Source organism: Telmatherina bonti (genome assembly GCF_933228915.1).
Source record: "Telmatherina bonti genome assembly, chromosome: 3".
Lineage (NCBI taxonomy): Eukaryota > Metazoa > Chordata > Actinopteri > Atheriniformes > Telmatherinidae > Telmatherina > Telmatherina bonti.
Genome location: NC_136621.1, coordinates 9087751 through 9159839, shown reverse-complemented (window position 1 = coordinate 9159839; position 72089 = coordinate 9087751). Strand labels below are relative to the sequence as shown.

The 72089-nt window shown below is 40.0% G+C and overlaps 3 protein-coding genes across 3 annotated transcripts; all 3 read left to right on the top strand.

Moving 5' to 3' along the window:
• Positions 1-7385: 7385 nt before the first annotated feature.
• htra3a (HtrA serine peptidase 3a) lies at positions 7386-12513 on the top strand (the record flags this gene model as incomplete). Its single annotated transcript, XM_079265098.1, has 9 exons — positions 7386-7812; positions 8540-8645; positions 8968-9190; positions 9534-9728; positions 9879-9911; positions 11450-11564; positions 11672-11722; positions 11960-12089; positions 12345-12513. 9 exons carry the CDS (start codon positions 7386-7388, stop codon positions 12511-12513), a joined length of 1449 nt encoding a protein of 482 aa, XP_079121224.1.
• Positions 12514-29393: 16880 nt separating this feature from the next.
• Positions 29394-32827, top strand: gpr78a (G protein-coupled receptor 78a; the record flags this gene model as incomplete). Its single annotated transcript, XM_079261730.1, has 3 exons — positions 29394-30154; positions 30503-30616; positions 32584-32827. The coding sequence occupies exons 1-3, from the start codon at positions 29481-29483 to the stop codon at positions 32825-32827; spliced, it is 1032 nt and encodes a 343-aa protein (XP_079117856.1). The 5' UTR covers positions 29394-29480.
• Positions 32828-35404: 2577 nt separating this feature from the next.
• cpz (carboxypeptidase Z) lies at positions 35405-45043 on the top strand. The gene is made up of 13 exons (XM_079265178.1): positions 35405-35616; positions 36134-36166; positions 36663-36714; positions 36833-37155; positions 37251-37466; positions 37999-38234; positions 42032-42193; positions 42266-42424; positions 42994-43129; positions 43219-43358; positions 43554-43653; positions 43808-43953; positions 44348-45043. The coding sequence occupies exons 1-13, from the start codon at positions 35526-35528 to the stop codon at positions 44543-44545; spliced, it is 1992 nt and encodes a 663-aa protein (XP_079121304.1). The 5' UTR covers positions 35405-35525; the 3' UTR covers positions 44546-45043.
• The last annotated feature ends 27046 nt before the right edge of the window (positions 45044-72089 follow it).

Below are 72089 nucleotides of genomic sequence, written 5' to 3'. Positions count from 1 at the left end.
CATAAGATGCATCAATAATCTCTGACACCTAATGGGTGCTTTGTCCAGGTCATAGCTGTTGATGAGCGGAACCAGAGGTTTGTGGTCAGTCTCTAGCACAAATTTGTCCATGCCCTATAAATATCTCCTGAAGCGCTCGCATGCCCAAACACTAGCAAGGCATTCTTTTTCTATCTGGGAGTACTTACTCTCAGTCTCTGTTAATGTCCTTGAACAAAAGGCGACTGGTCGGAGCCCATCACTGCGCTCCTGGTAGAGTACGCCCCCTAAGCCATAACTGTGTCTGCGCTTACAACAGTTGTCTTAGTTGTGTCATAGTATGCCAGTACGGGTGCTGAAGTTAACATGGCTTTTATTTTTTTTGAAGGCTTCCTCTTGTGCTTCTCCCCATGTCCATGCCGTGTCGCTCCTCAGAAGACTGTTTATTGGGTGCATGTCAGTGGAGAGATCAGGAAGGAATTTTCCTAAGTAGTTTATCATTCCGATCCTTTGCCGCAGTTCAGTCACGTTTGTTGGGCTGGTGAGCTCTGTGATGGCTCTGACTTTCTCAGTGTCCGGTTTAATGCCATCCCTTCCGATGATGTGTCCGAAATAATGAATCTCAGACTTCCTGAACTGACATTTTTCCTTGTTTAATTTCAATCCTGAAGCTCTGATTGTCTGCATCACAGCCTGCAGGTTCCGGTCATGGTCTTCCTTGTCCTTGCCGTATATCCAAATGTCATCCATGACTACAACTGTGCCTGTGTGGTCTCTCAGAAGTGAGCTCATTTTCTGCTGAAATATTTCCGGAGCGGATGTAATGCCAAAGGGAAGGCGACAGAAACAGAAGCAGCCCACAGGTGTAATGAAGGTTGTAAGTTTCCTGCTGCTCTCATCGAGCGGGATCTGCCAAAAGCCACTCGAAGGATCCACTGTGGAGAAGACGGTTGCCCCTGAGAGCTTTGGAGCAATGTCTTCAAGTGTGGGCAGGATAAACCTTTCTCTCCTCACTGCTTTGTTCAGTTTGGTTAGATCGATACAGATCCGAGGCTTCTTGTTCTTTTTAATCACTGGCACCATGGGTGCACACCAGACTGTAGCTTCCCTTACTTCTTCGATGATGCCAAGAGACTGCATTCGTTTCAGCTCCTCCTCTACTTGAGGTAGGATTGGAAATGGGATGCGCCGTGGGGTTGCAATGCTATATGGCTTGGCATCCGAACTGAGTTCTATTTTGACCGGTTCACATTGTAACAGTCCCATGTCCCCAAAAACGTCATTGTATGACTCAAGGCCATTTACTCTGCGCACTAGTCCCATTTTGATTGCAATTCTGCGTCGAAGTAGGTTTGTTTTGAATGGACTGTATATAACATATATCCAGAAGGGGAAACTCTCTCCTTGTCTTTTGCAGAGTGTCATAAATTTGCCTTTACACACTAAATTTCCACCTGGGCTTGTGACGGTCGAATTTGTCTTCACCAGGAGGGGGCGCTGCCGGAATTTAAAATATGTCTCTTCTGGAATCACTGTTACATCTGCGCCTGTATCGATCCGGAACGTAACGGCAGTGTCGTTGATTTGTAGGTCTTCATACCATTTGTCCTCATCATTTTCCTTGCCATCAGCAACAGCTCCAAGAAACCATGCATTGCCCTCATCACTGTCACAGTCAATAGCTCTGAGTGCGTTCACATTCCTGGTTTTGCACATTGCTTCAAAATGCCCCGTTTTATTGCATTTGCGGCAGCGTTTACCTGTAGCTGGACATGCACAATACTCGTGCTGGCTCCAACATCTGGAGCACATTTTCCTTGCTTGCCGTGTTTCATTCTTGTGTTGTTCATAGTCTTTATTTGTAGCACGTCTCTTGTCGTACTGCCTGGACTGCCTGTTTTTGTGTGCGTTAACAGCACCCACCTCAACGTTTGCTGCTCTGGCACCGGCATTTTGTGCTTTAATCAGCTCTGACTGCCGTGCAATACCAATGGCATTTTCCAACATCAAGTCCGGTTCAAGTTGTAACTTTTGTGATACGTCCCCATCAGCGATGCCGATCACAATGCGGTCCCTTATCTGTTTGTCTTTTGCCGGTCCAAAATCGCAGTGCTCTGCAAGCTTACATAGCTCTCTCACAAACGCCTCCACGCTCTCCCCTTGGCGCTGCGAGCGTCTATGGAAACAGGCCCGTTCATATATGGTGTTCCGCTTCGGTACAAAATGTTCGTCAAACTTCTTCAAAACTTCGTCATAGTAGCCCCGAACATCCTCTGGAAACGTAAAGGTGCTAAAAATCGGTTCAGACTCTTTCCCCATCGCGTATAACAGCCTATTCATTCTTAGACACTTACCCTTTTGAGGTCTCCAGGCAAGAATTTCATACAGTGATCAATTCAATACTTTACAATATAAAAATTCTTGCTGGTAACATTCAGAGTACTACACTCTCAACTTTGGAGAGCTCTATCTCTATAAATGGTTTGGATTTACTGAATAAAAAAATGCTCGAATAATTTTATTAGAAGTGGTCTGGTGTATATCTCAGCTCCAGCTTGTAAATTTAGATCAGTTTGTCTGAATAAAAAACAATGAAACACAATCTTTGTAATGCCTCATAGATATATACTCACAAATAAGATTAAAGAGCTTCTTTTTAAGATTACCCATAGATACTATCCTGTTAAGGCAAATGTATGTCGTTTTGTACCAGGCATAAGTAACAGATGTACTTTTTGTGATTGTGAAAGAGAAACTGTCGAGCATATATTTGTTGACTGTTTTCACACCACTTCATTTTGGTTCCAGTTTGAAAGATATATCTCAAGGATACTTAAAAAAGAAACCATATTAAAAAAAAAAAAAAAAAGATATTCTCTTTTACTTTAACAACCCTAATTTCTCAGTTGATGAAATATACATCATCAATTTGATTTGTATACTAGCAAAATTCTTTATTCATAAGATGATCTGGCTAAAGAAATTACCCTCCTTCTATGTATTCGAAATTACAGATCTCCAAAGTTACATAAAAACTATTGAAAAATTAAATCAAATGAATAAAAAAGTGATAAAAACATTACAAATTTTAGAAAAATACAAATTAATTACCCAATCTTAGCAGACCCCTAGTGTTTACTTCTATTCTTATTTATGTTTTTTTTTTTTTTTTAATGTTAATGGAAATGTACGTTTCTAAAATGGTACATGTTAAACATATGTTGAAATAAAAAAAAATAAAAAATAAAAAAAAGGTCGGCCACGCAGAGGGCTGGGCGAAGTCAAACAACTCAGGAGATTGAAACCTGGCCATCTCGTTGCTTCAGTCTTCACTGCAGGGCGAAAGAGCGACTTCTGACACCATGTCATGAATTCACAAATTCATGGAAGTAGTTTTTAACCGCTGTTTATTAACAGGTTTATCGAAACACCGGCGGACCGAAGTCAACATTAACGTAACACATTTTGTTTGCCGTAAAGTTGTTACTACCACTGTAACCAAGCAATGATAATTAACATGAGAGTCACTAGCGCCTCCTAGTGGAGTCCAACAGAACACACATTTTAACTCGCATCACAACATCCCACTCTGTAATCTAGGGCGGAATCAGCGGCGGATTTGCACATGCGCTGTTCATTTTGACGGTGTACGTGGAGTCGTGCAGGTGTGTCCTCCCTGCTTCTCTGACTGGGGGTGTGTCTCAATCGGCGCACTAACACTACTTCGCGCACTATGTTTCAGTGTGTAGTGCGTTTACACTGACTTTTGTGCAAAAAACTCAGTGCACTGAAAGTACCCGGATGCTGCCCTAAACCCGCCCATAAATGCAGTGTGAAACGATGGACACTTCGCGCACTAAATCGACGCCATTTTGCTGACGTAGCGGAAGAGGATGGACTTTTCATCAGTTTACCAGGTAAATAATGGCGGAGTTTAACGCCGGTCCAGGCGGGGATTCATTTGTATAAATGTAAGTATTAAATTATCCCGTTATGATTGTGATGTATACTGCAACCTGCTAATCTATCCCTGACGACAGTTATGGATAGATTAGCACACTGTTAGCAGTTTTTATCCGCTGTAGTGGACGTATACAGGTTATATTTGTTATAAATTATTAATGTTATAGGTTCTTTATGTTCATTGATCCTTGTTGAACGTCCAGATGAAGCATTGTGGTGTTTATAACGTAAACTATTAATACCGATATAGCGCCAGTTTTTAGAGAGCGGTTCGTTACTATGGTTACCACTGATGCCACAAATCTGCATCGTATCGTCAGATCTGAACTGCTGAGACTGAACGAGAAAATATAGATATAAAATAAACATAGTAGTGAATTTAGTTGGTATGATTATTAGAGTGCAAAGTGTGAGGTGTGTAACTTTCTTCTGCATGGCTCCACCTCGTCTGTCCCTGATTGAAAATCGATCGAGTGTGTGTGTGCGTGTGTGTGTGTGTGTGTTTAGTTTACGTTGTAGTTGGTGTCATGTAATATTTACTGAATGTTTCGTGTGTTTTGTGTATGGTAATAAATTATTCATTACAAAATATTTAATTATATTAGAAAAATGTAAAGAGAAGTTCATTGTACATCTTCATTATATAGAGACACACAATTTGTTTCCCATTCGCCAAATTATTTATTGTTTAGATATAAATGCAATCATGATCTGGGGAGTAACACATCATTGCCATCCTCTGCCTCTCATCAGCCTCACAGACGGTTCCTGGAGATGCTGCTGGTTCTCCTTCTGGTTGTTTCCCAGCTGCCCTCCTGACATCTTCATCATCATCTGGCTCCAGAAGGTCACCGCTGCTCATGCAGATGTTGTGGAGGACGGTGGATGTACTTCACCTCCTTCCAGAGCCTTTAGGAAGACAGACCTCCACCTGGTCTTTAGGATCCTGAAAGACTGACCTCCACCTGGTCTCTAGGATCCTGAAAGACCTCTCCACACACACCTGGCTTCTGACAGGCAGCATATGAAGCGAGCTTGCAGGTGGATTCAGACAGGCTGCCTGAGGAGCGTCATGAGGAAGATGGACTGCAACAAGCAGGGGGAGATTCAATAAAGTATTCAATAAAATGTTTCTATAACAACTTTGCTGCGTCCCTGTGTCTGAGCATCTTCTTTACAGCATTACATTCCCTACATTATCATTTATAATCCGTTTCCTGTTGCCTAATGTGCACAGCATCAGAGTAAACACCAATTAAAACAGGTGTTTAATGAAAAGGACATTTTTTCCACTGAAAATATCTTTGCATATTTAAAAGCTGTTTTATTAGTGTTTTGATTTGCACTTTATTATACTAATAAGCCTGTGGGAGACATGAACACCCACATGACCGTCTGATGTTGATTTGTACAGTTAACAACTAAGATCACTATAGTGTAGGCCATAATATATGATGATATGATACATAAAGTTATGTTTGCTGGATTTGTTCATTTATTTATTACAACTTCCTAAAAAGAATTTAGTGGGACGAACCGTCTCTGAAACGATAAGCCAATAATGATGCGAGGTTGGCAAAAGGTATGCACTCTGGGCACGTATGCAGGCGGTTCATACACGTTACAAGTAAATAAATATACGTACCAGTTTAGCCAATCGGAGGAGGATCCTTTGTCACCTTTAATGCGATGTAGTTTCATGAGAGAAGCAAATTCATTCTCATAATTTAGCGCTTTGTTTTACTTTTGGTGGCAGAATAATTGTGGTCAAATGCGAGTTCGTCACGACCAGTTAGTGCTCCACGTCCAGTGTTCCATTTGGGACAGCACTAACCCACCGTAGTGCGCACTACAGGGAAAAGTGCGTAGTGCACACTATGCACTATGCACTAATGAATTGAGACACAGCAGCCGGAGCGACTGAGAGACCAGCCGCCTGGGAGTGCTTTGGGACGGGGAGAGACTCCCGCTCCTCGTTCATGACAATTCTTTACAATATGTGCAATATGTGTAAAGGGCAATTCCATTGAATTTTTGGAAAGCTAGACTACATTAGACCAGGTCCTGACAAGAAACTACAAGACTTAGACTCTTCAAACCTGGACTGAAATATTCCACATACTGTGCAGATTCAAGAAAAGGCAGTTTTCTTTATTCTATTCTTTATTCCTTTATTCTATTTGTGAAAATGTAAATTAGGTTAATTTTGGGACATTATTTGGCATCTGGTCCACATTAGACCAAGTCCTGACAAGAAACTACAAGACTTAGAATCAAACCTGGACTGAAATTTTCTACATACTATGCAGATTCATTAAAACATAGTGTCTGATTTGTTCTTTATTCTATTTATGAATGCTTTATGCTTCCAATTTCACAATAATTTATTTATTTTTGCATTTAATTGTTGATCAGGATTGTAATAAAAAACACAATACAAAGATTTTTTTAAGCGGTTTAGTTTGTAAACAATATAAAATAATAACATAAACAGTGTCACAAAATAAAAAAATAACAGTTTTCCTTATTGTCACACTATTGCCTGAGGAAAAACAAACTCCAAAGCAAAACCAGTTTAGTTCTCATCAAAATTCTTTTGCTCTTTGTCTAGAAATCCCTCTGCAAGGAAAACAAAGATATCATGCTGGAATTTAATTGATACTGTTACTAGCCTGGGTATTGTATTGATCTGCTCAGTCTTACAGGCCGGTGCATCTTGCAAATCAAATCATAAAACAAATCAGAAACTGCATTTTCTTGAATCTGCATAGTATGCAGGATATTTCAGTCTAGGTGTGAAGAGTCTAAGTTTTGTAGTTTTTTTGTCAGGACCTGGTCTAATGTGGTCCAGATGCCAAATTATTCATAAAATGAACCTAATTTGCATTTTTACTAATATAATAAAGGTTTCACAAATCAGAAATGATGTTTTAATGACTCTGCATAGTATGCAGGATATTTCAGTCCAGGTGTGAAGAGTCTAAGTGTTGTAGTTTTTTTGTCAGCACCTGGTCTAATGTAGTCTACTTTTCCAAAAATTCAGTGGAATTGCCCTTTACACATATTACGAATCGGAAGCTAACCTCAGTCTCGTGTGTGTTCTCTTGTTTCTCCTCTAGATGGTGCGCAAAACTGGCTCAGTTTCATGACTTGCTCCGCGGCTGTGCCGGTGTTGGACGGTTCCAAGTTTAGTCATTTCCAAAACGGAGTGAAGTGAAGCCACCGCGCTGTGAAAATATGCGGACATGGGTCGTGACCCAGTTAAATCTAAACAGAGCTTTGAGTTCCAGTCAGGACCATTTCATAGAATCAGTGGAGCTGCTTCTATCTTGGCACAAAAAAGAATCTCAGTTGTTTGATGCTTTCAGTGCTATAATTTGCTATGATTTTATGAGTGAAAACGAACTCTTCCTATCTTGACGGTGCTGTCGGACTTCATCACCATGCAGCTCGTTTTCCTGACAGCTGCGGTCCTTTTTACGCACGACCTGGCCTGGTCTGCGCGTTCTGACAAAAAATGTGCTTCACAGTGCGACGTAAGCTCGTGCCCGAGCCCCAGCTGTCCCAGTGGGTACGTCCCGGACAGATGCAACTGCTGCCTGGTGTGCTCCCCACGAGAGGGGGACCCGTGCGGGCGTAAAAACGATCTACCATGCGGCGATGGGCTGGAGTGCAAGCTACCTGCTGCCGGGAGGCGAAGAGCGTCCAAAGGGGTCTGCCGGTGTAAGACGGACCACGAAGTGTGTGGAAGCGACGGGAAAACGTACGGAAATGTGTGTAAGATGAAGTCAGCCAGCCGAAGAGCTGCGCACAAAGGGAGACCCGCAGTGAGCCAAGCGCACAAAGGACCCTGTTTGCCTCCAGACCCAGGTAGGACTGCGTATGGTGAGTAGACAACTAAACTCTGTGCAATGATGAAATTCACAAAGCAGTTGGTTAGGAAACATCTTTAAAGAATTTGGAGAACAGAGGAAACTATATTTCTGCTTTATTTTTATGTTAAAAAGGCAAAAAAAAAAAAAAAAAGAAAGAGAAAAAAGGGGAAGGAGAGGCAGATGGACCAAAAAGATTTATTTGAATCTTAGACCTAAAAAAATTGTTACAGCTAATAAACGAAGAGAAGAATAAAATTAATTAAAAATAAATAAAAAAGGAATCAATATGATGTGCTTGTATGTGTGGTTGAGTTTGTGTTTATGCATATTTTAATGAACATGGACAAGCCTGCAAAAGTTTGTGATGTCAAAAATACTTTATTAATTTCCTAAAGAAATTTTAGTTTTTTTTAAAATGGTAAAAGTATAAATATCTATCTATCTATCTATCTATCTATCTATCTATCTATCTATCTATCTATCTATCTATCTATCTATCTATCTATCTATCTAATGAAAAGAATTAATAATTAAGAATGTTTTAAGTATTTCCAAAGTTATTTAGGAACAGGTTGTCATTAATACAAAAATCGGACTTTTACAGTTGGATGTTGTGATTTGATCCTACAATCATGATTGTAAATAATTGAGTTTGTGTGTTTTTGTGGGTTTCCATGCAGCCATCTGTGTGTATTAATGCTGTGGGTTCTCCGTGCCAGTAGGTCTGTCCCCGGTCCATCCCAGCAGTCCTCGCTACAAGTACAACTTTATCGCCGATGTAGTCGAGAAAATAGCACCTGCTGTTGTCCACATTGAACTATTTGTAAGGTGTGAACAATGTGTGTGTTGCTGAGAGAATGACTGCTTTCACATGCCTTCCAGCGTGTGTGTGAAACAAAATATTTTAGTTGATCAGGTGGAATGGTGACTTTGGAATCAAGAACAATCATATTTCTTATTTACAGTCTTACAGATTAATCTTTTAAACTCAGAAAATAATTTGTGTTTATCTCCAGATAAATGTGTTTTCTTTTTCTTCTAAGTGTGAAGATAAAAAAAAAAAAAAAGAACCTACTAAACTTTGTGCCACTGACCAAAATGTGAAATGGTCTCAGGATGGTTTGTTTTTCTTCGTGCTTTTCCTCTCCAGACATCCTTTGTTTCGCCGCCACACCCGTCTCTCCAGTGGCTCTGGATTCATCGTGACCCACTCGGGTGTGATTGTGACCAACGCTCACGTGGTGACCACACCGGCCACAGTGGCAGGGAGGCCACAGCTGCGTGTTCAGCTCCATGATGGTGATGCTTATGAGGCTGTGGTCAGAGATATAGACAGGAAGGCAGACATAGCCACCATCAAAGTCAACCCACAGGTGAGAACAAAGGTTCAGATCCCGAAACTCTTTTTCCATCATGACGAAATGTAATTTTGTTTCTTCCACGAAACATTCCGATATGTTTTTGTGCCAAAGTCTAACAGCTTCTTGCTAGACCTTCATGAAGCAAGCAGGAATAGTTTCATAAACACTAACTCTGTGACTCGCAGAACCAGCGCTGACGTGTGTATTCTCACACCCCTATCTCAAATACTTGGACAGTTTAGTAAGCTCTAAAGTATTCCTCCCTCTCTCCTCTTCTCTCTGTATTTCCTCACTCATTCATGTATTTGTTTCCTCCTGTGTGTGTTTGACTCTGTGTGTGTTTACATGGGAGCAGAAGAAGCTCCGCGTTCTGTCTCTGGGCCGCTCAGCTGATCTGAGACCAGGGGAGTTTGTGGTTGCCATCGGCAGCCCCTTTGCTCTGCAGAACACCGTGACCACAGGCATCGTCAGCACAGCACAGAGAGACGGCAAGGAGCTGGGCATCCGGGACTCAGACATGGACTACATCCAGACCGATGCAATTATCAATGTAAACACAAACAACACTTCACATGAATACATCTACAAGAAATACCTCATTTTGAATATTAAGTTTCTTGTATTTTGACTTCTGTTTAGTTATTTTATCATTAATATCAAGTTTTTTTCTCATTGGTTTTTCTTTTGCGTGTTTGAGAAGTACGGGAACTCAGGAGGACCCCTCGTTAACTTGGTAAGAGGTCTTTCTGTGATTTACTGCTGGATTATACTGATTTTTGTCTTTTTTAAAACCATAGATTAGGATAAAATAATAAAAAATGCTCAAAAGTGCCAGACCTCAATTTCTTCTTCACCAAGACAAAGTCAGTGTTCCAACAAGTCACCTCTGTCCTGTGAGCCAATCACAATCCATCCTCAGAGTCTTCACAGCTCACAGAGAGGCGTCACAATAGTATTCATTCATTCATTCATTCATTCATTCATTCATTATCCTAACCACTTAATCCAATTCAGGGTCACGAAAAGCAGGGAGCGAAAGGCAGGGTACACCCTGGACAGCTCACCAGTCCATCGCAACACAATAGTGTTCTTATCTGAAATATGTTATTGGCAAGCACTTAGATGGAAGAAGAATTTAATATATATGGATATAACCATTCTATATTTGGAGCCTGATTGTTTTAATTCAGGTGTTTTAACTTTTGTGAACAGAGGGTGGGCAAGACTTCATGACTTTATTTGGGAGGGGACACTACTGGGAATGGAAACGATGTTTTATCTCTAATACAACTACTTACTGTTGTGATAACTGTCTTCACATTAGAGACATGAGAAATAAAACTACTTCACATGAATGATCTGTTAGCCAAGTTAAGTCTCCAGAAAGGTAAGTTTGTTGTTTGGGGTGTGTGTGTGTGCGGCTTTCTTTCTGGTGGTTGTAGACTGGCTTCATGAGTCTGACCACGATAACTTCTGTGGCTATTTCCACATTAGGAGCTGCTGGGCTTGCTGATACTGGGACTGATGGGTTGTGTCTCGTTCTGATCTATGACCTTCCTCTTTTAAAAAAAAATCAGAAATATCTATTTTTCTTCATTCTCCAGAATGTAATGCTGAAACATAACATATTTTAATAGGAACTAGCCTTACTAGCCTCGTGTTTAAACAGATTAGGATCATGTAGCTAAGCTAAGCTAGCTTTGTCACCGCCAAGTAATGTAGACACACTTAGAGCAACGTTACAGTTTATTCTTAGCTCCGATGTAAAAACCTTAATAAAACCACTCACTAAAAACTACATATAACACTGTTTCTCCACATTATTTTAAATCTAATCTAATGGTACCATACAACTAGATTAGCACCGTTATATAGCTCTGGGCTAATATCAGGTTAACAGCTTTTCATAACATTAGTAGTTATATTTGCATATCTCTTCCAGAAATATGCAGCTAAATATCAATACTTTTTAAATGATGACTAATTAGGATATCATTTTAAATGTACTTCTAACTGGTATAGTTACACTGGTGATCCACGCATGTCTGGAAAGATGTGTCCTTCCTCCTCCTCCTGTCACCTGTCAATCAGCTGAGGTTGCACGTAGGGTGTTCAGTCAGACTGCAGAGGTGGTCAGTGCCACCCCAGCCCGAGGTCTGGCCCTGGTGTTAAAGTGAGCCAGACATCCGTGAACAGATTTGTCAAACCTAGAAAAGATTGAAAGGCTCTAAGAAAGTGCAACCGTTTGCATTAGTTATGTGTTTCTTTCAGGATGGCGAAGTCATAGGCATCAACACTCTGAAAGTAACGGCAGGGATCTCCTTCGCCATCCCCTCAGACAGGATCAGCCGCTTCCTGTCTGAGTCTCAGGACAAACACAGTAAAGGTGGGAGGTTTCAGCTAGAGGGAAAGATTTGCCACTCTACATTTAAATTCCTCTTACTGCTTAATATTTATCTTTAATTCTCATCTGCCTTGTTGTTGCCATGACAGAAAAAGCAAGACAGCAGACAAAACGTATGGAGGAACCACAGTCGGATGCAGGTGAGATCTGCTGACGGTTGTCACAGAATTGTTAAAACTGGAAAGTTGAATATTAAAACTAGAAAATGATGATGCTACTTTTTATTTTCAGAAGTGCCACAAGTGAAAAGATACTTTTTAGGCATCAGAATGCTCTCAGTCACAAAAGAGTGAGTTAAAATGGTGGTTTTTATTACTCATTCTGAGCATTTCAAGTTCAAATGTAACTCAGCATTAAGTTGTACGAGATTTAACTAGATCATGATATTGAGATGGTTTCTGTTGGTCTTAGTCTCGTGGCACAGCTGAAACATCAGAATCCAAACTTTCCTGACGTCATCAGCGGGGTTTTGGTGCAGCAGGTTATACCAAACTCTCCAGCAGAGAGGTATGGTCTCACACACACACACACACACACACACACACACACACACACACACACACACACACACACACACACACACACACACACACAGAGAACCCAGAAAACACTTATTTAACATAAAATTTATCTTCTCCAATGAACTGTACTCTGTTGTTCCAAGTGATTTTTGTCCATCCTGCCTTTCTGGAATGCAATGCTTTGTAATCCTTGTCATCAGGCGTGAAACACCTGTTTCTGATTTTCTTTCCTGTGTTTAAGTGGAGGTATTAAGCCTGGTGATATTATTGTGAAACTGAATGGGAAGCCAGTCCAGACCCCTGATGACGTCCACGACGTTCTTCAGAGCAACGGGACACTTCTTCTGGAAGTTCACAGAGGAAATGATGAACTTCTGTTCCACATCTACCCTCAGCTGCTGGTGCATTAACACCACAGATGTGGCGTTTTCATTATGGAAAATGTCCTGCAAAAAGTTACAAATAAGCTATTAGACAATGAACCAACAGGGGGTATTTTCTGTGCCAGTGCGATGATGTTTATTTTATTTCCTCAATATATATGTATAAAGCAAAGACAAGACAAAATGATACTCAGAATGCTGCTGTAGAATCTGCTGCTCTGTATACTGAAGCTGATTATGAATAAAAAGCAGAGAAAGAAGTATCTGCATAGTAGTGTATATTTATCTGTCTGGTCTGTTATGCAGCTGCTGTCCAGTGGGTGACTTTCTCACCTCTGTTTATGTCTTCTCATCCCTCCTTCTTCCTCTCTGGCCTGGAAAGACATCCTCTTGATGTAAACAAATCTAAGCAGACAAACAGGGTTGACACACCGAGCAATGACCTGTTTTCTTCCTTACACATCATGACTGAAAGACTGAAACATCCTTTTTTATAAAACATTAAATTTAGTCAGAGAAGAGAGACAATCAAACAGTGTTTAATCTGACCTGAACATTGTCAAACTTCAACTAGTCATCGCTTGTTGGCACAGATTTCTCCCTGTGACCCTGTAACCCTACTTAAAACATGACCGCACCCGCACAGCTCATAAACTGAACCCAGACGCAATCCAAGCTACGTATATAAGCAGAGACTTTTCTGTTTTACTGTTGGCAGGAACAATGATGGAAACATAAACATAACTGTGTAATAAATAGAAAGGAGAAGCTGATGAAACCACTGTGGATATAATACAGCCATATCATCTAGTTGGAGGTATCTGAGGTTCAGTAACCCAGTAGTTAAAGTATGTGTGTGGTGTTTTTTTTAGTTTTGTCAAAGCAGATTACACCTACATTAGTGGAACAGAGATGGGACACAGCTGTGTATCCTTATAAAAGACAAAACTCTGCCTTACAAAGTGCCTGAGCTCACATCATACATCGAAATATGACTACACACTCTCTTCATACTCCAGATACATTCAGATCATATTCAAACAATGTCTTGCCATCCAAAGGCCACTTAGTTTCATATTGTTTGGTTAATACAATTTATTAATCCTAAATTGACCACTAGATGGCGTGGTTGAATAAAAATGTAGCTCCTGACGTGGCAACTGTTGAGTTGCTTAAACTTTAAGACTGCTGTGACTGAGAAATACAGCTTCTAAAGCATTTTAGCCACAGCTCTGGTCTCTTGCTGGATATTTAAGTTAAAAGGATTCCTAAACTGTAACAAAATCTATTAATCTTTACACCTCACAATGAAGATTATTTTCAGTGACTGCTTCCATAATTTTTAGGGAAATTCTAAGTAACTAAGTTTTTAAAAAAAATAATCTTAGTCACTGTTGCGCTCCATCCCTCTTCCACTGAATAACTTTAAAATTCTGGGAAATGAAGATGCAAAGTTTTGCTGCTTTACAGAGGAATCTGTGTCCATTCACACCGAATAAAATATTTAAGGTGCTTAAAAGGTTGTGGGTATCCATGTTTTTTTTTTTCCTTTTTTTTTTTTTAATGAGAGAAATCTAGACTGCAGGCATGCCAGTCACTCACACGCTCTGTGTTTGTGAAGCCAATTTGTCATGCGGTCTGAGGTCATGTCCAGCATGAGGTCTGGTATTGTGTTGAAAAAACCATGAAACTCTTGGGAAAAGACATATGTGTCTCCAATACTCATTCATTCATTATCCTAACCGCTTAATCCAATGAAGGGTCGTGGGCAAGCTGGAACCTATCCCAGCAGTCTTTGGGCGAAAGGCAAGGTACACCCTGGACAGCTCGCCAGTCCATTGCAGGTCTCCAATACTCATCAATGGTGTCTTCATGCATGTGCAAATCCTGCATGCCATGGACACTGATGCTTTCACTGATTATTTCCAGTCTCACTACTTATTTGGAATGGGATTGTGGGAGCAGAAGCCTAAGCAAAGAGACCTAGATTTCTCCCTCTCTTGCCACTTCATATAGTTCTAGCGTACTGTGGGTCTTATCTGGGGCTTCCTTTCAGTGGGAAAGGGAGGCATTGATCCAGGAGGCATCCTAACCAATGCACAAACCACCTAATCTGTCTCCAGAGTAAAGCCGCAGTTCTACTCCCAGATGAATAACTTCTCACTCTATCACTAAGGAACAGTTCAGACACCCTGCAGAGGAAACTCAATATGGCTGCTTGTATGCAGTGTTGTTCTTCTGGTCCGTACCAAAAGCTCCAGATTATGGGAGAAACTGGGAATATAGATTGAGCAACTTTAGATTGATCAAGAGTTATGCCCTTCAGCACACTTAATTACCAGCTTTATCTGTGTTCAAGATAACTCAAAAGTTATGGACATATTTTCATAAAATTTTCAGAAGTTGTTGGAAATGTGAAAAGGAAGAACTGATTTAATTTTGGTGATGATCCCGATCACCGTTTAGATCCAGGAATTTTTTAAAAGGATTCTTTAACATTGTGCTTGGCGGAGGTTTAGGCTTTCCAAGTCCTTTCCTTGTCTAAACATAGGTTACATTTATAAATGCATTAGTCAACTTTGCGGAGTAAAAACCATACTTTTTCGATGGTATGCCAGAGCCTATGTTGTTTTTTATTATTACATGTTGTTTATTACTACATGTTGTTTTTTATTATTCGGAATAAATAATTTGAAATTAAATAATTCGGAATTAACTTATTCTCCTATGAGTTTACATGAAAATAATAACTCCCAATGAACATTTACATGAAACACGTCCTCACTTAATTCCTCTTTAGAGCAGCGGGTTGGGAAGGGCTCTGATTGGACAGAGGGTGCACTTGACATATAACGTATCCCAAAAATAAACAAAGCTGGCTCCCTGCTTCTCATCTTTTCAGTCTTGACATGTAAAAACGACATAATAAGTACCAGTTTCGCCGCTATTTATATTATAATTTTGAAGTACCAACTCAACATGAGCATACTACTTCACTTTTTGCAGCAACTGAGAAGGAGAAGAAAGACAGACCACCGAACACAGGAGGCAAAACAATGCGTGTCATCGGGACAGGACAAGGTAACGAGCATGCTCAGAACGACTGGAATTAATTTAGAGCAGAATTAATGTTTACGTGACAGAAAATTAAATAGTTCGGAAGTAAAATGCAAATAAACCAGCCACTTACATTGGAATTAAGTTGAATTCCGAATAGAAATTAGCATTAGGAATTAAGTGTTTACATGGTTGTTTTTCATCAGTTTAAAGCGGAATTAGCTTTTATTCGGAATTATACAGGAATTTAAACTCTCATGTAAACACATGGACTGAGATTTCCACACAATGCTATTATGTTCACGACAAATATTAAAAGACAGAAAAAAATTTATATAAAAAATATATTTATTCACTTGATGGTTCTCTCACCCGGTTTGGCACAAAGTTGTGTCCCGTAATTCATCTTTGCTTGGATTAGGGCTAAACTTTGGTGGATGCTCCCTTTATACCTGATCTTGGCACCCTCACCTGTCACCAGATGAGATGAGATGTAAAATTACATATCTTATAAACTTTTTCTGTCCCATTTTACTGCAACTGACAACTGTATTAAATGGAAATTCGTATTTTTTCTCATCCTTTTTTCACTTCCTTCAACAGTTTCTCTTTATTTTTCTTACTGATTAATTCCCCATCAAAGTCTTTCAACTATTGTGTTCAGTTCCTTCTATACATCTGTCACTATCCGTCACTGTGCAGTATAAATGAATAAACCAGGGTAAAGGTCCAGGGACCGAAGACCTACAGAAAGCCATGGGGGGAAATGAATCTTCTGCTCAGTCATGCGTTCATAGAAAAATGGTCATGAAACTGGCGATGCTTTGTGAGAAGGACAAGAAGACTAACCTCATAACCTAATGATATTTGGGGTGTTATTAGTGGTCCTTAATGGATGCTTATAAGTTCCATCTTTTTGATGCATGAAAACAAACACAGCACTCTTGCATTTTATGCCTCGTGCAGATTAACCTGTGTCATAGGATGCTGCTAGGGACACAGATCTTTAACTTGTAACATTTTGGATCTGTAGGATGTAGTCAGGAAAGTTAAAGCATTAGATGGGAAAATTCTAGCTACACAGTAACTGACAGTAACAGGCTGAGTTTTCAAGAAAGAAATGAGATAAAAGGAAGTGTAAGAGCTAAAACTACAGACTGGTCATGTCCCTGTTCTAACAATAGCAGATATTTGGACAGCTTGAACTCAATTAGAAAAGAAAAGAAAAGAAAAGAAAAGAAAAGAAAAGAAAAGAAAAGAAAAGAAAAGAAAAGAAAAGAAAAGAAAAGAAAAGAAAAGAAAAGCCAGTTGAACTGAGGCAGTACAGTAGCACAGGCCTTAACTGCTTCCATCTGTCTGGAATCCTACTCAGAATGACTCATTGCTTTACTGATCACAGCTACTGCGGGCAACTTACTGAAAGAAGAGAAGGGGAAACACAGAACTTTCAAAGTTTTAGAGTGACAAATCAGAAAGCCTTCCAGCTTACCTCCCACACAAACACACACACACACACACACACACACACACACACACACACACACACACACACACACACACACACACACACAAAAATGTGACTATAGCATTCAGTATTTTAGAGTTAAATGCCACATATCTCACACGAAGGCTCCACAACTTGACAATTAGTCTCCAAACATAATTACAACCATGTTTGGTTATCTTGCCTCCTCATTTCCAAAAATGAATACTGAGTTTATCCTACATTTAAGTGCAACGATGGACATGTAAACATATTCAGTGTATGTGCTTTTGACAGCTACATAATCTCAGAGTTTTATATGCTCTCCAAAGGCCACATAGTGTTTGGGTTTAATGAGGTCTAGGATTCCATGCATTCCTCTCAAAGTGCAATCTGTTTTTACTGAGAAATTCTCTGGAAATATTCTGTCTATATAAAAGGCTTTCAAAATCACTGGACTGCAGTAAGTCAGTGGATGATTCTACTCTGCTTATGCATTTCATTTTGATCTTCTATCCCTATTTAATGTAGGATTTGCGAGGTGGGAGGGGGCAGAATAAATCATATTCATATCAAAGAGGGAGAACAAACAGGATCAAAGAAAAGATGTAAAAATCTTATATTCTCTTATTTTATGCCCCCTCACATTCATATGTGCAAGAACTACCTTTCAGAGTTTAAGTTTTTTTCAGGATTTTTAGGCACCTCTTACTTTTTACATTTGTCATCTTAGTCTTTTTCTTCAACATAATGTTTATTCTTTATTTGTCATTTGGCTTTCTTTCTCAATGGAACAACTGTCTTTTTTCTCTTTTGCAGTCATTATTAAGCATGAAAAATTGAACAGACAAAACACGCACACAAGAGTTTATTTCAACTACATATATTTGTGTTGTAAAAAAAAAAATCAATATTCAGATAATCACTACTAAAATGTAGTTTCTGTTTAGATATTAATTACCATGGGTATGGGTACTTATATGTGATACTTAAACTTTACTGTTTCTTAATTTACCATGTAAATCTGGTGTTGGCAACTAGATCTAAATCTACATATTTCTGCCCAACTGAATGGCGTGCCACAAATTTTCCTCTCATGACTGAAACTTCTTCCTTCCGACTAAAATCTTTTTCTATTTCATTGCACTTATATATTATATCCAAATGTAAACTGTAGGCTGAAACACGTCATTTGTTCCATACACGAGTGTATTTTTACATTTTAACATTGTGTGAGCTCTAATGCAAACTATCTGCATCTAGGGAGGAGCTGCTGTACCGGGTCAACTAAACACCTACATGGGAATTTAACTCCAACCAAAACCATATTTGTCTTGTCTTTCTGTCTTGTATTTTTGATGCTGAAGTACAACATTTTGTTGACGGTTTAGTAACTGTGCTGTTTTGGTCTGGTTGCCTCCTCTATCTGAAAACTCTGACAGAAACAGCTGTTAAACCGACTCGGGAGGCTGAGAGGAGAAGCTTGCGCTAGCTTTGATGTAAACTCCCTTCACTTCGCTCAGGAGCAAGGAAGCAGATACAGAACTCTGCTGGAACTAGAAGACCTGTGTGGTGTTTATCGCTAAAGCTTGTAGCAAAACATTCACTGCTAAACAGGCAGTTCCTCACAGCCAACTGCCTCTGCTCCCAATGAAGCTGACGTGCTGTGTGTCTCTCTCTCACAACTCAGTGTCCCAGTTTTTACTGGGCACACTACTTATATTTGTTTTGGAATATATTGTTGCCATTAGCACTCTCAGAGATCTACAGCAGTGGAATGATTTTGCAGAGCAGATGATCGATCTGATTGATCAGCAGATGTGACAGAGGAGCTGCTTTCCACTGATCTTTAAAGTCAAATCAAAGAACTTCAGTAGAACAAAAACTCCAGTGAGTTATAGACCTTCTTGTCTTATTCTATGAAGTCTAGAAAAGGAGATATGAGCAGTCTCCTTAAGCTTCTTAAACTGATGATAATTGCACACACAGGGCAAACACAGCGTTGCTAAGGCAGGAATATGTGTTACTACAGTATAGTGGAGTCATTTTGTTACTGACATTTTAAGTATGGTGCCTTCATTACTCCCAAAAGTAATATTGCTACTGTGGCATGTTACCCCAACACTGCTAGTGACAATGGCTACATAAATGTATATACATACAATACACAATAAAACTTAAATGGCATTCACTGTTCAAAACCCAGCAGTACGAGCGCACACTGATTACATGGGAGAGGTAGAGCGCTGCTTTACACATGCCCAGTAGGCGCTAAGAATTCTGGGAAACTTGTGTCACTGGTGTCAGTTTCAATTTTTTATACCAGCATTTTCATTTCTTTGATGCATAATATATTTGGAAAAATATATTGTACTGATTTATGTTGTTTATGTGTGTTTCAGGTTTATGACCTGTGGTCGATTAATAAGTAAAGACAAACACAACATTGTGTGCTTCCTGGCTTGCCTTTTCGGAAGGCTCAACAATCAAATTTCCGAACAGTCGTACGGGAACATCCTGCTCTTTGTTAGACAACTGCCTTCCCAAGTTTGAGCCGCTTTGGCTAACACCATCATCAGTGACTGTTGCGCCCTGGCTGAGGAGGCTGACACTTTTTTTTTTGGCAAGCCAGCACCACGGCATGGCTCCCACTGCACTTTTGAAGCTGGCCAGATTTTCCCGCTGCCATGCCTTTCTTTAGCGCTGTTTGGACCCAGGGCCAAGGGTCTCTGTACTCCCTGTACTCCCTGCAACTACTCGGGGACAGGAAATGCCAGAGCTGGCCCTCAGTAATGGCCATGAACACTGGTCGCACTGGTAGGCTGCTCTTCATCCATGACGCCATCTCCAGTTGGCGCTTTTTATGAAAAACTGGCGCAAAGAGCAGCATCCTACCCACGTCAAAAATAGATATTTCAGATGGACATGGTCCAAGTGGCCTTTTCTCTCTTGGTGCTTAATTTCTGTGCTCAACATTACCACGAGGTACTGTACGAGGTCCATGGACCCGGGTAAGCTAATCATTGCCACATCAGACTTTGATAACATGGAGCGCCTGGGGATCATCCGCCTCTCCACATGGTCCCCAAGCCTGGTGGCCATGTTATCATTCAGTCGATGATAATCACTACATGATTATCTTCGACTGAATGACGCTACAATTCCAGACTGATATCCAGTGCCCTACATCCAGAATTTTTTATTACACCTGGCTGGCAAAGTCATCTTTTCCAAGGTGGACCTAGTCCGTGGTTATCACCAGATCTCACTACACTAAATGTCTCCTTTTGACTGGGAGCTACTAGCCTTCCACCTAGCTGTACGACACTTTCATTCATTTTGGAGGGCCAGCAATTTATGGCTTTCATCGACCCCAAACTGCTAACTTTTACTATGGCTAAGGTGTCTGAACCTTGGCTGAACCTTGGTCTGCCCGACAGCTGCGGTAAAAGTTCTACGTCTGTGTTCTTTTTGGCTCCAGTGTTCAGCCCTTTGCCAGATATATATATATATATTTATATATATATATATATATATATAGTATTTTTATACTAAGAGACAGAATTTAGGATTTAGGGAGTTTATGTTTGCGTGAAACAGGGAGCTGCTGCTCTGTATATGCATGTGGATGTATAAGTGACTGCATGTGAGAGAGATAATGATGATGTGGGTAAACAATGTAGACTTGTTTTATTCTTAATTTAATATGCATAAATAGTTTTTTTTTTTTTTTTTTTTTATCATGCAAAGCACTTTATGCTGCCTTTGGCCAGCTTTATAAACATAGATAGATAGATAGATAGATAGATAGATAGATAGATAGATAGATAGATAGATAGATAGATAGATAGATATTATTTTACTAATAAACAACAGTCAATGCTCACACTTGCCTGTAATTCCAGTATAAATATTTACCACTTCCTAGGCCACATTTATTTGCTCCAACCTTCTTTCCAATGCAAAACACATCTGCTTCATTATTTATTTCTATTTGAATAGCAAAGAGAGGTAGCAACTAGCTGCAAACATTCAATGGATGGGAAGCCTGATATTTCCATCACAAGATGGGAAGAAAACAGGGCTGAGAAAAAAAACTGAGTGTTCATAAATACCATTTCAGTGGTTGGATATACACATAAAAAGACATCTGTTTGCTATTATTGCTATTTTACTTTCTAGTTGTTGTTCCCACTGATCCTAATTGGCCAAGCAGCTATTACAAGTTTAAGGGAATGATTTGACATTTGAAGAGTGCTGGCTAGATTTCACTTCCACCATGTTGCACACTGCTTCTTTGTCGGAACATGTGAGGTACCCTTCACAGTACAATTTTTTAACCATGCAGTTTTACTTCTTAAAAGTGTCAGTTTTAAGCCAAACCAGGATCTTTTGTGAATTTGACCCAAAGTATGTTTTATTCCCAAACTTATATATTTTGTGGCTGAGACAAACCACCCTGGATTTAATGAAACACAAAGAAAAATCAGGAAATATTTTGAACACATACAAACAAACAAAAAGAATCATAGATGGTAAAAAATTCCTAGTAACTGTAAAAATCTAAAGTAAGAAACTTGCAACTTAATCCATCATCAACCTCCCAGCCTCCCAGTGAGGTGATATTTGTTTTAGACATCAATTACAACCTCTGACCAGAGCTAGTCCATCTTCCAGCGTGTGTCAAACATGACTTGTTCATATTTTAGAGACATTTTGATGGAAGAGCGGTAATAAATGCCTTGAGAATGAGAACAGGAAACATGAAAAACAAAGCTGTCTTCTGGCTGTGGTTCGACACACCATCCGTCTCCTTGTCTAACTCTTTTCAGGAATGCAAACAAGCATTTTCCCCGAAATGCTCAGCAATTTCTTTGACAATAAAGTATTTCAGTCATGCTCTGGGCAAAAAGTCCAGAATAAAATTCTATGAAAACAGAGACAAGAAGCCAGTGTTTTATTGTGGTTTTAAACACATTCTTCAGAACTAGATGTTCCCAAAGCCATCTTACAGAGGAAATGAGACCAATACATATTTTTCCATCACTTTTGAGGACTTACATTAATATCCTGAAGACCGACTTTGACCTCCTCAGCCAAAAGCTGCTATTTTTCTAACCTTATTTTAACCCTAACCTTACCTGAAACAGAGCTCTCATCCAGAAATCTCAACGATTTACATAACTGGGTTTTGTTTCATCCCTCAGATGGAGACAGAACTCTAGAATTGAGTGAGTAAACAAACTTAGGTCCCTGCTACATGGATATTGTTCTTTTTTTTGTACATTTAGAATTTATTTTGAACTGGAAAAAAAACTTTGAAAAAATAAATATTGATTACAACAAACAACAAACAAAACAAGCTTCTTAAACTCAAAAAAGGGTTTTGGAAGAAGTTGAGCACTTATCTAGTCTTTAACTGCCTTATCAATGACACCGTAAAACTTTCACAGCATGGAAAAAACAGTAATACACATTAAATTCCATTACAATGAAACTTAAACAGTATACAGTCGTAATACACACAATAAATAATAGAATTCAACATACATTGCTTTAAAAAAATAACCCTATTTGCCTCATAACTTTTAATTATATCATCTTTTATCATTTGTTTAAATTTTCCTGTTGATTGACATGATTTTATTTCTTTACTGTTCCAGAGCTGATATTTACTTTTAGAAATACAATAGAGTTTAGCATTTGTTCTCACATCTAGTTTTTTAAAAATGTTCTGCAGGCTAAATATACTTTCTCGTTACTGGAAAAGGTTTTGGATGTTGCTGGGTAATTGATCATTTTTCACTTTGTACATAATTTGAAGTATCTTAAATTTAATAGGTCTACAAATTTCAATACTTTCAATTAATAAAAAGAGAATTTGTTGCTTCTGTGTATATGGAACTTGTTATTATTCTTCTGGCTTTTTTTTTGAAGAAGAAAGACAGAGTTTAATGTTGTCCTGTATGTGTTCCCCCAGACTTCAACACAATACATCATGTATGGTGACATGAAGGAACAATACAAAACAAACAATGATGACTGATTTAAAAATATTTAACTTTATAAAGAATGGAAATGATTTTATATATTTTTGACTTAATATAATTTATATCTTTATTCCAACTTAGTCTTTCATCTGTCATTACACCAAGGAATTTTGTTTCTGAGACTCTTTCAAGTTCTATTTCATCTATCACAAGTGTCTTATTCATGTTGATTGGTCTATTCCCAAATATTATATATTTAGTTTTATTTAAATTTAAGGTTAATTTATTTACATAAAAACCAACTCATCAATTTGTTCAATTCATATCCAACAGTTTCCAAAAGCTCCTACAAATTGTATCCACAACAAGAAAGATTAGTATCATCTGCAGACAGAATAGTCTTCAACAAACTAGATACTTCACATACATTATTAATAAACAAAATAAATAATAATGGTCCCAAAACTGAACCTTGCGGAACTCCAAGCTTTATTTTCATTCATTTTGATTGAACTTGGTTTATTTCAACATATTGTTCTCTGTCATTCAGATAACTAATAAGCCAGCAGGAGGCCACACCTCTAACCGGACATATTTGAAGTTTCTTTATCAATAATTAATTATCTACTGAATCAAAAGCTTTTTTTTTTTTAAATCCAAGAAAATACCAATGGCATAGTGTTTCTTTTTAATTGCAATAGTTAACTCTTCGACAAACTCTATGAAGGCTGATGAGGTGGTTTTGCTTTTCTTGAAGCCAGTGAGCACACACACATGCACACACACACAGTTATCCAGTTACACAGTAAAGAGCTCAGAAATGATTTTGTCAGGGCTCAAGTGATAACTAAATCCGTTGAGCCCTTCCTCTGTCTTTCGGCTTCCTCCCTCTGACAGACGGCTGACTCATGCATTCTACTCTTGTGTTCCTCCGTCTGTATTTTTCAATAAATCCAGTCCTCATCTCTTTTCTACCTCATAACAGCATTTCTCTCTCTCTTGTATAATACAGCTACATTTTTCACATCTTGTGACCTCTGTGTGGGTGGGAGTGTGCGCTCTCACACTGGAAATTGACTGTCTGTGTATGTGTTGATTAATTTTGTGTGGGTGTGCTGGATGTGTTCCCAGGCTTACTGCTTGAAGAAACGGGGTAATTGCCTCATGTTGCAGCTATATAGCTGGATAAATCTCTTAATGAGGATAACGCCTGCTGTGACCAAACCATAGGCCCACAGTTCTGTGGGTGAAGTTAGTACACATACTGCAAAACCACAAATCTACAGCCACTAGAAAATGGTCTTATGTAATAAGAAAGCATTTCTTGGTCACCCTGACAGATTTAGTCGTAGGACTTCTCTGTAGGTGGTGTGTTGACATGCTGCGCCATCCCATGCATTCTGGCACGAAGCAAAATCATCTAATCAAAGTTTATTTTTCATACAACCAGTATGATTTGGATGCCAAATAATAATACACCCCTGGTTTTAAATCTTCCCGTGTGTGACAGTATCTGTTGTTCAGTGGTGTGGAAACAGTTGGCCGCTCCCACTGTGACCCCTCTGTTGGAAAAGGACAAATCAGATACAGCATCTAACAAAGTCCTTCCATAACTTGCAAAAGAAGAAAAGGCATCTGGAAGACAAATCTGAAATGAAAATAAACAGATAGCCAGCCAAAAAACACAGGAACTGGTTGTCTTGGGTACACAGAGAGGAGAAAACCGTATGATCCTGATTTGTCTGGGAATCAAAGCAAGTTGTTGAACACAAGCATAAACAATAAACGACTCGTTGGGTTGGAAGGAATCAAACTGGGAAACCCTTTTACAATGAACTGAAGGGATTCACTTAAATTTGTAATTTGTTTAGAAAAAAAACCCAGAATTAGCTGTTTTGGACTATAACATTGATAACAAATCCTAAATTATGTTAGTCAGGTAAAAGTTTTATCAGGATATTTAATGTTAATATAGTTTGACAAAAGGCACAAATTCTCCTAAAAACATCGAAAAGTAGAAAATGTGATTTTGTTCAAATAATCTGAAACACAAATGATGATATTCCATCACGAAGTCCATTATTCCATCACGAATGATGGAATGATGGACTTTAAGAATACTAAAATACCTCATTGACATCCATCAGATCCCTGTCTTTATTTTTGAAGGCAGATTGAAGCTCTTGTGATGTTGCACAGGCTGAGTCTCTTTCTGTTTTTAAATCCACTTTGAAGACTCCCTTTTCTTTTTTTTTTTACTGACTTTTAACACAGCTTTAGTTGTTGACTTCTTTTTATGCTTTATTTCATTTCATCTTTATTGTTTTATTGTGTGTAAAAGTAATTTTATTGCTTTCATGGAATAGTATTTTACTCTTTAGTATGATGTTTGCATTGATTGTTGAGCCTGGGATGGTGTGCACAGCTATTTTGTTATAAAAATGCTCTATAAATAAAGCTGGATTGAATTGGATTGGACCCCACTGGAGCTCACCTGTTCTCAGCTGAATTGTTTTGTTTTGTGAAATATATTGAAATAAAGCTTGAATAAATAAATAAATAAATGAATAAATAAATAAATAAAGCTTTTCGGATCATAACTGCCCCTTGGTGCTTGAGTAAATATTGTCCTTTTTTCTGATTATTGCTAAGCTATTCTTACAGGCTGGACTTGGCAGGGGGAAACAAATGGGTGCGTGAGAAAAGGGGAGAAAGCCAGAGAGAAGAAAAAAGACACAAAGGTGCATAGAAAGAATCTTCATTTCATTTCATTTTTTATTTCATTTTTACAAATCACATTAAAATACAGTGACACACCAATAAATACATAGTATACTTGTAAAAGTTTGGACTCCCCAGAAGCTATATTTAGGTTATAAATGGGAGCCAAGACAGCAACCTCATAGAAAGCAACAGCTTTAATAAATAAATAAATAAATAAACAAACAAACAAACAAACAAACAAATAAATAAATAAATAAGGCAAGTAAGGCAGAACCAACAAGGCACACAACAAATATGCAGAAGAATCAACAAAAATCCAAAAACACAGAGTATTTAAACAAAATGAAAAACTGTATGCATATTTATTTTAAAAAGTACATAAACAAAGACCATGTTCATAGATCTGTAAAAGGTTCACAGAAAAATTGCAGTAAGTTCAAGGGAACAAAGAAGAATATGCAAATACAAGAAGATAAAGAGAAACAAGAAGAAAAATCTCTTATGAACTGCCTTTTTGACATGACAAAACAAATATACAGAAATAAACAAACAAATAAAAACTTAAATAAAAAGAAAATCCAAACAAACGTAAAATAAAATAGGTTAAAATAGCATCTCACATCTTTGTTTTGAGACTTTCTTCACTTTAATCCATCATAACTAAACAGAAAACCTTTAACACATGTATTTATTTAACAACTTTGAAGACGACAACCCTACAGGTACCACAGTGATATACAGGAGTGGCCTTACTAAAACTCCTGTAGTCCTGGGGCGACCCCGCTTGAGTCTGGACCTGAACACACTACAGCATCTTGGTAAAGACCTTTGTGCACTTGTTTTTTCCATCTGGTTTATTTGAGCTTGAACGTTACTGGCAACAAAAATGGAAGAATCTCCCAAAGGAAAGGTGTGTCATGCTTGGATCATTTCCAAGAAGACTGGAGGCTGCTATTGCTGCCAAACGTGATTCATCCAGAACTAGCAGTCTGAATACTTGTTTATTTCAGTCTCTTATTTATAAAGAATTCATGACAGAACCTGCTTTTGCCTTGACTTACCTGCTGATTGTGTAAAGACTGATGTGACTTTTTGACCAAAAGCCTTATTTATTAAAGGAACAAACTGTTTTGCTCCCAGTTGCTCTAAAACATGTGGCTGATTGTCATGAAGTTCTGCTTTGTGAGGAAAAGGGATCTGAGCGCTGAAGTCAGTCATTACAAAATGACTTGGAGAAATTAGAAGTAACTAGATGTGAGAATCTAAAGAACCTAAACAGACAGTTTTACATGAATTCATTTTACAAGTGAAAAATCCACAGCTTTAAGCTGAGCCTGTGAGTTCGTCGTCAGTGTCTCCAGAAGGGGTTGCACTCTTGTCAGATGTTACCACTCCTCTGTCAGGCTCTCGTTCTGCAAACATGTGACTGGGAGTGAAAGAAAGCAAGAATAAGGGCAGAGTCAACGAAGTGAGAACAGTGACAGAGAGCATGGATGAGAGCGAGTCCCTGTGTGTCTGAACATGTGAGTGTCTGTGCTAGTTAACATTTGTGACCCCAGCATTTGCTTAATACTGCAGCGCAAAGGCCAAGACCTTCTATACCCAGACTTTCTTGCTCCACAAACACTCCTCCATGACATTTGGATAAATTTTATTCACATTATCGTCTCCTTTCATGACCATTACTGGACAGTTACATCAGTGGAAGGGCATGCTTCCAGCACCTCTGTGAAATACCTTGCTCTGATTTCTTCAGAGTGGGAAGGTAGACTGGGCAGACAGATCAGGGTGAGAGCGGCCAAACTGGGTTCATTTCCTTTCTTTCAGTCACTAGCAGCCTTGGGTAATGATGAGCTACTGTCAGTGTGCAGTCTGTTGAAATAGGCATGCACTTTTACCTTTCATTCAGACAAAAACTCACTTTAACTGCAGCTCTGAAGATTGAAAACAACTAAAAAACGAACAGTAAAGTCAAAAGGAAAAGTAATAAAAGATAATAGAGTTCTATATCATGTTGTCGCTCGATGGGAATTGAATAGTTACGTAATGAAACAGCAGAGCCTACATACTCTAGCAGCCAGGGGTGGTGACTCGGAGGTGAGTGGGATGGACCCCTTGCACGCTAACGGGAAAAGTGTATCAAAACTCCTGCTTGCGTATCAGCCTCTCCAGCTCAGGGAACCTAAAGAAAACATGTGATCGCTTACAGGGTTCCTTCTGGCTCAGGCGTGATTTCTCATTCTCTCCCTCCCTCTTTCTCCTCTGCAACAAAAGGCTTTAGCCGCCGCAGCAGTGGAGTCATGAAATTAACATGCTCAGTGACAGCAGCTCCTGAGACTAGCAGAGTGACAAAAGAGAAGAGGAATGGGGAATAAATTGGGAAGGTTTTCCTCTAAATGTGGTCTTCTAGGAACCTGGTACTGATTGGGAACAGCAGGAATAAACATCTGGGGGGGGGGGGGGGGGGGCAACAGAAGCATTGCAGTTCAACTTTAAGCATTCATACAACACTCTCTAATACACACACATACACACACACACACACCAACTCCCTCTGCATGCAGCACATTCGAGCTTGCAGATCTGGAAACGATGGATGATTTTTAACATCTTAGTTTTTAACATCACCAGTTAGAATGATTCATTTGTATTTGTTTTCTTTTCTTTCTATGCATTAAATCTGATTTTCACTTGGATTGATCAAACTTTAAATTGGTTTGAGAAATCATGAAAAGAAACCTTTTCCAGGAGCTTACCATTCAGATTACACCTTAACAACAGGAATCATCCTTGACAGGGTGACAGAAACACTGGAGGACCTGAAACTAAAGGTGCTCTGCATTGAAAGTGTAGATTAATGAAGAAAATCCTTCTTTTATCTTCCTTCTGATGTTATTTTCAGGATTCTCATCAACCTGTCTGGTGTGTTTTGTTCCTGGGAAGTGCGTTTAAATGAATACAATGTGGCAAATACCTCCAAACTGGACATACTGGGAAGTAAAATGAACTTCAAAGGGAGATGAAACCACCCGAGATTTGGTGTTGCTATGGAGATACTGAGTGTGTGGATGTGTGTGCACTTTATGTATTTTAAGTCTCAATACAAAAAGGTAATGATTACAGAGTGTGCGTGAGGAGCTTCTCACGCACAAATGAACGCATGCGTACAAATGATTTAAAAGACAAATGAAATATTCATCAGAAATCTTTATTTAAATAATTTTTTGGATTAAAAAAAAGGAGAAAAAACTCACAATTTGGGATAGAACTGCATTTTGTGTGCAAACAGCACGACACCCCCATCTCTCATATTAACGCTTGCTCGTTTGTTGAGTCGTCACATGAGGAAGCCACCGGCAGCACGTGCACGTGCACGATGTTGCCACAGTCAGAGGAGGCGCCGAAGAGTGCGCATGAGCGGAGTAAACGCAGAAAGACCACTCAGCTGTTCATGTCGGGGTTTAAACAGTTCTCATTAATGGAGGAGTCAGATTCCAGTCAGCTGTGCTCTGACTGGATGTCTATAAACATCACAGGAAAGTGACTTTTAATGTCAGGACAGCTTTGTTGGGACGTTTCAGCACTGGACAGCTCTCTGGGTTCCTCGCGCTGATAAACGCGCGTGGGGAATGTGGCTGTGGGCATCTGTCACAGCTGGTGGGGGCCAGGAGCAGCGATCATGGCGAAGCCTCCACAGCATCCTCCCCTCTGCTGCTGCTGCTGACTGCGAGCCCAGAGACATGAGCATCCCGGAGTTCCTCCTGGAGGTCTCCATTGTGGTCTTAGCTGTTGTTTCCTTTCTGACAAACTTCTCAGTGCTGCTCTGTTTCACTCAAAGCGCCGACCTCAGAGCCCACGTGCCGGGAATCTTCCTCCTGAACCTCTCCTTTTCCAACATCCTCCTCACCGCCATCAACATGCCAGCTACTTTCCTCGGTGTGGCCAGGAGCGGGAAGCCCCTGGGGGACGCGCTCTGTCGCGCCGTGAGCTTCGCAGAGACCTTCAGCACCTCCAACGCCATGCTGAGCATGGCCGCGCTGAGCGTGGACAGGTGGATAGCCGTCATGTTTCCTCTCAGCTACTCCAGCAAGATGCGCCACAGAGACGCTTTTCTCATCGTTGCCTACTCCTGGCTGCACTCTCTCACGTTTTCTCTGACCCAGCTGATGATGGACTGGGGAGGGTACAGTCACACATACGCGTCGTGCACGGTCCACCTGGAGGAGGACCGGGTGCCGCAGCTGGGAGCTTATGCCGCCTTCACGGCGCTGTTCCACGGCAGCAGCTTTGCGCTCTGCCTCCTCGTCCTCTGCTTCGCCTACCTCAAAGTTTTGAGAGTAGCCAGGTCTCACTGCAAGAGGATAGACGTTATCACAGTGCAGACTCTGCTTCTGCTGGTTGATATTCACCCCAGGTAGATGCAGCTAAACGCCAATATTTTACTTCAAAGATCTGAACTTTCTGAGATGTTTATTCTGATGTCAAGCATTAAATCAGGGATCACCAGTTCAGGACCTCTTGGGCCAGTATCCTGCAGAGTTTCAATGCTTTTGCAACACACTTGATTCAAAATGAACAGTTCCCAAAGAGCTTGTGGTGTGCACAAGTCCCCAGTTTGAGTCAGGTGGGTTGCAGCGGGGAAACAATGGAAATTTAACAGACTCTGGTCCAGGATGTCCAGAATGGATGATCCCTAATACAAAATGTTGAGATATTTATTGGTGTCAGACATGATTAATTACTACTTGTGTCTTCCTGTTAGTGTTAAGGAGAGATGTCTTGCTCAGCAGAAGAAGAGGAGGCAGCGAGCAGCTAAAAAGATTTGCATCTTCATTGGTTCCTTCATCCTTTGCTTTTCACCTTATGTCATAACAAGGTAACACTTCTTTCTGGCTTTCATTTATTTATTTATTCTAATACAGCTCTGTTTGTTTTTATGATGTTAACTGGGTCTAAGAAGTAATGTTCTGATATTACAGCCACCATGAGGATGGAAACAGAAAAACTGCGCCTCAGAAGGTGATCTGTCAAATAACAAACCATTCTGTAGTCATTGAAAACATTCAGTGTTCATTCTGGGATGCTATCTTTTAATCTCAAGATGCAAGAATAGTCACAATCTCAAAATAAACAGAATAGCCTGTCAACTTGCAAGCTGTAAATCCCATTTTCAGAAAAGTTGATAACATAAAATGCAAAAGAAACCTTAAAAAGTGTTCAGTTCCCTTCTTTTTTATGTTTTTTTTTCTTTTTTACATATAATCATTTCATGACAGAAAATTCCTCTTGTTAGATTTATAAAAGCAAATGATAATTTGTGTCCATTCTTAGTCAGCTCCTAAACAATCTATAGTTGCTCTATGTTAAATTTAATTATAGGAGACAGATCTGAACTGCCGGCAGGTGAGTCAAGCACGCTCACTCTTGCTTTGTCTACGAAGCCAGACTGTTGGGAGCTGCGCAGAAGGAGCCCTGGCATTGTTTCCAAGGATGTGTTTGTTGTTTTACAACCTGCAAACTACTTGGTTAACTGTTTAAATCGAGTGATTAAGATTAGAATAATAAAATGCCTTGCATAGAAACTAGTGAAGAAAAATCTAATCGTGGATCTCTGGTTGCTCAGTCATTCCCTATCTGCGCAAAATGTTCTGGACACGAGAGCAATGCATCACACTGAAACAGATTTCTGTGAAAGTAGACACAAAATGAAGAACAAAACAAAACAAAAAGCCCAAAACAAAACAAAAACTTCCACATCAGCATCAATTTAAGGTTTATTGTGATACTGCTGTTAGTTTTATGGTTTATGGTTAAAGTTGTGTCAGTTTTCGCTCCAAATGTCTTAAATGAAGCTCTGCATTATTAGCATGTTCATGCAGAATACTGATGCTATGGACGCTGATACTCACCAATACCACTACAGATTCTGTAACATTTACTCAGATCTTCATTATCTTTCTGTTATTTTGCGATGATCCATATTCCACACGGGGAACTTGGTGATCTTTGCAGAGTCATGTATTTCTCCTTCTGTAGTTTTTGAAAACAGTCCTGGACTCTGAGTGAAAAAGTGTTTTCATGGTGCTCCTAATTCCATGTGACCCTATTGATTGTGATGACTTGACAGCTTCTCATGCAGTTCTGATTGAAGTGATGCTGGTTTTCCACCTTTTCTTTACTGCAGTGGGGTTTTCTTCAAACCATCAAATATTCTCATAATATTTTGTTCAGCAGTTTTGCACTCAGAAACAGGTTATATTTTAAACCGACTGATGATTTTAAATAGGTTTGGCAAAAAAAAGTCACAAACTATGTCACACCCTTATTTGGAAAACTTTTGCTGCATTTTTATACCCAATCTTGACGCCCTAACCGGTAACACTTTAAAACCTCTATAAAAGTGACACTTGTATGTTTTCTAAACCTGAAACTTTCCAGTTTTTTTCTGCCCACTTCCAGTCTTTTTTTTTTTTTTTTTTTTGTTTTTGTATGTGTTCTTTGCATGAATGTCACATAATCTATCATAGCTTTTAAGACATTGTGTCAATTTTTCTGGAAATACGTTTTGTATTTAAAACATTTTACAGATGCATCTGATTATATTCAGGCTATTTGGTGCAACTAATTATGGTCTAACAGCCCAAAATAAAGAAAAATCTAATTTGTTTTTGTAGTCTCTATTAGTTTCCACAATCTTCCGCTCCAAAATCCCTCTAACAGGGGAAACAGAAACTGCTGGAATTGCCAGAGAGGAACAATTTTTCCTGTTTCCACCACTTTCCGTCAAGGAAAGACATCTTGGCCAGCAGATATGACTTGTTTCCTTTTGTCCTCTTCCTGCAGGCTGGTGGAGCTGCTGCCCTCTGTGCACATCCCCCGGTACTGGGGAATAGCCACTAAATGTCTGATGTATGTCAAAGCCTCCAGCGACCCTTTTGTCTATTGTCTTCTGCGACACCAGTACAGGAAGGTCCTGGTTAGTGTCATCAGCCGGATTGTGAGAAAGGATCAGCGTTTCCTCTCTGTCCACAGCACGAGCAGCGTGTGGGATACTACAGATGAAAACTGCCTCGCAAGAATAACCTGAGCTTGATGTGCTGCTGTGTGAAACATAACCTCTTCACCTCATGTGCAGGAAGGTCAGAGGTACAACTTATAAAGTGAAGCAGCCTCTGAGGTCAGAAGATGGAAAGAAGTCAATGTTCTTCTCAAGGAAGTCACTTGAACAAAAGTTGGGACAGCAGTGAAGTCTGAAACAGCAGAGTTTTCCTCTGGGAAAATGGTGAAAGAAACAAACAGTTTCTACTCAACAAGATCTAACTCACCTCTGACGTTTGCAAAAAGCCTTTTCAGACACTTTGACAGCCGTTTCTACAGGTATACTGCAGAGTAATTGCTGAGGGAATACTGCAGAAAAAACCTCAATGTTTATTACTGTGCTCTGTGTATTTATGTAACAGTGAATTTGTCAGGAAGTGGAATGTTTCAGCAAATATTAAAGCTTGTGATAATAAGTACCGAGTTGTTTTACCATTAGAAGAACGTATTAAAAAAAAGCCCACTGCTACTTAAATGTACCATCCCAGCAGCATCATGAGCCAAAGTTGTAAGAAATGCAAAAGGGGAATTTCTTTGTTTCTTCTTTAAATGTAACATTTCTTTCACTGTAAGAATGAAATACATTTTCGAACCACATTTAGACACACGTGTTTAACATAAACTCAATATATTTATTCACATGGTCCAGATGACTGGCTGCAGTTCAAACGGAGCATCTGAAGGAGGAAAAAAAGAGGATTTAAGTGACTTTGAACGTGGTGTGGATGATGGTCTGAGCATTTCAGAAACTACTGAATTACTGGTTTCACACACAAAAACATCTCTAGGGCAGTGTTGTTTTTTTTTATTTTTTTTTTTTATTACCTTTTTTGAGGCAAGGTACACTTTTTCACAGAAAAAAATCACAAGGCACACCACAAACCAAAATTTTTGTTTTTTTGTTTTTTTTGTTTTTTAAAAAGCTTATATAAATAATATGAAGTCCATCTTTTCGAAGTGTCTTGAATAGAACAGATAAACACAGATAAAAACAGAAAAAGGAATTTTATGAGCTTTCACCTGGGCCTGGGCCTATTTGGAACAACACAGAGCTGCTTATGAGGAAAATGAGGTGAAACTGGATAATTCTCACGGCACATCTGATGACCTCTCATGGCAGACTGTTGTGCTGCGGCCCAGTGGTTGACAAACACAGCTCTAGGGTTTACAGAGAACAGTCTGAAATAGGGAAAATTAATAATGAGCAACATTTATCTGCATCAATGTCTCTTATTGAAGTCAGAGGTCAGAGGAGACTAAACAGACTGTCAGAGATCATAAAAAGGCATCAGGAAGTCAAACAAGCACTGCTTCTAACCCAGGTATGCAGAATATCATTTCTGAACACACAACACATCCAACCTTGAAGCAGAAGAACACACCAGGTGTCGCTCCTGTCAGCTAGGAACAGGAAACTGAGGCTGGAATTCACACAATACTGGACAATAAAAGATGGCAAAACATTGCCTGGTCTGATGAATCTCCATTTACACTCCACAATCAGACAGGAGCAGATTCACAAACAATCAAACAAAAGACACGATGCATGTTGCCTTGTATCCAGCTGCTGCTGCTGCTGTGATGTTACCGGGGATATTTTCTTGCAACACTCCTGACTTTCAACTGACCACAGCCTACCTGAGTATCGCTGCTGACCATGTCCATCCATGAATGACTACAGTGTAGCATCTTCTGATGAATACTTCCAGCAACATAATGCACCACGTCACACAGCTCAAATCATCTCCAACCGCTTTCATGAACAGGAAAATAAGTTCACTGTACTCCAACGGCCTCCACAGTCACCACATCTCAATCCAACAGAGCAGCTTTGGGATGTGCTGGAACGGGAGATTCTCATCATGGATGTGGAGGCAACAAATCTGCAGCAACTGTGGAATCATATCACGTCAATATTTCATGTATATTTTATCTAGAAACAAATAAAATAAAAAAAGATTGAGTGATAAAAGCAAAATCTTTTAGGTGTGTTTTCAACACCTTGTGGAACATTTGAAGGCAAACAGGGCGTCCGACTCCGTACTGGTAAGATGGACTTCATAAAGCACCGGTGAATGGAAATATACTAAAACACTAAATAAAATAAAATAAAAAATAAGATAAAAATAAAATAAAATATTCAAATTTTCCTTATTTCTTTCTGTCCGTCAGTATCATCTCGCGACCTTCTAGGGGCCCCGATCATGTTAATGGGAACCATGGTGTGTATAACCATACTAAATCCGCGCGTGACAGTCTCTTTTAGCAGCGTGCGTGTGATAGAAGAGCAGAAAGGACGAGATGAACTTCCAGAAGTTTCTCAGACAAACAAGTGATGCAAAAACAAACCTATTCTTGCCTCCACTGAGCTTCGCGCTGTCAAACAATGGAGACGTAAATCTTTCCACTCCTTCCAACTCAAGCCACGTTTCCTCCTCACGCGCACACACACGCGCACTCGCTTTTTAACACGGTGAAATACGAGCAGTGCAGGGGCCACAATCTCCGGCTCGCCTCGGGTTTTTCCGGCTCAGGGATGCTCCGCGCAGCAGACAAAGGACGGAGCTGTCTGTGATGCGGGCAGTAATTATCAGGACTTAAGGAGACGGCTGGGGGGAAAAGTTGGAGCTTTAAACAGACGGTGCCACATCACACACACACACACACACAACTCACGGCTCTACAACATGCGTTTGGACGTTTTGCTGCTGCTTTTCTTGGCGACGAGCAGCTGGTGTGTCCCGCAGCAGAGGTGTCATCCAGGAGACCAGTTTTTGGGTAAGGTCGCTCGTTTCTGACAACTGTTTCATACAATCCAAAGCCTGGATTCATGCCTCCGTGGGGGTGGAAGGAGAAGTTTACAGACAGGAATGTTTATCCCCATGCGATGTGAAATTATGTGGAGCAATTTAAATAAGATTTGTGAAGAACTATCAACTAATTTACTCTAATTTATGTGTACCTGAAGATATTTAATCACATTCTACTTATAAGAAGATACATTTTCTTAGTGAAGTTAAATTAATGCGCTGTCTTTTAACTTTACAACTTTACTTTTTATTTATTTAGAGATTTTCCTTTTTTTCCCTTTCCTTTTTTTTTTATTTTTTATTTAAATAATGATAAGAACTTTGCCTTTTAGACCCCCTCCAACCTGGTCACTAACTCAGTGTAAACAAAGACCCTGCTCTGGTTTGTCCCGGTGCTTTTGAAGATGTCGCCGCCTGGTGTTAAAACAGACTCACTGATGTTTTCCTGATGTGTAAGTTTGTTGTTTGGCTTGTTTCTCTCACAGGAAGATGCAGCAACAACCCATATGAAGAAAAGCGTATGTGGCTGATTCATTTTTACTTTCTACATTGGTCTGTGTTGGACTTACAAAGTGTAACCTCAGGGCTGGAAAACCAAAGTATTTGGAATACCAAGTGCTGCTACAAGACGCAACAGGCCCCCGCTGCAGATAGAGCTAAGATAAGTAGTTCAGTTCAATCAGTTTTATGGAGAAATTCTGTACTGCACTGATCTGTTCAGAGGTTTCAGTGTAAGGTTATGTCAAAGTAAGTGACTGGTTTTCATTTAAAGATCCATGTCAGGTTGTTCTGACCTGAAATCTACACGCGACACAAAAAAAAAAAAAAAAAAAAAAAAGAACAAAACGATTCCTTAAACTGAACAAATCCTGTTTTAGATTGATGAGGAAAAGACGGCAATGTTGTCTGAAATCCCCTAAAAGATGTGACGCTATGTGACTTTGGTATTTTCTCTCTTTCTCGTTCTTTCATTTTGACACAGTAAACCTTATTAGCTCTTCTGCCCCCCAACAGCTGTTTGCACAGAGTTGAGCCTGGGCTACTGCAATGATCTGGATTACTCAAGGTGGGTCTAATTTAAGGATTGTTTGAAATCAGAAACTCTTTCGTAAATTATTCACGCCTCATTGTGGGGATTACATTAAATCCCTGCTGTTAAAATCTTCTATAAACTGTCTGTATAGCACCATTTTTCCGAACATCCTTGGTCATCAGAGCCGTGTCGATGCAGAGTCAGGGGCAGAGTACCTTCTCCTGAGTGTCATCCATGGCCTGCTCAATGGGGAGTGCTCCCCTGAGATCCGGCTCGTAGGCTGCTCCGTGCTGGCCTCACCCTGCCAGGACAACAAGATGATCAAACCATGCCGCAGCACATGTGAAGCACTGAGGAAGGACTGCTTCCATGCTTTTGAAGCCATCGAGATGGCCTGGCCTTACTTCCTAGATTGTGACCGCTTCTTTGCCAGTGCCGAGGAGGGCTGCTTTGACCCGCTGGCGGGACTGAAAGGTAACCGTCACAGTGATGTGCTGCCAGAATAAACTAGATCATCTTTGAGAGAAATACTGTGCTCCCATCTCCTTCCTCTGTTGTCCCATTTCCAGCCAGGCAGGAAGTTGCGTTGTCTAGTCTCTCTCCTGAGGAGCCCAGCACCATCATCCAGTTTACCTACACCAGCAATGCCCAGATGTACAGCTTACTGAAAAGAACAGCGGCCAAGTGCTCCCACATCTCTCACGTCTACAGCATCGGACGCAGCAGTGAGGGCAGGGATCTGCTGGTGATTGAGTTCACCAACAACCCAGGACAGCATGAGCTACGTGAGTAGGGGAGAGGGGTGGAAAGAGAACGATGTATCACACATTATTTAGTAGGGCTGTGACGATAAGCTTTTGTCCCGATTTGATACGATTCCGATTTTTTTGGGTGCCGATTTGATTTAAATTGCGTTTCTCACAATTCTCAGATATTGCGGATTTTTGTAGATTAAAAACAAAAAAAAAAAGTATAAAACTTTTTTTTTTTTGCTTGTCATTTTTCTTCATTTCAATGAGGAAAAAAAACAACACAGTAGCCAGATAATCATTCTGCTGCTATAATGCTCAAGAAGACAAGTAAAAAGATCAATAAAAACAATAAAAATGACAAAAATTTTATAATGGATTATTTTTATTTATTGGGGGGGGGGGGGGGGGGGGGGGGGGGGGCTCCTAATCATCAAGCTCCCTATTCAGAGGGAGCCTGATGATTGGAAAATCCTTGTTTTCAGCTGCAGCAGACACTTTAGTCACCCACAGTGAAGATGAAAGCACCGCAGCTATTATCTCCTTTGTCTATGTCCTTTAACTGCAGTGGAGCCAGAGATCAAGTTGGTGGGCAACATGCATGGAAATGAGGTGCTGGGCCGCCAGCTGCTCATCTACCTAGCCCAGTACCTGTGTTCAGAATATATTCTGGGAAACCAAAGAATTCAGACCATCATCAACAACACTCGCATCCATATTCTGGCCTCCATGAACCCAGATGGTTATGAGCTTGCTGCCTCAGAGGTAGAGGATAGCAATGACCCGGAGCTCGCCAACCAGGAAGTAAATATTGTTAACAGAAAAAAAGACAAACCGCCATTATCCGCTCTCTGTCTGATGATTTATGTATTTTCTCAGCTTTGGTGTGGAAGTGGAAGATAGAGCACTCTGCTAAGGAATACTAATGCAAAGTGTGTTTTACAGTGTGGGTTGTGGAGTTAATGAACAGCATGGATCAACGTTAAGTGACGCTAAGAAACCAGAGTGCTCAGGCTTCCACTTCCTGCCTGTCTGTTTGCCCATCTACATACGCAGATCCTCCCACTCCCAGACTAAATAATTAACCAGTCAGTGATGATAACATTTGTAAAAGGTAAAAATGACTGTTTTGATCCTGCCAGCCGGTGGCGTAGTGCTTAGCACTGTGGCCTCACAGCAAATGAGGGACATACCCTAACCCTAACCCGCTCTCCCACCATCCAAAGATATGCATGTTTGGTTAATTGGTTTCTCTAAATTGTCTCTAGGAATGACCGTGAGCATGAATAGTTGTTTGTCTCTTTGTGTTGGCCCTGTAATGGACTGGCAACCTGTCCAGGGTGTACCCTGCCTCTCACCCAGTGATTGCTGGGATAGGTTGCCTGAATTGGACGAAACAGATAATAAAATGGATGGATGGTGTCTGCAGGATCCTGGGACAACAGCTGGCAGTGGGATGACCGCATGCACTTTGCTTGTGTTTGTTGCAACGCTAAAATTCAGGCCTCCAACATGAACATGATGACGTGGACGGATCATGTGCACGTTCATCATTAGACTCGGGGCAGTCAGAGCTATGAATAGCTGATAGTTTTTTATGTTACCTGCATATTACACATAACCATGTTCCAGACAGTCCATATTATGTGTAGAACATTTCACATTTTTGAAAAATGATGAAATTTCAGTCAAACTGCTTTAACTTTTACATTATTTGCATGAATCACAGAAATTTTTTAGTTATGTTTAATGTGTAAAAATGTACATTTCCTTTTGTTCACGATTTTTCTAATGAAAAAAGAAAAACGTTGACATAGCTGTGCATGTACAGTCTTGAGCTACCCCTCATTTATTTATATATCACTATGAAAAACCAGGAATTAGATGCTGCAGTATATTGACTTATGTACACACAAAGGGAAGTATAAGATAATTAGAGAGAAAAAGCAGTTTCTGATGAGCGTTAAGTCAGCCTGAACCCTCCACGACAAGCTTTCTCAACACTTCTTTTGATAGTCTTTAGAAACAGCGTTCAAGCTTTTTGAACGACTTTTCAAAGTTGTAAATAGATCTTGGCTTTTCTTTTTTATTTTATCAGTGAAGATTCAACACTGCTTCCATAATGTTTCCAGTTCTGTGGAGGATTTATTCCTCCATCAAACCAGTTGTCACAGATTTCCAGTCCTGTTGTCTCATTTGTCATACTGGTAACACTTTATAATAATGGTACAAATCATATACTTAAGTACTGTGTAACTCATGATGAACTAATGCATTCATTTATGAAGACTTCATCATGAATTCCTGTTGCTGATCATGAACTAATGATGATCTGAATGTCGATTGATTTGATTACTTGACCTCTAATTGATAATCAATTAATGAACATTAGTTCATTGTTAATTCATCAATATGTTGACAAATTTGCTGGTTTAGATACAAGTATATCATTTAATCCCCTGCTACTTTTTTTTTAAAATTTATTTTTATTTAAAGCAAGACACACTTAAAGAAGTTCACTTAGGTGAACATAGAGATGTAAAAGCGCTTGGAGTGATTATCAGGGTTTTAAAATCACTGTATTAATGCAGTACATTTAACAAAGATATGACACTGGTCTGTATGGAAATGCTTTATATCAAATATGTAGCTGCTTTAGAATCAACAAAACAAAACAAACAAAAAAAAAAAATAGAACCTACAATCAACATTCATTAATATTCCCCCAAAGCACTTTTATATCCATGTTCACACAAAGGAACTTCTTTGAGTGTCTTGCATAAATAAAATGAAAAGAAAATCAGTAGCAGGGAATTAAATACACTCTCAAAAATAGAGGTACAAGATAAGGACATTTCTGTACCTATAGGTACATTTTAAAGAAATGTTCTCTCAAAAGTACAATACTGGTCTTTAAGAGACCAGAAGCACACCTTCAGAGTACGAAAAACGGTTCAAAGTGACATAAAGTACAAATTTGTACCATTTCGACCATAAGGGAACCTGCAGCATTGAAAAATGTAATGTTAATGGCTGTAATGTTACAAACTAGTGCAGAGTTGAGTGATGACAGTAGTCCTACTTAACAGTCATTTACTACACCAGACAATGAAGGTCCTGCGATGGACTGGCGAGCTGTCCAGGGTGTACCCTGCCTGTCGCCCAAAGCCAGCTGGGATAGGCTCCAGCTTCCCCGCGACCCTGAATTGGAATAAGCGGTTCAGAAAATGGATGGATGGACAATGAAGGTCAGATGCTGCAGACTAAGTGTATGGCTGGTCAGTATTTTGAGTTTTTGAAGATTATTTCTAGATTAAAGATAAGATAATATTGCTAAGAGGAATGGACCAGGCCTAATCCTGTGAAAACATAAAAAAACATAACTTGATAAGGTGAGGTTGAACTTGATAAGGTACAAAAATAGGCCAGAACTGAAGGGTACAAAAATGTCTCTCAAAAGAGTACACCCCCAGCGACAAGCATTTGTACCTTTTTAGGTACAAGCTGGTACCTCTATTTTTGAGTGTGTATTTTTCTATTTAAACTGGCAAATATGTCAACATATTGATGAATTAACAGTGAACTAATGTTCATTAATTGCTGATCAATAAAGGATCAAGTAAACACACAATTCAACATTGAGATCATCATTAGTTCATGATGAGGAACCGGAATTCATGATAAAATCTTCATTAATAAATGCATTAGTTACATTTGACCTAAGCATATGATTTCTACCATTAATGTAAAGTGTTCTCGTCATACTTAAGTCTTTTCTCCTTGTTTCCTTCGTGAAGAATAGATTTTTCCCCTCACACTTAGACCATTTCTGACAGTTGTTTAGTGAACATTAGATGGATCAACTGAGGGGTCCCCGGTGTCAGGTATTTGTTGTTTTGTTGCCCAGCTAGTTCTTCTTTGGCCTTGCACTTGTTTAGTTTATTCATTTTTCTAAGATGTGCTGATTCCACACATTTTAGTTAATACCTTTTAAAAAGAATCTTATGGGTGAAAAATAAACTACTATTTGTCTGTCGACCATATTTTCTTTGACATTTTTTAATAATTTTTCTCTGTAAAAGACGACACAGACTAGACGAGAAATTAATTAAAAAAAACTTTGAAAGACCATGAAAAAAAACAAAAACCTGGAATATTATTGTTCGAGTCCTTTAAAAGATTTTAGTAATGTCCGACTCCTTGTAAGTGAAATGTGCAAAATAATGGGGGTCGCTCAAGACTTTAGCTCAATAGCATGTATGACAATATGCATACATCATATTCTATAAGACAAGGTTTACCATCTAAAACTTTTTTTTATTGTTTGTATAAAAAAATCTGCATTGCTTTCCTCTACGGATGATAAATACTGACTTCTGCCTCCATTAGCTTCTTCTCATGACGGATACATGGTCTTGTCTTCGTGTTAACAATAGAATTAACAAAAAGTCGAACATGCTCTTCTGTAACATCCTGACTAATACTGTTCAGTGTTTCCGTCACAGAATTACTACTTAAACTAATGTTCACACATCATCATCATTGTTTTAGTCGTTTCACACATTTTAACACCTTTAGTTCTGTTACCCTAAATGTTCAAGGGTCACCTGTTGAACGGCTGGACCAGTGGTCGGGCCAATGCCCAGAACATTGACCTGAACCGCAACTTTCCGGACCTCACGTCCGTCTTTTACCGTAACCGACGGAGCAGGCACTATCGCATTGATCACATCCCAATCCCAGATGCCTACTGGTTTGGGAAGGTAGGAAGACTGCAACATGTATGCTGAAAGCTGGATCAAAAAACAAACAAGAGAACTATCTTTGGACTGTAGGTGGCACCAGAGACCTATGCTGTGATGAAGTGGATCAGATCCTTGCCTTTTGTTCAGTCTGCCAGCCTCCATGGAGGGGAGCTTGTGGTCTCCTACCCCTTCGACTTCTCACGGCATCCACACGAGGAGAAAATGTTTTCCCCCACTCCAGACGAACAGGTAAGAAGTTGTATGGAATTAAAATGCTGCAATAATCTCAAACTAAAATAAAACTTCTTGAAAGCTTGGAGTTCCGTGTTTGAAAATAAAAAACTTATATTAGAGTTTTACAAGTCTGAAAAAAAAGTTTGAATCTCGTCAAGCATAATTTTTTTTTTACTAGAATTGTTGTTTTTCATTACTGCAACATGCATATTACAGAGTTGCAGCCTCACATTTCAGAGAGTGAAAATGGTTTTGGTTGTACCATTTAAGAATGGCACCGTTGTCCCACCGCACTGCACAAAACTTCTGAAAGCTTGTATGAGATCTGAAAACTGCTCTAGGTGGACAAAACTCTGAAAACGTGAGGGGGAGTTGGAAGTTTGGAACCAGTTCTGCACTCAGAGCTAATTTACAAAATTATGTTTGCAGAAGATTTTAACATTTGAAAACTCAAGTTTCAAGCTTTCAGTACTTTTTTGCAAACATGCACACAGCAGTTTGTAGCTAAATTTATCAGTGGGAAAGTAACACAATTAACATTTTCTCTCAATTTCTACCTTTACCAATAATCTCACAACTCTCAGGTTTTCAAGCAACTGGCTCGTACTTACGCCGATGCCCATGCCACCATGTCAAACAACGACACAGACAGGTGCGGGGCCTCGTTTTATCGAACCAGGGGCATCATCAACGGGGCTCTGTGGTACAGTTTTGCTGGTGGTGAGACATTTTAACAACTGCTTGGAGAACCATTTGTCCACTTGTTTGTCTCCCTCTCGACATCACTGAGCATCTCCTCTTATCTGCAGGAATGTCAGATTTCAATTATTTGCACACTAACTGTCTGGAGATCACCGTGGAGCTTGGTTGTGACAAATTTCCCTCAGAGGCTGAGCTTTACCCAGAATGGAAGAGAAACAAAGAAGCTCTGCTCAGTTTTCTGGAGTCTGTAAGTCTCTGCACTTTGGGTTTGATTCACATATGGACACATAATAACACATAAAGGGAAATTTTAGTAGAAAAAAAAGTAGATGAATAATAGCAGTTGCTTCTCTTTAGTGAATGAATGGTGCATTTAGTTTATTCAGGCTGAAACGTCTTTGTAGTGACAGAAATCCTTATTTTCCTCGCTTTCTTTTAACAGGTCCACAGAGGAATTAAAGGAGTAGTTAAGGATACTGATGGAAATGCGATAAAAGGGGCAACTGTGTCTGTCAGGGGAATTAGGAAAGATGTTACTACAGGTATGTATAACATTTATGGGTACGTATTTTCTGTGTAGTCTTGTGTCAGAGTGGAGGATAAGGAATTTATCTACTTGACCAGCGTTGAAGCTGTTTACTGAATTTCCTAAAGTATAGTGGAGATGTTGCTGATGTTTCCTTTCCTTGCTTTCAGCTGAGGATGGAGACTACTGGAGGTTGCTCAACCCTGGCACTCACATCCTGACAGCAACAGCCAAGGGCTACTCCAGAGTCAGTAAGAGAGTTTACCTGCCTCACAGCATGAACAAGGCTGGACGAGTTGACTTCACCTTGGAGAAGGTTTGGCTCTTTGCATTCATAGTCCTACTTTACAGGACATAGTATCAGATCTACAGCTCCTATCAGAGGTTTTCATTCACTCATTTTTCCAAATGATAGGACATCAAATATTCAAATTATGTAGTGGAAATTTAAAGAATAAGAAGCTTGGAGGGGTCTCAGGAACAGCTCAGACAAGACATATTCCTGCCATGAAGTTTTACATCAGAATGAATTTATAGATGCTGCTGTTAAAGAAAGAACCTCTTCTAGATTTGTTTAGTCATGATGGAACGGACCGGGGAACTTTTACTGAATAGTTTGTGTATTTAATTTTTACTGTCGATGTAATTCTACTTCCTCAGACTGGAAATGTAACTTCCTTTATTTTTCTTCACTCCCGTCCCGCATCCAGGTTCCCGTGGAGCCTGATATTGATGACCACCTCTTCCCCACGGTAGATTCCTGGGACCGATTTGATCCGTACAACCAGTTTGAGCGCTACAGCGAGGTAGATGCTACTGGTATAGAGCGGCAGGAGAAACCATGGTGGTGGAACTACTTCTCCCAGTCTGGCATCTCACCTCCAAACTGGCTGCTGCGAAACGTATAGGAACATTGAGCGGAACATAAAAGTCCTGAACTACCAGTGAATAAGAAGAGTAAGAAATCCACATCTCGTCTCACCGGTGCTTTTCAAGGCGACTCTGTAGCAGGATCTGTGAAACTGACATCTCCGTAGCCAAAAAACCTTATCTGTGTTTTCTGGAATAATGTGAACAGCATTTTCCCACCAGATGGCAAATTTAATTCAGGCCTTTGTTCTGCAGCTGGATTGAACTTGTTTGGTCACTGCAAGTGTTTACTGGGAAATAAATGGGATATGGAAACCAGTTATCTGACCACAGTTAAAAGTAAATTTGTGCACATTATTGATACATTATAAATATAATGGCAGCTGTATTAGAGATATTTTCGTGCACAGAAAAAAGTACACATTTAAAGCTTGCTTTTACTAAACAGTCGAATCATTGAACATTAAAACTTGCTGCTTTGTTTGCTTTCCACAGTCATAAATAAACAAATAACTGACCTGAAATGTTCGGCATGTTTCTGTTTGACAGAGGTGGATTTACATCAAACATGCTCCAGCTCGGGGACCTCCGATCCAGGTCCCCGAGGACCAGGATCAGGGATCCCTGCTCCAGCTGATGGACTTTCATCAGTAGAGGGCGCCATAGGATAATTAATGAAAAGGCTAACTTTATTAAATCCAAAGATGACAAATCTAATTGGCATAGAGGAAGGTTAAAATACTCTCCACTCTTTCATGTTTTGATTGATCCGGTTTATGATTGAAAACTGAGTTATAAAAAAGAAAAAACCCAGGAAGAATGATTATCTGTGAGGTTTCTGCGTCCTGGCTTTGTGTGTTCCTCTTTAATCCTGCTGCCATGTGGAGAGATCCGCAGAGCTTTGTCCTCATCAGGTGCTGCAGCAGCTGGTGGTTGATGGCAACTTGAAAACAATTTTCATCGCTATTTTCCAGTCCTTATAGAAGAAGAGTGTGGGTTTCTGTCTCGTGTTTTTATATATTTTAATAATTAAAGGTTTTCTTTAAACAAACCAATTATATTTCTTCAGCTTCTTTATACTGTCACCAACTTTAGCATTTAACATGCTACATGAGGCTGCAGTCTTAGTATATCTCCAGTTTTTTTTTTCCTTTTTATGTTCAGGGCACTTCAAACATCGGCCTAATGGGTGAACTTACTGTGACGATAGAAAACTGTCTTTAAGTTTTCTGCTTATGAAAATAATTTGACTGTAGACTTATGGGCTCATCGTTTTGAAACAGCTTTATAAACAGACTGATGAACAGCAAACGCAGGTTCTCTGAGACATGGGTCACCCAGGTGTGTTGACCCCCCCCCCCACACACACGTCTGGATGCTCCAAACCTAAACGGTGACTAAACATCTGCTCTCATAGATGTGGTTACTCTCACTAGACTGATCAGTTGAGTGTGTTTGAGTCGTGTCACCTGCAGTTATTGAGAAAAATGCCTCTTTATGATGGCCAAATATTTCAAACAAGCAAAAACACAGTGTGATATGTCTTGTTCTTCCAACGTTGTGTTTACCTAATTACAGACCCGGTAAGGACAACGGGATTTAAATTATTTATACTATCAATTATGTCCCAAAAGATATAAGTCTCACAGGGGGAACTCTTTGTCAGCTGACTTTACACAACTGAATGCAATACTGTAAATAATTATTTTACACATCACAGGTGTTGGCCACTGGAAATCCATGGACGTTTTATAATATCATTCATAACATGCACTTCAACCAGAAAACCACAGAGCAGGGGACCTTAGACCTGGTTCTTGAAGGGCTAGTGTCTGCAGACTTTAGAAGTTCCCTCCTCAGCAGAGCTTAATGTCAGGCTTCTACCTGCAGGACACCAACACTTGACAAGACGTGAGGATCTTTGCCATTGATGAAAGGTTTACCATTTTCTACTGCTGATTGCAGCAGACTACACTAAATACTTGCAAATGCAGTATTAAAGTCATGTCTTTGTAGGTTATTTGTTATTCTTGTCCCAATTATTCTAATTTGAGGTCACAGGAAAGCTGCAGTGTATTTAGCAGGAGAGAGGCAGAGTACACCCTGGAAAGGCCAACAGTCCATCGCAGGTATTTGTAGGGTAATAAGAGAAGAGATGGCAGTAGCAGGTTAATGTTAGGAATGCTTTCACAATCAGATGCACGACTGATCCAACCAGCAACAATGACCCTGAAATTGTCTTTCAACACGTATTGCTGTTGTAATTGAAAATATGTTGTTTGATATTTCATGAATATCCAAGTATTGATGTGTTTGTAATATCCATATTAAAGCTTTGTAAATTTGTTTTACTTATCTAAACTTTAAAACAGCATAACCTGTCTTTTATTCATTCTTTAGAAAGTGGAAATCTGGATGGACGGCTTGCAGGTATGGATGTGTGTTAACCGTTCTGCACCTTTATCCTTCAAAAGAATGTCTTTTATATTCAGTACAAACACTCTCCTCATAATGTCAAAAGCATATATTGTTAATCTCTAATATTTAAGGATAACAGGAGGCCATGCTACCGGCATTGCTTGTGGTAAATAATGAATAATTATGCTATTTGTCATGTTTTAAGAGGAGGTGACTGTAACTGATTCTCTTTATGTATTCAATGTGAGTTGGTTTAAAAAAGTCTTCTCTCTTTTCTTTTCTGTTTCACCAACATAACTGAATTGAAACCAGTACAGCTCCTTATTCAATATATTTGTTTTTGGTGTGACGATACACCAATGCAATGTTTGCTGTCGTGAAAAGGTATCATTGCTCCATATCATTCAAAATGCAACACAGAGACGTTTTGCCCCAAAACTTTCATGCTTTTGCAGCCATCTTGTTCTGCAGTGGCTTAGAAAATGTCATCAAAGTAGCTGTTTACTTTACAAAATGCTAAAAAAAAAAACTGCCAGTATTGTAAAGTTAAGGTGAGTACATGTGTACATCATGCAGCTATGATTCATACTCCAACACGCTCCATACAGCTTGACTTGATTGGTTTTTAACAGCAAATATAGTCTTATCTGTGTTGAAGTGATCAGAAAAAGCTGCTCACAAGGTCATGTCTTAAAAGTAGCATCTTAATATGGTCACTCTTATGCATGTAAATGCACCCATATCATCATGGATGTGCCATGCTCCTGCTGCAGGAATGTCATAGTGGCTGACTACTGTAAGATTAGGAGGTAAAACAGTCCACAAGTTGTGATTAAACCGCTTTGACCACAGCGAAGTCTACCCAAGGTTTTCTTAATGAAACATAAATGCAGTGTTTCAATAGTGATTATCTTCTGTTTTAATGTAATCTATTAGATCAGTTCAAAATGAATGTAAATCTACATCAGCTGCATCAGTGGCAATTTTCACAAGTTAAAACATTATTAAGGAATATAAAGTAAATATTGTGCAGTATGAAAATGTGTGCAGTGTCTGTTTATTTCCACGATCAGTGAGTTCTGTAAATATTACAGCAACGGCAACATGAACACTTCTCTGCATTTGTAGATTTCTTTTGTGTGTGAAAAGGCGAGTTTTGCATCATGCTATAATTATCTCTTTTCCAAAGCTGCGTGTTCCCAGATGTCTCCTCCTTATGTTCCTGAAGTGAGTTTCCATCTGGCAGACTTCCACTAAGTTCTCCACCTCTCTCTCTCTCTCTCTCTCTCTCTCTTTCCGTCTCTTTCTCAGGCCTCCCCCCAGAACACCGTGTAGTCACTTTCACTCCATCTGCATCGGTTTCTCTAACATAACACTTTTTAACTCTCTGCATATATAATGCAAATTTCAAACCACTTTGCTCTGAACACCCCCCCCCCCCCCTCCCCCATCCCTCTCTTTTTCCTCGCCCTCCTTTCTCTCCCTGCTCATCTCTGTGTCAGTCTGTCTTTCATTCCTGCAGCTATGTAACTGCTATGCCCCAGGAGTAGAGGCCTGCTCAATGTGGCAGAGATGATTTGTTTGCTTTGCAATTATTTTCCATCAGTGGAGACAAATGGATTCATACTGCATAGAAAAACCCACAAAGACAGGGCCAGAGTGATGAATGTGGAGAAACAAACTAATATGTACAGCCCAAATACAAAGATAGACATGAAACACCTAGAGCACCTTGGCAATAGAATAAGTTACTTGTAAACTTAGGAATGCATCTCATTAAGCTTTGGTTTTTACTTGCCATCAACTTTTGTGTGCTATGATTAATATGAATTTTCCTTGTTTTAATACAGATATTGATGGACCAGGACTCCTTTATTAGAGGTATTGTGACTGACTTTTTAAGAGTCTTGTATTTAGCGCTGGTTGGTGATGAAGCGAGCATTAGAGATGTTTCTGAGCTCTGTTTCTCCGCAGTTCTGAACACAATTAATCCACAGTGGGTTGACTGAGTTATTGCTAAAAGTTTAGTTCTCATGTTTGAAAAATGCTTTTGAAGCTTAGGCCTTGTGTGTTGTTGGCAGTGTCAAACACATGCACACACACACACACACACACACACACACACACACACATATATATATATATATATATATATATATATATATATATATATATATATATATATATATATATATATGTATATATATATACATATTTGTATGCAGTATACATACATAAAATAGACAATAAAACCAAGAGAAACAGGAAGCAAATGGCCTCCCTATTTAACCCATGAAAAAGGACATTGACAACTATCCTGCAGATTTTTTTGTCTCTGAACTTTCAAACTATCCACAGTTAAGGAGATTAACCTTTTCCTCCTGGCTCACGTCGTCTTGATTTTTATATTCTTCTGCCTTCGGTCTTCCTTTCTTCTGCCTAACCTTGTGTCTCCTTTTGCATTGTCTCTGTTGACCATCCCTGTCCTGTCTCCCCCCCTCGTCTTGTATCCCCTTTACCCGCCCTCCCCCCTTTCCTCCTTTTTATACGAAGGGCAGGTTCAGAGGTCACCAATTACTCTGAGAGGGCTGAGAAAGTTGTATGGGTTCTGCTCTCGGGGCTGCCATGTTGGATTATCGTCAGAGAGATTGCAGGTACACAGCAGCCATTGGATGCTGGCACAGCCACCACAAGCTCAGCCTCAGCACAAGGCTGTAGAGACTTGGTTCAAACTCTCCTTATGCCTGAGTGGATGGCTGGCTCCCAATCACTCTCCTCCTCTTACTGACCTGCTGGGCAGAACTAATATGTATGTCTAGACTTCCTGGGAACTTCTCTACCTATATGTCTGGAGGCTGTGGACAGATTGAATAGTCTGTGTCTGTGGGCATGTGTTCTGTACTGGTCCATGCCATGGTATCATTGGTTGTGGTTATCATTTTAATTGTATGTAGTAAGAAGTTTTCTAATGATCGGATACAAGTAGAAGACAAAGCCACTGCTTCATAGCAAAGTGAAGCAAAGGTTGTAAATAAGATTTGAAGTTTTGGATTTTTTGATCTGACAAAAATCCAGGTTTGATGAAACTGGTGTGTTTCCAAAGCATAGCTACACTCATGTTAAGATTGAGATCCTTTTGCTCTGAAAATGCAACTAGTTAGTATTTGCATCATGTCAGATGCTCTTCAATAAAAAGAGTTGTGTAAATAAGAATAATTAACTCAACCATTTGCATATTAAGTGTATATAAATAAAAGTTTTTGTCTAAGGTCTCAATTCGTCACATTGATATAGAAATGGGACAAACAAATATTTACTTAACCTTTTCCTTTTCAAACCATAGGTGCATGCCAGTGGGATGTTGTAATGGCACATATACAGTATTGTGCAACTGGCCGCACAACTTGTTCAGCACACTTAATTGGTTTTGGGCCATTGGGTATTGGCTCCGTTTAAACCCTGAGGAAGTTTGGACAGTGATGTTATTTATTCATGTAATAAAATAATCTGCCAGTTTCCTCTGAAAAGCAGATTATATGCCAAAGTAAGCCTTACCCAGGCTGTGTGTACATATGTTAGTGTGACTTAATGCAGGTTCCGTCAAAGCAGAAGAGCTAACATCAACTGAGGTATGTTGCTAAATGATCAAACAGAAACTCTGTTATTGTCAGCAGTTATGACAGAGTTTTACAGGGTGAGAGCGTGTTTGCATTTATCCCCACACTTTAGAACAAAGTTTCCCACAGGCTGAGCAATGACTGGTCTTTGGTGGCATGGCTACAAGTTACTGACATTTCCTGAATGCATCATATCCAGGCTTTTGGTTCTGGGAAATTAAAAGAGAACATAACTTTGAGCCAAAGTATAAGAACCGCCCTGATGTAGAATCTCCAAAATGAGTTATTAACTCTTCAATGAACAACACACCCTGTCACACACACAAAGAGTTGGATGGATTTATTATTGTGGTGTGACAGTAAGTGAATATATCCAGACCTCTTGTTTCTTTCTGCATGCCCACGCTCAGCTCGCAACATTGTGGACTCAACATTATGTTTACCCCCCCCCCATTTTGGTCACCTTGGCGCTAAATTGCAAAGATAGAAAAAAAAATCCTTAATTTTCACAAACCCCGTCAGGATAGATTTTCTTGCTCATGCAGAGGCCCGGCCCAGCGCTGTTTAGGCCGGGGCCAACAGAAGCTGTGCAGCCAGTTGGAGTTGAAATGGCTTGTGAATAGAGAATCCCAGAGTCTGATTCGGTGCACTCAGCCAAACCCTCAGTAATTGCAAAAACAGCACTTGGTCCACTAATAATGGGTGCGTGTCATCTCCAATCCTCAGTCTGCCTGTCTGTCCACGTCACAGAGGCAGCAATTACAGACTCTGACCTTCCACTGGACGTGCGTAAGGGCAGAGAAACAACAGTAGACTGTGTGTATGTGTGTGAGGAGGCGGCAGGTTACAGGGTGCATGAAAAAGCGAAAGAAGTGTGTTTGAGGACATCAGAATCCAGCATATGAGAACTTAAGGCCTAAATTTCGTTCTTAAGCTTAAAATTTAATGGACTTTCCTGTTAAATGATAAAATAATCCAAACTATGAAACGGTTTAGACTTTAGTTGTCAGCTGACAAACCTCCGTGAAACCATAAACAGCTTCAAATTTTTTCTGTCTGAAACATTCACTGAAATATGCAGCAGGCTTTAAAGTAGAAATAGTAATTTTCCCATAAAGTCTGTTTTACTTTCTTTTTCTTTTAAATTAAGATTTTTTTTATTTCCATGTAACCAAGATCTTGTGTGAGCAGCACACACAGAGTCTCTGAGTCACTTCCTTTACTAAACACTCTCATGGCTACCCATCCATGATTCCTACAATGGCCATCACGAGGATTAACGAAAACATTGACTGATCTTTCCTGTTAGGCTGCTATTGTTTTATTTGATTTTTCCCACAGAAGCATGACGGACTGGTGTCGTGGCAGACAATGGAAAAGAGCCGAGGTCTGACCCCAAAACTAATTTGCCAGCTTACTCTCTTTTAACAAGTGCCAGTTTCACCGGCGCTCAGTTTGTTTATCCCTTGTTCCTTTCTTTATTTGTTGTGATTTTCCTCTTGTCGTGCACAGGGCTGTAAAAGGGGGCTTAGGAGAAACTTTTTAAAAAAGCTCCTGGATTTTTTTTCTCTGCCTTCTCAATTACCATTTCTGGCCAACCATTAGCTTAAGCCTGAGCTTTATATTTTATTTTTTTTGTCTTCGGTCACATATTTTCAAATCATTAAATCTGTAAAACAATAATTTCAATGAAGCGCTGATGCTGTTTGGTTATAGTGCAGTCGGTCCATGAATTGAATTATTATGTCAAACAGTTTATGTGCATTTTTCATAAGCTTGAATTTCATCACTCATGATTTGTTAAGGCAGAATCTGCTTTTGATTTGGGTGGAGAGCTGTGGTTGCCATAGAGTTGTACTACCACATTCAGTGTTTGGTTTCTGAGGGGTCAGAGGCTGGGGCAAAGTAGCCGTAAGCAGCAACAATATGTGTGAAATTCGACACAACTCTGCACCATTTGTGTGTAATTATGTTGATTTCCTCGGGCAACATCTGTCGGCAGGTTCTCACATGGAGATAGCAGCACAATGTAGGGGTTTATGATAAGAGGAAAAGCTATTGTACGAGATTCTAACTTGATACATTTAAAGTGGACATTAAACTCAGCATATACGAGTTTCCAAACTCATGTTAGTTTTTTTTTTTTCTATTTTGTTTTCATCAAATAGAAGTTTTGTAGCTATGGCTGTTGCTAAATGACAAATTTGTAACGTGTTTCATAAGTAAATTACAGGACATGTCAACCAATCACCACACACGCAATGCTTATATTTCTTCCTTTTTATGATAGCTCAAGGTGGATATGGAGGAAAAACAGTATTAAGCCTTGACATTAGACTTGAAGCATCACTGGCTGAGCCGATGCCACTGCCACATGTCTGAAGTGGCTGGAATGTCAGCGGTTGGCCAGGTAGAAGGTGTCTGGTCCTAACTGCTCAGTGATCTGCTGTGGTGGAGTAGCTGGTATGAACAATTAGGTCAATGGACCCAAACCCAATCTGACACAGCGAGATCCGGATGTTTTGCTCGATGCCTTTAGTCAAACGTCTGTTTCATGTGGCATTGCAGAACCCTTACCTTGTCAGCCACTAAGGACTGCATTGCTGGGCCATCTCATCTTGGTAGGCATAGCTGGTCCAGGGAAAGCTGCAGTTCACGTCCCTGCATCAAGAGCACTGGGGAGCTGCCTATCGTGGTGTGCAGTGTAGCTCTATAGTGGAGGGGGATGTTCCGCAGCAACTGGAGACCATCTACTAAATGTGCTCTAAATCCATTCTTGTGGGTCTGGTTGAACCGCTCTTCGCCACCATTGGCCTGTGGATGACACAAAGCAGTCCTAATGTGTTTGATGCCCTGTCCCTCTACCAAGGTGGAAAAGTCAGCCGAGGCAAAATGGGGTCCATTGTGTTGACGGTGTCCGGCACACCCCAACGAGCAAAGAGGGAAGAGAGGAAATCAGTAACCACCCTGGTGGTGATGATGCCGGCCGGCAGCACATCAGGCCACTTCGAGGGGAGATAATAGACCACCAGGAGAAAATGTTGATGTTGAGGGACGCCACGAAGTTCACCACAGATTTGAGCCCAAATGTGAGCCCAAGGTGGCCAAGGCAGGGGCTGTAAGGGAAGGGTTGGTGGTGGACCTGTGCAGAGTCCTGGATTTTGTGGAGGCAGGCGCAGATCGGCATACTCTGGAGAAGTGATCCAGTTTACTGCAGCATTGGCACCACTGACCAGCGATTGGGCAAGTTGCAGAATGTGTGCAGTGAGAGGATGACCGACAGTTCTAACAAGACTGGTGACATTCAGCCCTAGGTCTTCCTGTGCTGGGGTGATGGAGGTGTGAGGGGTGGTCAAAACCACTGTCTGCATCAGTGAAGTAGAGTGAGGTGGGGCCAAGCACCTCTATGAATGTTTGTACAGACTCATACCAGTGGGGCCACGGGATTTGAGGCTCGCCAGGTAGGGCAAGGAATGGTGACAAATGTGAGAATGGAAGTTCCATCTTTGTCGCCAATGTTGTGTCCAGGAATGACTCGGACCCCAACCATATGCTGGATTAGCTTTATTGCCAGAACCGGGGCATTCTCAACAACAACTTCTGCGTACAGCTGTAAACTACAAAAACCACTGGAGGAAACAAATCCAGTTCCTTGACAAAAAACATCTCGTTCATACAAGTAAACAATGGAGCAACAATAATTTTATGTGGTCTTTACATTTTGTTTTAACATTGGGGTTTAAACCTAATTCAGTTTTCACAACAATCTGTCCTGTATTCACTTCAGTTCAATTTAATTCAATTCAGCTTTATTTCTATTGCGCTGCTTCACAACAATATATTCACAGGGCACTTTACATACACATCATTTAAAGCCAAATGAAACATAGCCTATAATAGAAACCAACTGATTGCATCAAATCATGACTTGAATCCAATCCCCTATCCTGAGCACCCATGAGGCGGCAGTAGGAAGGAAAAAAACTCCCTTTTAACAGGAAGAAAACCTCAGGCAGAACCCGGCTCAAAGAGGGCAGCCATCTGCCTTGACTGGTCGGGGTGGAGACTACAGGAAAGAGAGAACATGTACAACTGCACTTATTCAGGAAGACCTGCAGAAAAAAGGAGAAATAAGTTAGAGACCGCGATATTGGCATATATTTATACATTAATACATTAGAGAAATAGAGCAAGGTACTTCTTAGTGCATCAGGTAACATCCCCATTGCTATATAAGTAATGGATGGCTGGACTACCCATAACTATAAGAGCAAAGAGCATAACCTGGATAGTTGGGTCCCGTACAAGAAGACTCCAACTCAGAAGATGCTCATATTCTAACAATAAGAATCATGACAAAGGTTGGTTTTCAGCATGATTTTAAAGGTGTGGAGGAAGTCTGACTCCCGAATCCACAGTGGGAGCTGGTTCCATAAGAGAGGAGCCTGATAGCTAAAGGCTCTTCCTCCCATAGTACTCTTTGAGACTCTGGGAACCACCAGTAAACCTGCAGTCTGAGAGGGAAGTGCTCTATTTGGAATATCTATCTATCTATCTATATATCTATATCTATATCTATATCTATATATGTATATATGTATATATATATATATATATATATATATATATATATATATATATATATATATATATATATATATATATATATATGTATATATATATATATATATATATATATATATATATATATATATATATATATATATCTTCCTAATAGAAACTATTTTGTTTAGAAGTCCGTTAAGAAGTCCATTTCAGCAGTATTTCCTACAATACCATGTGTTAACTTGACGGAAAACATTTGTCCAAACACAGGTTGATGAATGTGTTGCTGGAGTGACAGCTTTAATGCATATAACATTAGATAATGTTGCTCCTCTAAAGAAGAAGAGAACCAGTCAGAAGAAGCGGGCCCCATGGTTTAATTCCCAGCTTTAAGCTTTAAAACAAACATTAAGGCTTTTGGAAAGAAAATGGCCTTCATCTGGCTTAGAAGAGTGTCACGTAGTCTGAAAAGAGAGTTTAACAGTGTATAAAAAAGCCCAGTGTGTGGCTAGAACAGCTTATTATTCATCATTGATAGAGAAGAACAAGAAGAGCCCCTGGTTTCTCTTCAACACAGTAGCCAGGCTGACTAAGAGCCATAGTGTTGTTGAGCCATGTATTCTTTTGAACCTCAGCTGTGGTGACTTCATGAGGTTCTTTGTAAACAAAATAGTTTCTATTAGGAAGGAAAACAGTAAAAACCTTTACACGACTAATGCTATTTCATCTGCAGCAGCCCTAGAGACGTCTTTCGAAGCTAATTTTCATTTAGACCATTTCTTGCCTGTACAGCTCTCCGAGTTAACCAACATAATAGCTTCATCTAAACTTTCAACTTGTGTCTTAGTGTAGTCACAGCAGCCTGAGGCACACTGACAGAAACATGGTGGCCAATCCATGGCATTGGCCTCTTGTATCACCCCCAAACATTCATAGACGACCAACCTGATTATTGCCACAAAGTGATTATTGGATGACTTGTTGAAAAAAAGATAAATATTCTTTTAGTGTTAGCAGCCTTTTAGCCAGTTAGCTGAGGGTTTGCATGCATAGGCTGTGGAGAAGACTTGCATGCACAGCATCTGTATAAGTGTAGACTACTCACTCGAACAAATATACAGCACATAGATGAAGCAATTAGTTTTACAAAAACTGCTGCTGTGACTTTTCCAGCAATAAAATCCCCTATAGCTATTTGATCAAAAAGAAATATAAAAGCGCAAGATGGGAGGCGGTATTTCTGGTATTAGTCATTATGACCCTCACTGTAGAAGTGAGCAAAGCTAATTTAAAAAAGGAAAAGGGTAATAGGGCAATGTGAGCATCATGGACTGAAGTACATTTGGGGAAAAAAGGCATATGGAGGTAAAATTAGTTGGCCCTTTAACCAGCTAATGTGATTATTCACTTTGGAATCCTTACAGGCATCTGAGATATTCTCATGGAAGAGCAGTCAAAAGATTCACTTGGGATATTTTTATATATGTTTGATTCACTGTCTGATGTTAAAACAGGGTGACAAAGTCAAATGCTGGAGTGGAAATGTCATTCAATGTAAATGTCAGCAATTGAAATAAACATTTTTAGACTATTCTCTGTACATCACCCCATTGAACGTCTTCTTACAAATAATGCTCTGAAGTGCCCTTTTACCACCATTCAGATTAAACAGCCCCCGCCCAACACAGCCTCTAGTCCTTTTTAGTTTTGTAAGAAATGGTGAAGTAGAATACAGTTGAATTAGGTGGATGTTTCCCTGAGGCATCTGATGTTCTCTCTCTCCCTGCTAAAGCTTGAACCCATCTCCCATCTTGTACTTATGCAATGCCAAGCACTGAAACATGCAGTATTGGTATTACTGTTATACATGGACACCTAATAGTGAGCTCATGTGTGCTCAGTTGTTGAGGAAAAAACATAAAAATATCAACTAAATAAAGAAAATTAATTGACTTAAGAAACCAGTGTTTCTCAGCAAACTTTATTAGAACAGTGTACGAGGTAATGTTGCTTCGAGAAACTGGCCGGCTATTGACCCTCATTTCAAACTAATTATAAGTATATAGAAGATGATCAATACACGTATAGATACATTTGTTAGATGACATTCAGACATTCACAGATGATTTTTGTGCAAAACAATTTAGAGTGATTTCTTTTAGCAAGGTTAGAGATGTTCTCATTTTTTTTTCCAGTACTGGCAGCTGAGGTTTTTATGTATCGGCCAATACAGAGTACCGATCCAGTACCTGAGTTATTACATTAAGAGGGCTATTTAATCTATAGCTTAAATAAATGACAGTTACTGCCATTCAGTGACCTTTGAAACATGAATTAGATTGAAAGTGATTGCCCCAAAACTACATACTACTAAACTGCATATTAATGAACGCACAATATTACTGTCAATATGCTGGATTTAATAGGTTACTAAGTAACAGCATCAATAAAAATAGTGCAATAACATGAATAAAACTCAAATCTAACTCAAATCATAAAATTTTGGTTGAAAAAGATTTTTGATTTGGACTTTTACTGAACGTTTACCACAGCGGGGGGCTGACGACCCAGGGTGGCTTTCTGACTTTCTTTTGTGAATTCTTAGTATTTTTAAAAGCATTTGCCAGTGTTTATTCCTACCCTTGGGATTTTTGTATGAATAATAACACCAAATTGCTGACATAATGCTGAAGCTAAATGTTAGCACGACAGTGACTCACATGCAGCTGCTTCCCCACTTACCAACTCAAAACAATTGTCGTGCAAGACTGTGTAACTTTTTGTGCCTGTATGTGGTGGTGTTGGACAGGTAAACAATGATAATGCAATTACTTTTGGCTGAATATGTGAGTATCAGCATCAACCCAGCTCTGAGTCTGATATAGTTCTTGATATTTATTTTTTGTTCATATTATTTTTGCATTAAATTTGTGTCATCAGGCATTGACTATCCACTTAGAAACATAATTAATAAAAGACCAGGGAATCACAAATGTTCTTGGTGTGTCCGTAAGGAAGTTCTTTACTTAATGTACAAGTCTGGCACATATGAACCACCTTCTGGTACTTCTGCTCAGATGTCAGGCCATGATAGTTGTAAAGCTCCACCTCTAAGGTTTCCCAGGCAAGCGAAGATGAAAATTCTCATCTGAACCACCTCATTACCAGCAGGTAGTGATAAGGTGTACTACTGGATCCGTGTCGACCTGGCGGTAATGGAGAAGTTAATGGCATCACACACCTTCTCCAAGTGTTTCATTCAACTAATTCTCACATTGGATGAAAAGCACTCAGAGAGCACAAACCTTCGCCAAAGGCCACAGTTCTCCCCAAATTGTAAATATTTGTTCTCTTTCTATGATGAAAATTCCAAAGGCCTATTTTTTTTATATACTGTATCATATATCTTGAATGATTCCTTTGCCTGGATCAGTCTGATATATGTTACAACCTGTTGGAAGCTTGTCCTGTTTTTTTTCCCAAGTGCTCCGACCAACACGTTGGAGTTAACGTGTACAAATGTTGAAAATGGCCAACAGTCTCAAAATGGTCAAGAATCCTTTAAAAAGGATCCAAACAGTTATCCAGATCACCACCAAAATTAAATCATTTCTTCATTTTCACATTTCCAACAACTCCTGAAAATTTCATGAAAATCCATCCATAACTTTTTGAGCTATTTTGAACACAAACAAACAAACAAACAGATAAACGCCTGTAAAAACATAACCTCCATGGCAGACGTAAATATTTATATCAACATTTTTTCATTGAACTGGTTCCAAGTCAGAGAAAACATTCACACCACTGACAAGTTTTGTTCAGCAGTTTTGTGAGGTTTTTTTTTTTTTAAGTGGAAGATTTTTCTTAATATTTGCATAAAAACCGATTCACAATCAACCAATCAGACAAGACGTGTTGATAGGAGTCTGTCACTAACAAAGAAAGAAACAAAATAAATATATTTTATTTCATCGCTGCTACTTAAAACAAACTGTCTATCACCATAGCCGACCATCTGATTGTCTTTGTGTCACAGCACTCAGACTTGTTTGAGAAACAAAAAAAAAAAATGACCATAACAATGATCACAAAGACAACGTGTAGAGAAATAACTCCCAATCAGCTAAATTATGACGAGGTTTGAAAATGTGATGTGACTTCACAGCTATGTTTAGCTGTAGAGAAGGACCAGTGTTACCACTGAAGTGATATGTAAAACTGTGGACGCTGCAGGTTTGATACCTGGATCAGGCATGCCGTGTAAAATGAAAACCCTTTGCGATTTGCTAATTGTAATATTTTTAAAATTCCATTTGTGGTTGAAAATGATAAATCGTCCAACTGTAGTTGCATTTTTTTGTTGCTTTTTCAAGCAACAGTGGATGGCAATGTTGATGTTGGGCTATATTTGATTGGGGCTGAGCCCACCACCAGTCTGAATCAGCGATTCTTAAAACTACAGCCAAAACTTTTCCAAACAACCTTTAAGACTTTGGACTTGAAGTTGAAGTACCTGGAAAAAACCCCACACATGTTCAGAGAGAACATGCAAATCCACATATAAAGACTCAACATTTTAACTAGAATCCTCAAAGCTAAGGTGACTGGGCTGACCACCACACTACCGTGCATCTCCAGATCCCAAGGTGTATCAGTTAATCAATATGTTGCTATATTAGAACCTGGGTGTGCACGATGAAAATGCTGTAGAATAACCCAGGCGAGATGTAGCTGAATATCTTAAATTATATCATGCATGCCATGAAAAAAAGGTTTTAAATGACTTCATTTAACTATTTCTTCCATCAGTATTCAGAATTGTAGTGGGCCTGTTTTCAGTGTTTAAAAAGCCTGTTTTGTTTTCTTATTACATACTTTTTTCAGATTTCTGTTATTTGAATACATTTCCTGTAACTTCACATTGCATCACATAAAACACAAGGTTGACCCATGTCAACAGTTAAACTCACCTGGACTACACAAAAGCAACCTGGATGTGTGGTGGTGAAAGACTATGGCAATGCCACAATAACTCACTTCAGGGACAGCAAGATCATTGGTCTTGGTCTTTCTTATGTCAGACTTCATTGGTTATATTTCCTCAGGGGGGGAAAAACACACGCACAAAAAAACAGAACAACACTTTAAAAGTCAGCAAGGAAGAGAAAGAATGAGGAAAAGCCCTGAAGGCAAATGGCAGGAAACATCAGTGCTGTTAGACGGAACTACTTTAGCTGTCATGCAAGAGTATGTGAACGCACCACTGACCGCGCACAGTCAGCATCACTGAGCACACACAAAATAGCCATGATGGTGATGCTGATGCTAAGCTGCATGTTGAAATCAGCTTCATGATGTGCTAAATATTTTTTACATAGCATAAATATTTGTTACGCAGCTTGGTGTCATCTGAGGACTCCAGAAAATTAAGAAAAAGAGAGTTTATTAGAAAAAACAGAACTCACACAGTAATTCCAAGAAAGGTTGGTTAGACAATTTAGAGTTGTCTGCTGGACTGGATTAGATATGAATTGCTTCATCACTGATTTATGCACTTGCTTAATTTGACAAAGGTTTACTCTCCACCAAGTTGTCTTAAAGTCATGCTTGCAGCAACACAGCAAGTCTTTGATAAAACTTAGATTTCAGGGAGGCATCATAAAGCTCTGCCAGACCAAATTTTATGGTGTATTGCCTAATTTCTCATTACTACAAATTCACTCTGATATCACAAGACTGATGTTAGAGCTACTGACCTTAAAGCCATGCAATCTGCTGTGTAGTTAGGAGTCAGCCGACAAGTCAAACCAAGTGGCGTAAACTCTCTAGAGATATTTGGTTTGTCAGAGCTGATTAGACCCAGGCAGGCATAAGCAGACACTCTGGGATAACACGTGGTGGCGCTGAGTTGAGCCACTGGCCTCAGCCTGTTTACTGTGCGATGTGTTAGGACAGGGAGAATGAAGCGTAGCACTCATATGGATGGAGATGATGATGGTTCATTTCCTCTTACACAAGCTTCTCTCTTTTTCTCTTTTTATATTTAACCACACAATTTATTTGATTTCTCAGGCAAATTTATTTGCTTTTATTGTTTGCTTGTGTAGGCATGTGAGAGGTTTTAATCAGTGTAAACAAGCACATTAATTATTGTGGCTGTATGTTTGGGACACTTTTATAAACAGTAAGACTTGGAGAATGTGTGGGTTTTTAATGTGTATGTGTGTATTGCAGAGAAACACTTTGGAGCTTTTTGTCATTGCTCATCATCATCATGTAAAATAACACAACAAGATGTGACAGTGCACAGTGCAGCTCAGCAAGTGGTGCTGGGATTTTAATTGATGTTAAAACTACCAAGTACTTGAAGCGCTGACGGGGATTTTGTATTGAGGATGGGATCCTTTTCAAGCAAGATAGCCAAACAGAACATGTTGTCTAAATTGCTTTTCTAATTGCTGTGTGTCTAATTTTGAGAAAAAAAAAAAAAAATCTCAAGGAATAGTGATATTTTATCAGTTTTAAAGGTTTGCAAGAATTTTTGTAACATTTGCTGTGATTCTTTTTTTTCTAAAAATACCTAAAATCTTAAAATCTACATACTTAAGGATAATATAGAAAAACAATCATTATTTAGGTACAATATTTAAGTAAAATTATACCATTTGGCTTTCATAATAATAAAAAAAAAACATGTTTGAAAACTTTTCATTTATGCAGGAGTCCATCTCTACAGACGACTGCTCAGAGTGATGCATATTAGTGCTCTTTATGAAGCTATCCTAAAATTATGTGCAAAATTCTGAATTATCAGAAAAGCATTTCTTGATTTCTGCTTTAGAAGATACACTTTTCTTTTCTCTGTTGGTCCTTGCACCAATTTTATCTGAAAAATGTTATGTTCTGTTTGTACACAAATAATGCTAATGAGGATAGTAACATGGCAAAAGCACCTCAGAACTAGACCTCAGTGAAACTATTGTTGAGGTTGTTAATATGTTCTTGTTGCCTAACTTTAAGATGAAAGCTATTTATTTCTTGTTACACCGTTAAGATAATTCAGTTGGATAAAAAGATTTGGCCTTAATGGCAAACAAAACCATTAAGGCTGTATTCTTCACTTCATCCTCTTCAGTCCCGTTCCCTTGATCCTCCAAGCTAGTTAAAGCTAAATCCTCTGCATATGACCTTCCTTAGTCTTTACTAGACCAAAGTGATCCTCTGTTAGCTCAGGGCATTCAGCTTATTACATGAAGATGAATCTCTCATGCTGAGTTAAGTCACTTGGATAGGAAATACATTGGTGCACTGGGGAAAATTAGCATAGCTTTAGCTTAGCGTACAAGAGCTTAGCCTGGCAGCTATTGAAAAAGACACCTTTAGGCTGACAACAAAGCTAATATTAGCTTAGCATTAGCGTTAGCAAAACGGGGGGCTTAATCAGGCTGCTGGGCTGTCAGAACATATAAACGCATGCTTCCAAGGGTCCCTTTGGAGTTATAATCCTGGGTCTCGGCAGGCGATGACCTCATGGGATGGACTGGTGCCTGTGGGAGAATCGGGTAAACTGTGTGTGTCTAGCAGGCCACTCACCAAGATTTGTGTGTGTTCTTTATGGTTTGTGGTTTTATTGAAGAATAAGGCATGGAGAGACCACTGACACTGGCCAGTTGAACTTTGCAGGCATGTACTGGAGTAGAACTCCAGCTGTTTTGTTTGGGCATTTTTATGCTGTGTTTCATGGAGATGCAGTGTGTGTAAGCCCCAGGATATGAGAGCAATGATATTTCAATTGTCTCCATGCCACTTTGCATTAACAGTCTGCATTGTTTTTCCTCATGGCTACAAGATAATTGAAAAGGTTAACCTGTCAGTTTTATCTTATGTTATTTGTCTCTCCTCAGACTAAAATAGTGGTTAAGGACATCTGTGACTGCCAAGATGGCACGCTCACTCGAGTATTTCATGACTAAAAGGCCAGCGTGTACTCTTAGAAATAATGACATTGCTGCTAAGTCAGACAAGGATTTTAACTGGGGCGATGATTTCAACCCAGCCCAGCAGTAGGAGAAAAAAAAAGTATATTCATACTAATTAAAGGTATTTGTTGTTCCACTTGAACTGTCATCAAGAAAAGAGAAAAAATTAGAGGCATTTATGTTGCTTTTTCCCATGAACCATCATTATCATTTAGGTGTCCAGAGTGATAATCCAAGCTGAGAAGTCTGTAGTCCAAGCAGACCACCCCTTTACTAAAGCTTAGATTCAGAGTTAGGGCTTTGAGGTTAAAATAACACCACATATTCACACAGAAAAATGGAGATTGGAAATTAAGTCAGTTGACTGAGTTAAATGCACACACATAAACGAACAATACACACACGTCGGCGGTAAGTCCAGGGACTCTGGAGGCGGATTGCTTTGCTGTCAGTGTCAGGCATCATCAGTAGCTCCAGCCAGCCATGGGCATTGTCAGCTAGAGAGAGACAGGACTCACTGGCTCCACTGAGCTCCACAACAGAGGTAAAGTGCCAGACCTCAATGTACAAGAGTTAAGACTTTTCAGGTAACATACTGAAATGGGAGACCCTTTCTCATGGCCTGAGTGCAAATGTAGACAATAGGAAGACCAATGAAAATCACTAACCTAGGAGGTATTTTCCAACCTAAAAGTCCAGTTTTTAAACTTGAAAACATAATTCCATAGTTTAACACTCAACTATTGTACATCTCTCTCTCTCTAGTTAAGACCATATTCATCCTATTGGTTGAGAAATTATGATGTTACAACAGGAAGTAGCCTGGAAAAAGATTCAAACCAAGTACACAAACAAATAAAAAACTCTGTACTGACAATCAAAGTTCCTGATTGCACACAAATAAGTTGTGCTTGAACTCAAAGCTCTGCCCTTCTTCTCAGTTTGGTGTAGCAGATGTCAGTCTGCTGTGCTCAAGCTTTAGCTTTTCTCCTTGCATTCTGACCTTTTATTTGCACTCTCAAAACTGTTGCCTTGTTTTTATGTGTGGTTGTGACAGTTGTCTGTCAAACTTACTAAAGCCAAATGCTAATGTTCATAATAATTAACATGATAATAATTAATAATGTTTAATAAATATTAATAGACAAACATTTCAGTTTGTTCTGAAATCTGTCTTTCCCAGTTAGGAAGAAATCCATGTTTGACCAAAGCTGAGCCTGTAGCTTATTTACTTGTAGAACACATTTCAGGTAAAGTTTTGGTTTTCCATGGCTAGAACACATTGACACATTTTCGTGGATCGGCAGGGGTTAAAATTCAGGTAAAGATTTGGTTAGGGTTATGTTAAAGATGGTCAAGGTGTCAGCTAGTTGTCACTGTTGGGATTAGAGTAAATCTCCGAAGATTTATTAAATTTTCACTCTTACACTACAGATATGTGTCCATGTGCTCTCTGAGAACCACCTCATGCCTCTAACCTTCCCACTGAGTTCAAAGATCCAAAGTTGAATTAATCTGGTTTTACCTTTAGCCCCAAAAACAACACAAGTAATCCTGGCATGGCTGTAATCAACCATGAAGCCTCTGATTACTGCATGCAAGCTGGGGTTAGGGAGCACAACAGGAAGAGAGCTTGAGAGAGCCCTGGGACATTGAACTAATGGCCAAAGATGATGTCAAGACTCTTACAAATAATAAAAGACTGCCTTCAATTTGTTTTCTAAGATTAAGTGTTGATTTGTCTGAGCGCAGAAGAACAATGAAGTTGCATATTTACATGAGACCCTTTCAAATTAAGTGTAACTTGTACGAAGTTATGCCATGCACAAGTAACGGTGACAAAGTACTGTTGAATAGCGTTGGGTCATCAACCCTCTTATCTCCATCTTGCTTTCGTTTTTCAGTTTCTGGGCTCACTTGGAGGATTAACTTGACCATGGCACTCACAAGACTTTGCAATCTTAAAAGCATGAAACAGATAAAATGCTCACATATACATATAGATTGTAAAATATGTCTTGCAGAAAACAAATACTTGGGCAACAAAGCTAATTTATGCTTTTTTTTTTTTTTTTTTTTTAAATCTGACTTGTATGCAACATACAATACTGACGATACTGAGGTGGGCCACTTGGTGATTGCACTGAAAAGCAGACTTTCATACTGGAGGCAGTTGTATAAGACCATGTTATTAAAATGCTCGGTAAATAATCTTAAAATTTGTTTCAATCGAAATGTATATATTTGTGGTTATGTGTGGTTATATAAGAAGGTGAGGAAACAAGATTATTAAATTTGCATGGACAGTAAAGCTGCTCCACAACAGTAGTGTAGATCAGTGATTCTCAAAGTGCCTTTGTCAAACATACAACATCGTAAAATATCGAGCTTTTGAGTAGCAACTTCATGGCTCATATTAAAATATAGTAGAAGAGATGTACGTTTTCCAGATTAGATAGTTCCAAATGAACATATTTATTGTAGACTGATGGCAGGTGACATTGTAAATGGGGTTTATCACCAGAATTGGCATTTAAACTTTTGTCTCAGAATCCAAAGCCACTAAAAAATCCTTGGAAGCCTGAGGAATCTAATTCTTTTTTTGTTGTTTATATAATTTTGATTTAGCTTTTTATACTATGTTAAAAGATGTGTACTTTAGGTAACATGCTACCGGTAACAGAAAGCAAAGAGTATAATTCTAGTAACTGTAAACCATTAATGCTACTGACAGTGGGCTACGTAAGGTGAAAAACTGGACTTTTACATGATTTCGAGGAATTGCCTCTGTTGAGGAGGGGTTTAGGTGAGCAGAGCAGAAATAGCAGCGCTTTGTCACCATTCGTAACATGACAGGCCTTAGAGTCAGGTGAGCTGTACTGAATTAAATTGAGAGCCCCCCCCCAGGTTCAATAATCCTTTGGCAATTTATTCCCAAGTCTTTTTTACATTTACTTGTGATAAACATAAATTAGCTGAAATTTAGCAGATAATGAAAGTTCTCCGACTTCAGTAAAAAAAAAAAAAAAAATCCCCAGAAAACTAAAATTGTGCATTAAATGAACCCGGCAATTGGCAACAGGTTAAGACTTCCTGGAATACTGATTATAAATGTCTGTCTTTATAAGGAGGCTTAAGATGCTGAGAGGCAGAAGAGAGATAAGATGAGAGCAGGAGAGAGAGAGAGAGAGAGAGAGTACAAACAGATGAATAAATGAGTTAAGTGGAGAAAAGGGAATTTGTGCTTCCACTCCCCCAACCCATTCCTGTTGGACAGTTGAGTGTATAAGTGCTCTCCCCCTTCTCTTTTCGCTTCACTGCTTCGCAGCTCGCTGCTTCGCTGCATCTCTGCTCATCTCCCAATAGAAATTGCTCCATGGCATTAAATATGTAAAATTAGCATTTTAAGTAGAACACATTTCTGTGTCGCGCCCTGCCCCCCGCCCCCCACGCCCACTCCTCCCCTCTGCCTGCTGCCCAGCCCTGAGCACATCAGTGACAGAAACTCATGCATGTATATGATATGCATTTGGTCATCTCCATAGTAACAGTGTTGAGGGAAAGGGGGGCTGCTTGAAGATAAAAGGATGAAAAGGTGTTGACACTGAAAGTAGATCAGATTGTATTTATTTTTTATTTAGTGAGTTTATTTAGGGAGTAAGTCATACTAGAGCGCTGTTAATGTGAAGAGCAATGTACTATATATACACACACTTCATGGGAACACACACTTTTCCACTCTACACAGTCTGCTTATACAGACTCAGGTGTACCTGAACCTTTCTCACTGTTCAACGTGTAAATGTTTTATTGTCATCATCTGCTAAAAATATATGAAATACTTGAAAAAATATCCTTAACTTTGCAGTAGTGGTTACACACATAATAATCAGCCACAACACTGAAACCAACTAAATATATTAATGTGTATCTCCCCCTTTACCTATTGAGGTACAGACTCAACAGTGTTTCTAAGTATCTTGGTTGTGCTAAGCACATAGATGTAATCATTCAATTCATAATTCAGGTCATTTGCAAGGTTGAGCCTCTATGCAACTTCTTTTTACTTCACATTCCTCACATGTTTTATGGCCTTATGTACTGGATTATTTGGAGGCCAGGCTAACCAGGCCTCAAAGCATTTCTGCCTGGTAAGGCCCTTCAGTGCTGAAAATATGTCAACACTGCTGGAGAATCATGTTGCCTTAAAGGGGTGTATGCAGTCAGTGTTAACTTGCTTTTACTTTCTTTTAATGTTGCAACTTTTTGCAGAAGTCAAACACACATAAAGACACACAAACAAAGTGGTCCATTAACTTTTGGCCTCACAATTCCGAGTCAGAGGTTTATAAAGTGACAGCATCTGTGGAGACAACTGGCCTTTGGTACCATGACACCCCAAGTTCATCTCTAAAGCCACAACACCTTGTCAAACAGTAATACATAGAAGTGCGTTTGTACCTTTAGGTCACATCTGCTGTTTGTTTTTTTAATCTTTTCATATGTTTTTTTAATATATGTGTCAGGGTTTTGTTTATGGTTTGTGTATTTGCTCCTGAGGTAATTTGTTTTTCCTTTTTTCCCCCTCTTTGTTTTAGGCTGTGCAGCAGCCCTGGGCGTGTCAGCACACCTGCATTTCATCATCGCTCCCTCCAGTACTTAAGGAGGGCTGCCTCTCTCAGTCTTTGCCAGATGGTCGTCAGTGGTGCACAGCTCTTGGGTGTGTGTGGCTGCCCAGGACTGCTGCCTGCATTGCTCCTGAGTTAGACTTTATTGTTTTTCCCTAGTGTTTTTGTGAAGTTGCTCATTTTTTTTTTTTTTTTGAGCAATTAAAAGAATTATTGCCCCCTGTAAACCTTCTGTGGTTGTGTCTCTGTCTGGCATTTTTGGGTCTGGTTCCGGCAAACATGACAGAACAATCTGGCCAAGAAGACCCCGCCAGTCCAGAGACATTACGACAAGCGTTGGCTGCACAAGGTGCGCTTGTGGGCCAACATGACCAGTCCCTCCATCAAATTATGGCTTCCTTGCAGACTTTGGGTTCCAGTGTATCTGCTTTAAGCCAAGAGCTAAGGACGGTAGCTAGTCACGTGTCGGCCTTTGTGACTCCACCAGCAGACACCGCCACTCCTGTGTCTGTCTCAGTGATCCATCCACGGGAGCCCCATATTCCCACACCTGAGAGGTATGATGGTGAACTAGGCTCTTGTGGTCGATTCCTTCTCCAGTGCTCTCTTGTCTTCAATCTTCAGCCAACCACCTATACAACCGACCAAGCTAAGGAACACTAGAGGAACATCAGAGTCACGTCAGACTTGTGCTCCAGCGCCTCCTAGAAAATGACCTCTTTGTGAAGGCGGAGAAATGCGAATTTCATTCAAAGTCTGAGTTTTCTTTGTTTCATTATACAAGAGGGCGAGATGGTTCCTGATCCTGCCAAGATCAGAGCTGTGGTGGAATGGCCAGTCCCTGAGTCCAGGAAGCAACTTCAGAGGTTCCTTGGATTTGCCAATTTTTACAGACGCTTCATCAGAGACTACAGTAAGGTGGCTGCACCTCTCACTCAACTCACTTCAACACTGCAGAGATTCAAATGGACACCCGAGGCAGAAAAGGCTTTTATTACGCTAAAGACATTATTTACCAATGCTCCAGTCCTCACTCACCCGGACCCCACCAAACAATACATCGTTGAGGTTGATGCCTCTGATTCAGGAGTAGGAGCAGTGTTATCACAAAGGTCGGCTCAAGATGACAGAATACACCCTTGTGCCTACTTTTCATGTCGTTTGTCACCTGCAGAACGCAACTATGACGTTGGGAACTGCGAACTGCTAGCAGTGGTATTGGCATTGGGGGAGTGGCGTCACTGGCTGGAGGAAGCGGAGCACCCATTTATCGTCTGGACTGACCATAAGAATCTCTCTTACCTCCGGTCAGCCAAGAGGTTAAACCCCCGACAAGCCAGGTGGTCCTTGTTTCTTGACAGATTCAACTTTACTCTTACCTACAGACCTGGATCCAGAAATGTGAAGCCGGATGCACTCTCTCGTCAATCAGAAGATGAACCAACCAGCACCCCATCTGAGACGATACTTCCTCCTTCCTGTGTTTTGGGTGCTGTCCTATGGGAGGTGGAACAAAGGATTCAGGAAGCTCTTCAGGTACAACCTCCACCTGACAATGTCCCTGATAACCGCTTGTTTGTTCCAACTCCTCTCAGATCCCAAGTCCTGCAATGGGCTCATTGCTCTGAAATCGCCTGTCACCCTGGAATTCACCGGACTCTGGAGCTCCTCCGTCAGCGTTTTTGGTGGCCATCCATCTGTAAGGACACTCGTGAGTTTGTTTCAGCTTGTACAACCTGTGCCAGAGGAAAGACTTCCAATCAGTCACCTGCGGGTCCGCTCCATCCGCTCCCTATACCTCATCGTCCTTGGTCCCACATTGCAGTGGATTTTGTCACGGGTCTTCCTGTATCTCAAGGAAACTCTACAATCCTCACCATTGTTGACCGTTTTTCCAAGGGGGTGCATTACATCCCCTTACCCAAACTGCCTTCGGCCTTTGAAACAGCAGAGTTATTGGTCACCCACATATTCCGTCTCCATGGTATCCCTACAGATATTGTCTCTGATCATGGTCCCCAGTTTTCATCTCAGGTCTGGCGAGCATTCTGTAGGGCATTGGGGGCAACAGCCAGTCTCTCTTCTGGATATCATCCTCAATCCAATGGCCAGACAGAGCGGGCCAATCAGAGCCTTGAGACAGCCCTTCGATGTGTTTGTGCCCGACATCCTGCCTCCTGGTCCCAGCATCTTCCCTGGATTGAATATGCCCACAACTCCTTCTCCTCCTCTGCTACTGGTATGTCACCATTCATGTGCATGTTTGGGTTCCAGCCTCCGCTTTTCCCTTCACAAGAACTGGAGGTGGCAGTTCTGTCTGTCCAGGAGCACGTCCAACGCTGTCGGCGAGTGTGGCAACAGGCACGGGATGCCCTGTTAAGGACAAACACCAGGTACAAACGCTTGGCTGACCGTCATCGTGCCCCCACACCAGTGTATCGGCCAGGTCAGAAGGTTTGGTTATCATCCAAGGATCTTCCCCTCCAAGTTGAGTCTCGTAAACTGGCTCCCCGTTATATTGGTCCCTTTGAAGTGGACAGGGTTGTTAATCCTTCCGCTGTACGTCTCAAGCTTCCCCGATCTTTGTCTATGCACCCCACTTTTCATGTATCCTTGCTGAAACCTGTTTCTTCATGTCCTCTGAGCCCTCCGGCCGTTCCCCCTCCACCCCCCCGGGTTGTTGATGGTCACCCTGCTTTTACTGTTGACAGGGTTTTGGATGTGCGTCATCGTGGGCGGGGCCTTCAGTACCTGGTTGACTGGGCAGGCTATGGTCCGGAGGAGAGGTCTTGGATCCCACGCCGTTTCATTTTGGACCCTGGGCTTTTGAGGGCTTTTTATAGGGATCGCCAGGGTGCGCCTGGTGCTCCGCCAGGTGGCGGTTCTTAAGGGGGGGGTACTGTCAGGGTTTTGTTTATGGTTTGTGTATTTGCTCCTGAGGTAATTTGTTTTTCCTTTTTTTTCCCCTCTTTGTTTTAGGCTGTGCAGCAGCCCTGGGCGTGTCAGCACACCTGCATTTCATCATCGCTCCCTCCAGTACTTAAGGAGGGCTGCCTCTCTCAGTCTTTGCCAGATGGTCGTCAGTGGTGCACAGCTCTTGGGTGTGTGTGGCTGCCCAGGACTGCTGCCTGCATTGCTCCTGAGTTAGACTTTGTTTTTCCCTAGTGTTTTTGTGAAGTTGCTCATTTTTTTTTTTTTTTTTTTTTTTTTTTGAGCAATTAAAAGAATTATTGCCCCCTGTAAACCTTCTGTGGTTGTGTCTCTGTCTGGCATTTTTGGGTCTGGTTCCGGCAAACATGACAATATGTATTGTATTCATTTTCTTTCCACAATGCATTTCAGTCAAAGTGGAAGATCCAGAGCTGAATTTCTCCTGCAACACTGCAGGGTACACATGCCAGAAAAAAACAAAGGTTTACTTTCCCATGATCGAAATATCAGAATCAGAAAAGACAAAATAACATACAAATGACATAAACAGGTTCAGACTGAGGCAGCAGCCATGGAGCAGCACACCTCTTTTAATCAGGATGAGGAGAGAACTATACGAGGAAAGGTAGGAAAAAACCCAACATACCTCCAAAACATAAATAAAAAATAAATAAAAATTTGAAAGCAATGGTACACTCTTGCATTTAATGAAAGTAGAACCTGGGAGTTTTTATACACTTTGCAAATTCTAAGAATATTTTAGGAAAAGCAAATCTGCAGCAATAGATATTTGTTTTTTTTTTCTTTTTCTCAAAGAATACAGTGTAACTCCAAGTCAACCGCACTTCTGTGAAATTGAACTGTTCACTTAGGAAGCAAAACTGATTGACAATCAATTTCATATGCTTTTGTGCAAATGGAATAGACAACAGGTGGAAATTATAGGCAATTGGCAAGACACACCCAATAAAGGAGTGGTTCTGCAGGTGGTGACCACAGACCACTTCTCAGTTCCGATGCTTTCTGGCTGATGTTTTGGTCACTTTTGAACGCTGGCGGTGCTTTCACTCTAGTGGTAGCATGAGACGGAGTCTACAACCCACACAAGTGGCTCAGGTAGTGCAGCTCATCCAGGATGGCACATCAATGCAAGCTGTGGCAGGAAGGTTTGCCGTGTCTGTCAGAGTAGTGTCCAGAGCATGGAGGCGCTACCAGGAGACAGACCAGTACATCAGGAGACCTGGAGGAGGCCGTGGGAGGGCAACAACCCAGCAGCAGGTTACAAATGTGCCGGTGACTGTTCAGTCAGACCAGACTCCATGAAGGTGGTATGAGGGCCCAACATCCACAGGTGGGGGTTGTGTTTACAGCCCAACACCATGCAGGACGTTTGGCATTTGCCAGAGAACATCAAGATTGGCAAATTCGCCACTGGCGCCC

Coding starts and splice junctions, on each gene's coding strand:
- cpz (XM_079265178.1), top strand. CDS start 35,526: ATGCGTTTGGACGTTTTGCTGCTGCTTTTCTTGGCGACGAGCAGCTGG. Junction 42,194..42,265: donor ATGCCTACTGGTTTGGGAAG/GTAGGAAGACTG, acceptor TTTGGACTGTAG/GTGGCACCAGAGACCTATGC. Junction 43,359..43,553: donor TGCTCAGTTTTCTGGAGTCT/GTAAGTCTCTGC, acceptor TTCTTTTAACAG/GTCCACAGAGGAATTAAAGG.